General features: G+C 60.2%; 3 protein-coding genes and 1 pseudogene across 7 annotated transcripts; 3 read left to right on the top strand and 1 right to left on the bottom strand.

Annotated features, from left to right (window-relative positions):
- Positions 1–22,257: 22,257 nt before the first annotated feature.
- On the top strand, positions 22,258–30,082 carry TH (tyrosine hydroxylase). The gene is given in 14 exon segments (XM_033206821.1): positions 22,258–22,297; positions 22,300–22,346; positions 24,126–24,347; positions 25,327–25,501; positions 25,814–25,902; positions 26,060–26,127; positions 26,503–26,553; positions 26,974–27,119; positions 27,240–27,375; positions 27,456–27,525; positions 27,948–28,004; positions 28,242–28,337; positions 28,640–28,773; positions 29,620–30,082. Coding segments are annotated over 14 exon segments (1,491 nt in total). The 3' UTR covers positions 29,780–30,082.
- Positions 30,083–32,400: 2,318 nt separating this feature from the next.
- Positions 32,401–33,807, top strand: INS (insulin). The gene is made up of 3 exons (XM_033206820.1): positions 32,401–32,467; positions 32,636–32,839; positions 33,590–33,807. The coding sequence occupies exons 2-3, from the start codon at positions 32,653–32,655 to the stop codon at positions 33,733–33,735; spliced, it is 333 nt and encodes a 110-aa protein (XP_033062711.1). The 5' UTR covers positions 32,401–32,467; positions 32,636–32,652; the 3' UTR covers positions 33,736–33,807.
- Positions 33,808–35,173: 1,366 nt separating this feature from the next.
- IGF2 (insulin like growth factor 2) lies at positions 35,174–61,349 on the top strand. 5 transcript variants are annotated; one of them, XM_033206814.1, is made up of 6 exons: positions 35,174–35,299; positions 44,229–44,451; positions 46,161–46,412; positions 58,384–58,546; positions 60,241–60,389; positions 60,683–61,349. In XM_033206814.1, exons 4-6 carry the CDS (start codon positions 58,390–58,392, stop codon positions 60,917–60,919), a joined length of 543 nt encoding a protein of 180 aa, XP_033062705.1. In that variant the 5' UTR covers positions 35,174–35,299; positions 44,229–44,451; positions 46,161–46,412; positions 58,384–58,389; the 3' UTR covers positions 60,920–61,349. The 5 variants fall into 5 exon arrangements, with proteins under 5 accessions (XP_033062705.1, XP_033062710.1, XP_033062706.1 ...); XM_033206819.1 differs by lacking the exons at positions 35,174–35,299; positions 44,229–44,451; positions 46,161–46,412 and adding an exon at positions 53,639–53,803; XM_033206815.1 differs by lacking the exons at positions 35,174–35,299; positions 44,229–44,451; positions 46,161–46,412 and adding an exon at positions 54,553–55,704.
- Positions 46,151–53,630, bottom strand: LOC117081141 (annotated as a pseudogene).
- Positions 61,350–68,182: the final 6,833 nt, after the last annotated feature.

Below are 68,182 nucleotides of genomic sequence, written 5' to 3'. Positions count from 1 at the left end.
CTGACTCTTACATGTGTGTACACAGGGCTGGGCTTACACGTTCTCTCACATGTGTGTACACAAATCACAGCTGTTTCAGCACCAGCACTGCTGTGACGAGTCACTGGCACAGACCCCAGCTCCCCACTCCCTGGGTTTGGAGTCTGGTGTCTTCGGGGAGAAGAACATGGGGCCAAGGGTCCAGGGGGTTAGGCCTCGAGTATGGGGTTTCGGGTCTGCCCTCCATGGGGTTCCCAGTAGCACCCAGCTAGGGTGGACCAGACAGTAAACTGGACTTCCCTGTGGGCCTGTAGCTGAGGCCCTTCCAAGAACAGGGACGGGGCTGGGCCTCTCCTGGGCACTCTGCCGAGCCCCCACCCCGCGCTGCACCCTGTCCTCCCTGCTCCAGGCCGGCCTGATGGCGCCTCCGTTCCTGCCCCTGCTTTTGCCCTCCCTGTGTCCACTTGGGCCCCTGCCGCCCTCAGGGACGGTCTGTCCCGAACTGACCCCCAGCCCACATCCCTGTCCTGACAGACCTGTGCCTTCCTCGGTCTCCCGCTGCTGAGGACAGCACACGGCACACCCTGCCCCTGCCCGGAACCTCTGCCTACCTCCCAGTAGAACAGAGCAATGGTGTCACCTGTCACAGTGACACAGACCAGGGCCGCTGTGTTGAGGAGCAGAGCAGCTCAGCAGTGCCCGCAGGCAAGGTCAGGATGTACACCCCGGGAGAGAACATCTTGTGCCACAGCCGGCAGGACCGTCTGGGGCTGGCACGCACACCAGGCCCTGTGACGCCACTGCAGCCGCCTGAGCCATCACTGCACCCCATCACCCCTCTAATTCCCACCGTAGCCCACGGGGTTGGTATGAGGACACACGCCGCCCAGGTGGGGACACTAAGGCCCACCAGAGAGTGAACAAATGAGGCCTCGAGCCTGGGCCCCCTCTTTTTTTTTTTTTTTTTTTTGAGACGGAGTCTCGCTCTGTTGCCCAGGCTGGAGTGCAGTGGTGTGATCTCTGCTCACTGCAAGCTCCAACTCCCTGGTTCAAGCTATTCTCCTGTCTTAGCCTCCTGAGTGGCTGGGATTACAGGCGCCCGCCACCAAGCTGGGCCTCCTCTTTTTACACAGCACCGTCCCCAGGGCCAACCCTGTTCTGGCCTCTGAGCTGCCCCCAGACAGCCTCTCCCCTGTTTGCCTAGGCACTGTGAGACCCCGCACCAGTGCCTGATGCGCAAGACAACCTTGGCCTCTCAGTGGGCAGAGCTGTAGCCAGCCTTACCCCTGGAAACAGGGAGAAAGGGAGGGAGGGGGCCCACCTTCAGCCATCGGCCACCATGCAACCCCCTGCAGAGTCAGCTTAGAGACATCAGGCTCTGCCTTCTGGGGTCCCCAAGGCTGCTCCCCTGAAGAAGACTGCTCAGTCCCAACTGCCCCAGACCAGGACCTTGGTGGGGGGGGTCCCTGAGCCTCCACTGCCTCTGGGAATGGCTGATCCTTCCTGGAGCCAAGTTCTTGTCCTGTGGGGAGAGCACCCAGCCATGGGGGGCACCCTGGTATCTCACAACACGGACCCCTGCCCACGGGTGTGCCTTTGGCCTGGAGACAGCTGCTCTACTGACTGCCGGGCCAGGAGTGTCCCGGGTTAAGCCAACAAGCACCCCCTTTCTGAGATGAAACTCGCCTCTTTTGGGTGTGCAATATTGACGGCTGGGGGGCTGGGAGGTCGGGAGCCCTGGCTGGACCACAGGGCCTATGGCTGGGGACTTCTCGCTGCCCAGGCCACCGTGAACAGGGTTGGGTCTCAGCCTGGAGGGGGTGACCCAGGAGGGTGCATTTCTGCTTCACCCTGAGAAGTCACACTACACCCAGCCAGGGCCCCTCCAGGGTACACCCCAGGGGCTAGGGGATGTTAATGATTGACCATCTCGATTCATAAAGACAGTCATCACCAGCACCTCGGAGTGGCCACTGCCCAGCTCTGTCACACCCGGACTTAGCCTCACGTGCACCTTGATTTAAAGAATGATAAACCAGCCCTGCCCGTACCCCTTGCTCACTGAGCTTCCCTCCCTTCTTCCCTCCTTCCCCAGACATAGCCACCACTTTAAATTTCATGTCCCATGGGGTGTCCGCACAGGGCACCTGATTTATCCAGGCTCGGGGAGGGGTGCGGGGGTCACAGATGATTCCTTAGGGGCCTTTACCTAGTTTGTGTGTTTACTCTAGGAGTTCTAGAAGCTACTCGGTTTCTTCTTTATGCATTTTTGTATGTTTTACATTTTTCTAGTGAGCATGGGGTTACTATTTTAATCATAAATATGCATAACTATTTTTTCAGTTAAAAAACTGTGGTTTCAGGCCAGGTGTGGTGGCTCAAGCCTGTAATCCCAATGCTTTGGGAGGTCAGGCAGGGGCATCGCTTAAGCCCAGGAGTTTGAGACCAGCCTGGGTGACATAGGGAGGCCCCGTCTCTACAAAAAATTGTTTTAAAATGAGCAGGGCATGGTGGCGTGTCCCTATAGTCCCAGCTACTCAGGAGGCTGAGGTCGGAGGATTGATTGAGGCCATGGAGGTTGCAGTGAGCTGTGATCCTGCAACTGTACTCCAGCCTGGGTGACAGAAAGAGACCCCATCTCAAAACAAAAACAAAAATCTGTGTTTCCTCAATAAAAAATATAAAGCCACCAACACCCTCATCCACTGAAAGGTTAGCATGTGCCTGGTGACAAAGTCAACACACAAAGGGAACCAGGGAACAGTTCTGTTCCTCCTTTGCAGAGTCATAGGCCCCAGGCCCTTCCCTGAGACAGCCTCAGGGCCTCCTCCTTCCCCTGCTCATCCTCCCCTCCCTCCCTCTCCTTCCTCCCTCGCTTTCTCCCTCTGCAATCTCAGCCACCTGCACCCACTTCCTCCACCCTGACCTTCCTGCCAGGCAGGTGCCCAGGGCTTGTTCAGCATGGGCAGCTCCGGCTCTGCCCCCTGCCCACTGGTAGGCTGCTCTACTCGCAAGGGTCTCTGGCTTTCCGTGTCCCTGCAATTAGCCTCCTCCTGCGTGCGAGAAGTCAGCACGCTTTGACTCCACGTGGCCCCAGTGCCGATTGTGGACAGATAAAAGACAAACTAATGTCCTGCCCTGAGGATTAAGATGCAGCTGTTTCCCTGGATACCAGATCAGGGTGTAATTAGACAAAGGAAGTGCTTTCCAAACCCACTCAGCCGAAGGCCCAGGGGCAGGCAGCCCTCACCCCCAGGCAGCTGGCACGGGATCAGGCCCTTCCTTCCTCCTTGTTAAAAGCGGATTGATACAGACGCCACGGGAAAGGTTTCTGACACACTGCGGGATGATGGCAGCAAGGCCACCTGCGGTGACAGCGAAACAAGACGCTCAGAGCCCCATGAGCAGGGCGGCCGCGTGCGCGCTCGCCTTCACCTCTGCTTCTGTTTTCTCCAGTTTTGTTCACTTTGCTGTATCATGGACGATAACACATCTTAATAAGAAATCAATAAATGGTCCCGAGGCTTTCAATGGAGAAGAAATAAGTAGCAACGGCATTTGGCGGTCTGGAGGAACCAGCGCTTTCTGCCTGGACCCTGAGCCTCAGGCTTCACCGCCAAGACGGCCCTCCCTGTGGGGCGGGAGTAGCCTGGAACGGGAGGGGTCCACCCTTTTTTCCCGGCTTCCTGCAGAGGGCAGGGAGGGGCTCTGTCACCGTGCCCCTCCGAAGCCGGCCTGGGCTGTGTAACTGGGGACTTGTGGACAACAGGCCAGAAGGGGTCCTGCCAGGCTCTAGACACCCACTCTGCCCATGAGGAGGGCACAGGCAGCGTAGTGCCGTGGTGGGTGGGCTGCCGACCTTATGCCCCAGAGGCAGCCTTAGTGCTGTGTAGACCCAGAGGGGACACTCCCCAGGGCTCCCTGAGGTGCTGCCTCAGTGGTTCTGCACCCCCAGTCCCCACGGGGTGTGCCCACCAGCTGCCGGGGCCTGTGTCCGTCCCCCTCTGGCCTCTCAGGAGGGGCCTGTGTCCGTCCCCCTCTGGCCTCTCAGGAGGGGCCTGTGTCCGTCCCCCTCTGGCCTCTTAGGAGGGGCTGCTTGCTCTGCCCCAGGGTTGCTGAGAGAGAGTCTTGCCACTGACCCGGGCGGTCTCTGCCTCCAGCCCAGCCCTCCATGCCCGCTGACCGCAGGTGGAAACTCCAGGCTGGCAAAGAAAAACACGTGAGACAGCCCCTCATTCTGCAGAAGAGTTCGTTCTGGGGTCTCTTTTTCAACGTTCTTTTCTCCCTTTATTTATATTATACTTTTTCCAGTTTTTTGTGGTCAAATACACGTAACATAAAACTTCTCACCTGAACCGCTTTAAGTGCACAGTGCAGCGGCATTAAGCACATTCAGGTTGCTGGGCAGCCATCACCACTGTCATCTCCAGAGCTCTGTCATCTTCCCAAACTGAACTCTGTCCCCTGAAATACTCGCGCCCCGTCCCCTCTGCCACCCCGACCCCGAACCCGCAGTCCCATTCTCCTCCCCACCCGACCCCGAACCCGCAGTCCCATTCTCCTCCCCATCCCGACGGCTTTGGCGGCTTTAGGGACCGCATGGGAGCAGAATCGGGCAGCGTTTGTCCTGTTGTGACTGGCTCCTCTCCCTGATGGTAAGGTTCTTGAGGTTCATCCATGGCATAGTGGGTGTAAGAATGTCCTTCCTTGTTAAGGCTCAATCGTGCCCCGTTGTATGCGTGGACCACAAGATGTGGTCTTAGCTGGTGGATGTTGGGTTCACTCCACTTTTCGGCAGCAGCAAATAACACTGTTCGAGCAGTCATACACGTGTCCCTGTGTGGACACAGGTTCCATTTCTTTTAGGCATCGGCGTAGGAATAGGAGTGCGGCAGCCTCTAGCGCCCCTTTAACCTACGGGGGAGCTGCCAGGGTGCCGTCCACAGCGGCTGCCCCGCGACACGTCCCCACCACAGGGACTCTGATTTCTCCACATTCTCGTGAGAACTTGCTGTTTCCTGTCGTGCATTTTTTGGGTTTGCTGATGGTGGCCGCCCTGACGGGTGTGGGGTCCTGTCGCGCTGTGGTTTTCACTGGCATTGTCCTCACGATTCGTGGCGTTGAGCACCTTTCCCTGTGGTGGCTGCTCTTGATACACCTTCCCTGGAGAGGCACCCGTTTATGTCCTTCGCCTACTTTTGAACCTGGTGTTTGGCGGTTGTGTTTTAGGGGTTCTCCGTGTGTTCTGGGTACTACTCCCCGATCAGGTGTGTGATTTGTGGCATTTTCTCCTGTTCTGGAAGTTGCCTTTGTACTGTTGATGATGTCCTCTGATGCACAAAGTTTTGTTGTTTTTTTTTAATTTTTGAGTCCAATTTATCTCTTTGTTGCTTGCACCTTTAATGGCACGTCTGGGAAATCACTGCCAGGTCTGAGGCTGTGAAGCTTTTGCCCTGTGCATTCTCTCTACCGTCTCAGACCCTACGTCCAGGCCGTTGAGCTGTTTGGGGTTAATTTTTGGATGGGAAGGGAGGGGTCCAGTGTCACACTTCCGCATTTGGGCATCCCGGTTTCCCAGGCCCTCTGTGGAGGAGCCTGTCCTTTCCCCACTGAGTGGCCTTGGCACCTGTGCCAAAGATCACAGGACTGCATTCACCAGGGGGGCTGCCAGGCTGTCCTCTACGAATTTGTGAATAGGGATCCATACACATTCCACAGAACACACAACAGGGCCACGGGACAGCCCTGTGCCAGGTTCCTACCTCCCCCGCAGAGGCTGTGTGGCTAGAGCACACGCATGTGGCTGTAGCATGTGTAGTGTGTGGCGTGTTCATGTGTGTGACACGTAGAGTGTGTGTGGGGTGTGTGTGCTGTGTGTTTGTGGTGTGCGTGGTATATGGTGTGTGTGGCATGTGTGGAGTGTGTGTGTGGTGTGTGTGGTATGTGGTTGTGTGCGGGGTGTATGTGATGTGTGTGTGGTGTGTAGCGTGTATGATGTGTGGTGTGTATGAGGTGTGTGAAGTGTGCGTGGTGGGTGTGGTATGTGTGGGGTGTGTGTGTGGTGTGTGTGATCTATGTGTGTTGTGTGTGTGGTGTGTGTGATCTATGTGTGCTGTGTGTGTGGTGTGTGTGATCTCTATGTGCTGTGTGTGTGGTGTGTGTGATCTATGTGTGCTGTGTGTGTGGTGTGTATGTGATCTATGTGTGCTGTGTGTGTGGTGTGCATATGTGTGCCTGTATGTGTGTGTAGTGTGTAATATGTGTGTGTTGCACATGTGTGGTATGTGTATGTGGTGAGTGTGTGTGTGATGTGTATGATGTGTGTGTTATGTGTGCCTGTATCTGTGTGCTGTGTGTGTGTATGTATGGTATGTGATGTTTGTGTGTGTGGTGTGTATGTGTGTGTGGTGTGTGTATGTGCATCGTGTTTGTAAGTGTGTGTGGTGTGTATGTAGGTGTGTGTGGTATGTGGTGTGTATGTGTGTGTGGTGTGTGTAGGGTCTGGTATGTGTGGTGTGTGGTTTATATGTGTTTTGTGTGGCATGTGGTTTGTGTCTTTGTGATATGTGTGTAGGTGTGTGTGGTATGTGTGGTGTGTGTAGTTTGTGTGTGTTGTGTGTGGCGTGTAGCTTGTGTGTATGTGGTGTGTGGTATGTGTGTGTGGTGTGTATGTGGTATGTGGCATGTGGTGTTTGTGTGTGGTGTGTGTGTGTGTGGTTTGTGTGTGTTGTGTGGTATGTATATGGTGTGTGTGGTGTGTGTGTGGTTTGTGTGTGTGGTATGTTTGTATGTGATGTGGTGTGTGTGTGGTGTGTGGTGTGCATGTGTATGGCGTTTACGTGTGTTGTGTGTGTGATTTTGTGTGTGTTGCATGTGGCATGTGGTGTGTATATGGTGTGGTGTGCATGTGTGTGTGCATGGTGTGTGTGGTGTGTATATGTGTGGTTTGTGTGTGGTGTGTTTGTATGTGATGTGGTGTGGTGTGTGCGTGGTGTGCATGTGTGTGGTGTGTGTGTGGTTTGTGTGTTGTATGTGGCGTGTGGTGTGTATACGGTGTGGTGTGCATGTATGTGTATGGTGTCTGTGGTGTGTGTTTGTGTGTGTGTGTCTGTGTGTGTGCACACACTTAGATATCTTGTGTTTGCAGCTTGTCGTGGAGAGCAGTCCCTGGCTGCCTGGCACCACTTCCTTCTCGGGCTGCCGTCCTGGGAAGGGCCCCCTTCACCCGGCTGTGCCTCCTGCTCCTGCCTCTGCTGCCCTTCCAATGCAGCCGCCTGGTTCAGCAGCCTTTCCAGGCAGGCCTGGGTGGGCCGCGCTCATCTTTTGTCTCCTCAGTGGGTGCTGCAGGGGCTTCCCCTGGAGGCTCTGAGGGAGTGCACCTGTGTCCTCTGGGTCAACGCTGCTTGCGTCTGGATGCCATCCTCTGGTGCCCACAGGGATATCAGGCTGAGAAGGCCTTTGTGCTGGGGTCCTTTATAAAATAAGTCACAGGGGCATCCAGGACAGGTCAGAGTCAATATTCAAATGCACTGTTGTCTAAAAATGTCTGGAAATTTTACTCCTGGGGTCAAAAGAGGCCCCTCCTGTGGGCTCTGAGACTGGAGGGTGGGGGTTGGGAGCAGAAGGACGCAGAGGAGGGGAGTTGCTAGAGAGTGGAGGGTGCAACCCACCAGAGGGCCTGCATTGGCAGAACCTGAGGTCATGCCATCATTTTGAGGCAGTGGGAGCCATTGAAAGTGCTTGAGTAAGAGAGTGGCCGAGGCAACGTGTGTTTGGTGAAACCACTGAAGTATCTGTGTTGGGAGATGTTTGCTGGGAAGAGAGAGAGTGGGGGTGGCTGGGAAGAACCATGAGACCCGTGTACACATTTCAGGGGTCCACTCAGCCTGGGCGTCTCATGGAGCTGTGGCAGGCTGCATGGACCATGGTGTGCGTTTGGACTCCCAGCTGTCGGTAGGGATGTGGAGAAGGAGAGAGACCCTGGGGCAGTGGGGGCAATAGCCTGGATAGGGGAAGGTGGCAAGCAGAGGTCAGATTGGGAGGGAGTGGAAGGCCCCAAACCACAGACATTTACACCTGGGTACCGGGTGGGAGCCGGGAAGAGGGGCCAGGAGGTTGGACGCCAGCACCACCCTCTGACTGCTCCCTGCCCAGGCCAACAGTGGGGAGGGGGCATACAGCATTCTGAGGACCATGAGGGTGGGGACCCCAGGAGCTGAATCTAGGAAAGGGCTCCTTCCAGAGGAGGTCATTTGGAGATCCTGCCATCCCTACCCCCTTCCAAACAGCCAAATCCACTCTGGCACCACCGCCTTGCCTGTGACCCCACCCCAGCTCCGGGTGAACCCCCTCCCCCAGCTTCCTTGGGAGACTGCCAATCTAGGCTGAGTTTCTGCAGCTCCTTCTCTGGAGCGCGAGCCAGGCACAGGCTCTGACACTGTCAGGGCAGCAGTAATGACACTGGCCTCAAGTCTAGGGCCAGCCCAGGCCCCCTGCTGTCCCCAGACGAACCCTCAGAGGATGCGAGCCTGAGGGTCCCCATTCTGGCCCGAATGAGAAGCCACTCTTCTGGAGGTGCACTGGCGCAGCGGGGGGGGATCCTGAGGCGGCCTGGACAGAGTCAGCCTCCTCACGTCGCCCAGCCCTGACACCCAGGCCCTCCCTAGGAAGGTGGGGTGCGTGGCCTGCCTGCTCCCTCTGCAGGGTTCCCTGGGGCAACTCAGTGCTTGTGGACCTGACAGCTCTCTCTGCCTTCCTAACCCTTGATCCCTTTGATAAACATTAAAACCTCAGCATCAGCATCGCCTGGAGGCCGTGCCCTCCATGCTGCCTCCTCTGCCTCCTCTGCACAGGCACTCACAGGTACGTTCACCCCAATTCGCAAGATTCTGCCCAGCCCACCATCTGCGGTTTGTAAAAGAGAAACAATAGACCATTGTTTGCTATTTTGTTATCTAAATGCAAAACTGCACTGTGACATTACATATGCTTTTCTGGGAACACAGCCCCCACCCCAGTGTGCACGAGGAGGGGCTGGCGCTTCCTTTCTTTGGGGGAACATTGCTGTTTCTGGGGTGGGACAAGATCCAGGCTGTAGAAACCACAGAGGAGAGGGTTGACAAGCCTGGCTCCCCGAGGCCACATCAATGCCAAGCCTTCTTGATGACCACAGTCTCCACAAACACGGTAAAGGGTGGACCAGGCTCTGGGAGAGGATATTTCCTGCCAAAAAGGATTCATGTCGGGAATGCATAAAGAATTCCCACTTCTCATCATGGAAAATGCAAGGCCCCAAAGGGAAGATGAGGGGAAGAAGCGAAGGGATTGTTCGAGAGAGGGAGAAGTAGAGATGCCTGGGAAGCAGGTGGACCTGAGATACCGCTGACGTGTCAGTCAAGCTTCCTAATGTCGGGCGTGGGTGATGACCTGGAAGACAGACGCTGCTGGGTAGGGCTGGCGGAGTGTGACGGGAGAGGTGCTGGGGCTTTCCTAAGAACATGAATCTGGGCTCCCAGAGCTCATGATTCCCTCCTCCCCAGAGGGGCTCACCCTCCAGTATCCAGGCAGGGGGGCCAGGAGCACACGCACCTTTTTATATTTGTGTGTGTGCACGTGTGTGAGTATGTATGTGTTCAAAGGAGAATCTGTTGCTCGTGTAACTAAAATTAAAAATAATATAGATGTAGAGGAATTGGAAGTCTTGTGCTCTGTTGGGGGGAGTGTGTAATGGTCCAGCCACTGTGCAAAACAGTAAACATTAAAACGGAAGCACCATGTGACCCACCAATGCCACCTCTAGGTCTAGCTCCAAAAGAATTGAAAGAAGGCTGAGTGCAGTGACTCACGCCTGTAATTCCAATACTTTAGGAGGCCACGTCAGGAGGATCCCCCAGGCCAGGAGTTCAACACCAGCCCGGGCAACATATGGAGATCCCCCATCTCTACAGGAAATTAAAACATTAGCCAGGCGTGGTAGTGCATACCCGCATTCCCAGTTCCTTGGGAGGCTGAGGTGGGAGGATCGCTTGAGCCCAGGAGTTTGAGGCTGCAGTGAGCCATGATAGTGCCACTGCACTCCTGGGTAACAGAGTAAGGCCCCATCTCTTAAAAAAAAAATATATATATATATATGTGTGTGTGTGTGTGTATGTTTGTATAGAAAGGGGGTGGGGATCTCAGCTGGGCGTGGTGGCTCACGCCTGTAATCCCAGGACTTTGTGAGGCCGAGGCAGGTGGATCATGAGGTCAGAAGTTAGAGACCAGCCTGGCCAGTATGGTGAAACCCCCTGCCTGTACTAAAAATATAAAAATTAGCCAGGCATGGTGGCGCATGCCTGTAATCCCAGCTACTCGGGAGGCTGAGGCAGGAGAATCGTTTGAACCCAGGAGACGGAGTGAGCCGAGATCATGCCACTGCACTCCAGCCTGGGTGACAGAGCGAGATTCCGTATCAAAAAAAAAAGGAGCATCTCAAGGAGACGCTTGTGTGCTCACGTTCATAGGTTCAGAACTTACAAGAGCCAAAAAGCGGGTGCAACCCAAGTGTGTGTTGACAGGTGAATGAATGAATGAACAAAAGGTGGCCCATCCACACAATGACGACCATTCCGTCCTAGAAAGGAAGGAAATTCTGACACTGCTGCATAGGGATGACCCTGAGGGCGTCGTGCTGAGTGAAATAAGCCTCACAAGCGCAGGTCCTGCAGCATCCCACTTAGACGCAGTCCCTAAGGCAGTCACAGGTGTGGAGACAGAGAGCCAACGACGGTACCCACTTAGACACAGTGCCTAAGGCAGTCACAGGTGTGGACACAGAGAGCCAACATTGGTACCAGGAGCTGGGGAACAAGTGTTTAATGGGGAACAGAGTTTCAGCTTTAGAAGATGAAAAGAGTCCTGGAGATGATGGTTGTGACGGTTTCACAAGCATGTGAATGTACTTAATGCTACTGAACTGGACAATGAACAATGGTTAAAACAGTAAATTTTAGCCAGGCGCAGCGGCTCACTACTGCAAGCACAGCACTCTTGGAGGACGAGGGGCTGGGAGGTGGGAGGATCACTTGAGCCCAGGGGTTCAAGACCAGCCTGGGCAACACAGAGAAACCTCATCTCTACAAAAAATAATAAAAAATAAACTGGCTGTGGTGGCACCCGCTTATAGTCCCAGCTACTTGGGAGGCTGAGGTGGGAGGATCGCTTGAACTGAGGTGTTCGAGGCTGCGGGAAGCCAAAATTGTGCCATGGCACTCCAGCCTGGGAGACAGAGTGAAACCCTGTCAAAAAAAAAAAGAAAAGAAAAGAAAAAAAATCAAAAACGAAAACAAAACAAAAAAGGTAAATCTTATGTACAAACAGGTAACTCTTATGTACATCTTACCACAGCAAAACAATAATTATTTTACAAGCCCAGTAATAGAAAGCAGCCAGAACAGATGGGGGTGGCAACAGCCTCAGAGGTCCTCGGGGCTCCAAGTGCACCCTGGCCTGTGGGGAGTGGGCAGGGGTGGAGACGTGCGTGGGCTTCAGGGAAAGGGCCAGAGGGAAGCAGCCCCTGCTCTGAGCCACCTGGAGCACTTGCTGGAGAACCCGAGTCCCAGGTCCACTGGCCGTGGCAGGGGGAGCTGGTCCGTGGCTTTGCCATGTGGCGGCCAATCCGCCCCCTCTTCTCATCTCTGAGCCTGGTGTTCCCAAACTTTTCTACTTGCCTGTTCATCCAGCAGGCTCTGAGGGCCCGTCCTGCCCAGCAACAGGGGAACCAAGTGGCCAACTTCAGCTTTCCAGAAGCCTCAGTCCAGGGGAGGAGTTGACATGAACGAATTGGTCACACACACGCAGAAAGGTGCTGCTGCTGGGGACCTGCGGGGCGGGGCGGCAGGGGCAGAAGGAAGGTCCCCTGTTTGGGGGACCATTTATTAAAAACAGGTGGCAAGCTGAGGCATCCAATTGAGTTCATCCCGGGCCCCAAATAATCGCGAGGCCAATAAGTCCTGTCTAAAGTGAGGACGGGTGAGTCTGGACCCAGGTCCTGGCAGGACGGAGGGTCCTGGGTGTGCCACCAGCTCTCCGGTTGGAGGCTTCTGCATGGGCCGTGCCCTGCGCTGGGAGACCCCTGCCTGGGCAGCCTTGCTCCAAGGTCAGCTCCATAGAGGGTGCCCGCCCTCTCAGCCCTGGCCCGCCATCTGCCCACAGCGCTTTCTTCCCTGGATGCAGGCTTTGCCCCCCTGTGTCCTCCGCTGCACGAGGAGGGGCTTTCTTGCGTTGGCTGCCTGCCTGGCCCAGACTGACCCGGACCAGCTGAGGCTGAGGCTGACAGCACAGGGAAGGAGCCGGACGTCACTGTGGCTGCTGTGCAGAGACCAGGGTGTCTCCCCACACCTGTGGCCCCCCGGCCCCCAGGGACACAGGGTCTGCACACTGCCCCACCTGCTCTGTCTCCAGGACGCCCTCGCTCCCCAGTCTGATGGCACGGGGTGGGGGCCCAGCAGCCTTGCTGACAGTTCTTCACCCCAAGGGCCTGCCCAGTGTCTCCTGGCTCCTGGGGATGGGAGTGGCCTGGGGCGTGGCCCCACTAGCTCTGTGACAGGGATCTGGATGCCTTCCCAGGCCCCAGTTTCCCTGAGACCTGCTGGCCAGGACCACAGGCCTCCTGGTTTCCGGTTACTTTTCTGCCCCTCAGAAAGCCGCCTTGGCAGAGAGAACAGTGGCCCAGAAGATCCCAGAAGGTTCTCCAGGCCCAGAATCTGGGGATCTTGCAAGGATTTGGAATCCTGGCAGGATGTGGTAGCCGAGCCTTAATCCAGAATTTTGGGAGGCTAAGGCAGGAGGATCGCTTGAGGCCAGGAGTTTGAGACCAGCCTGGGCAACACAGTGAGACCCCCTCTCTACAAAAAAACTTTTAGAAAACAGCCAGGCGAGCTGTTGTGCCCCTACTGCCCCAGCTACTTGGGAGGCTGAAATGGGAGGATGGCTTGAGCCCAGGAGGTCAAGGCTTCAGTGAGCCATGATCAAGCCACTGCACTCCAGCCTGGGTGACAGAGTAAGACCTTGTCTCTCAAAATAAAAATTTTTAAAAATGGAAGTTAAATCCTCTTTTGGAGACTGTGGGGTGAGGGGAGTGTGGCCACACCACAGCCCTTCCACTTCCCCATTCTGTGCCCCGCACTGTGCTGTGCTGGCCACTGGCCTCACGCTCCCTGAAGCACAGCAGGTCCCCCACCCCCAAGGCCATGCTGGGGTGGGGACAGCGGCCATGTGCTTCCCTCTTGGCAGGGGCTGTTCCAGACACCTCCCTGGCCCCCCCGGCGGGGCCTCAGCTGTATTGGATGTGAGGACCATGGGCCTCCCTCTCCTGAGATTACGAAAGCCTCTGAAGTTGGGACCGTGCTGTTTCCCAAAGGGCTGCCAGGACATGCCTGCTGGGTGAATCAGTGAATGAGTGAATTCATTCTCCTGGCGGCTGGATGGGGACGATGGAGCCTCCAGCCTCCTGGGACCTGCCCCCAGTGTGGAAAGTGAGGACCCATCTGTCTTCCTGAGGAAAACCTGGGCTTAGTCCTCCCTCTGGCCCAGGCGGGGACCGGACCCCGCAGCTGGAGGGAGCCGGCTTAGCGGACGGCGAGCGTATTAAAAACAAGCTTCGGAGAAAAGCGGACAAGCTCAGGTGTTGGTAGAGTTCATCCCAGGCCCCAAAGTAATCACACGGCAAACAAGCCCTGTCTAAATATCACGGCGGCTAGAGCAGCGGCACGCAGCAGCCTGGAAATGTCAGCTGGGGGTGGGGGCTCCTCCGAGCCCCGGGATTAACGGAGGCACCTGAAGCGAATGTGCCCACCTCCTCCTTCCTGCTCCTGCTCAGGACCTGGGCTGGGCCAGCCCAGGGCACCTGGGGAGGGGCTCAGAGGGTCTCGCTGGGGCCGGGGCCACTTCTTTCAGCTCCAGCCCGGGCTGGTTCCTGTGGGGTGGCAGGCTGAGGGGAGTAGGAGACTGAGCTTGACCGGAGTGGGGTGAACACACTTCCAGGCCCCAACCAGCAGCCCAGGGGTGGGGGCAGAGAAAGCTGCCCCACTGCAGGCCCAGTGAGTCCTCAAGTGAGGCGGCCACCCGGTCACGGGGGTGTGGTGGTGTGGGTTCGGGGACCCGCCCCTGGGCGAGGCGGTCACAGCAGCCACTGCCTGAGCGGGCCGTTCCTGAGCAGGCCACCTGCGGGCTTCCCTCCAGGTCTGCCCATCGGCTCAGGGCTTCCAGAGCCCAAGGGAGCAAAACGTTTCTCCTGAGCATGGGTGGAGGGAAAAGAAGGATGTTTACGGTCGAGTTGCCCCTGGAAGCATTACCGAGCCCCCTGGAGACGGATCTCACCGCGGCGGGACCTTTGCGTTCTCTCAGGTGGTGGGGGTCTCTGCCGTGTTGTCCATAAAGGGTCAGCGTGGGGCCAACTGGGGACCTCAGTAGCCATGTCCGAGCCTCACCTGAAAGAAGAACCGGAGGCCTGGGCTGCTCCTCCCTCCCTGCCCTCAGGAGCACGGGCAGCAGCAGATGAGCTCCATGCAGGCCCCCAAAGCCAGGCAGGTGCAGGAGGGAAGGACAGGATTCAGGGACATGAGACACACAGGGGGGGTCCCCTCTGTTCCAGGATGCTCCTAAATCCAAGCCCAGCTGCCCCCAGGGTGGAGGGTGCAGGAGGCTGCGTGGACAGCCGGCCAAGAGGGAAGGCGCTGGCGAGGCCGTGGGGCCAAGCAGAGGAGCCTAGAGTGGCTGCCCAGATGGGTCCTAGGAGACGCAAGGCACCCTCCGCACCCATGTTCTGTTTCCCCGGCTCTGACCCAGTGTGCGGCCTCTCCTTCATGTCTGTATGTGGCTACTTCGAAGGCCCCTCCCCTCAGGCCCTGTATGTCCAAGCTGGGCCTCCTTCCTCTGATCGCCCCTGGGAGAGGTGGCATTGAGGTCACCTGCTCCCCTCCCAGAGTCTGTATCTTGTGGGCAAATGCCCCGGTGCCTCCCACCGTCCTCCACGCATGCAGCTGCCTGCCCAGGTCCCCTGCGAACGCAGCCCAGGGCCATGCAGGCCACAGCCAGGGCTGATCTCCCCAGGTGGGGCCTCCAAGTCTACACCTGTGGCTGGGAAGGGGCGTCACAGCACAGATGGGATGAAGCATACGAGCCCTGGGTGTGGACCTGCCTCAGCTCAGAGCAGCAGTGGGACCACATCTTCTCCCTGCCACAGGCCAGGTGACTAGCACCCAAGCCTGTGGCACTGGCACTGCTGGGGGACCAGGGCGGGCCGCGGCCTTGCAATTAGATGTGATTTGCTGTCAAAGCACAGCCGCTGCCTCTGTGAGTGACTAACGAGAACTGAATGCCGCTCTTACTGCCTTTCACTCCACTAATTTGTCAGAGGCTGTCAAGAACCAAGGGGAGGGGGCAGGGGGTGGGGACCAGAGGTCTGATTGAGTCACCAGCATGGGGGTGAGGCCGGGTGCTCAGGGGGCTCTGCAAGAAAGCAAGAGCCGTGGCAGGAACCCAGGGCCAGTAGAGGCCTTGGCCATGACGTTGTGTGAGAGTCCGGAGGGACACAGGAGCTGGGTCACCCTGTTTGTTCCATATCCATGGCTGGTCAGTCCTTCTAAGCCCCTACTATAGGCACACATGCACATGCATGCGTAGGGCACACACACACACACAAGCGCACACATGCATGCGTGTGGACATCAAATCATACACTCACATGAATAATTTTAGAAGCATGTACACACGTGTGCGTGTACACACGGGGAAGCACTCCCACACATGCTCCCTGGCACAAGCATGCACACACACATGCACACACACACACCCTTGAATGCACACTCTGTCTCCCACACAGACACAGACCAGCGAAAACTCCAGGCCAAGCTCCGGTGCACGGCTCCCAAGCCTGGCTGCGCACACACCCGGGGTGCTCTCGGCAATCCCAGCATCGCCACAGCCCTGGAGCCTCTTGCCCGGGGGGGGCCTCCACGTGATGTGGGCCAGCCAGGTGTGGGTGGAACCGTTCTACTCCCCCTCCAGCCCCAAGCCTGAGCCAACCTGAGTCTGGCATGGAGCTTCTGAAGCCAGGTGAGCAGTGAGGGGCGCTGGGAGCTTGGCCTCTGGGGGTCCCACGGGCACAAGGGGCTCAAGGCTGACCCCTCCTCCCACAAGGGCCTGCAACCGCCAATCCCTGATGTCCGCACTGTGTGGATGGCAAAACTGAGTCCAGGGCCCCAGGGGCTGAGTCAGGACCCTCTTTTCGGCCCCCTACATGGTGGGTCTCAACACTGAGGCCGTCCCTACGGGCAACAAGGATGGAAGGACAGCCCTGGCTGTCCAGGCTGGAGGGGCTCAGAGAGGAGGCCACTGGGGGACTGCCTGGAGGAGGAGGGCAGCCTGGGCCTGAGGGCCTGGCAGGATTTGGTGGGGAAGGGAAAGCGGAACCCCAGGTGGGCCGCAGCAGGAGCAAATAGGGGACAGGGAGCCATCTGTGGGGGACAGGGAGGACCTGGCTGACTGTCCAGGGTGTGGAGGAGGAGAGGCAGCCCACGGGCTCAGAACCCGAAAGAGGCACAGTGCCTGCTCTGCCGGCCTCGCTCTGGGCCTGACTTCCAAACGCCCAATTATCCCTAAGTGCATCCGATCGACCGGCAGGGCGGCTGCTCTGGGGCCCGCTTCGTCCATGCGCTCTGCCCGCCCTGCTGCGGGGCTCCATCCGATGGCCTCGTTAGGGCTAATTGCTCTGGCATTTGGGCCTGACAGGGACGGCGGATTCTGTCCTGTGTCGGGGCGTCTTGGTTCTTCCAGCTTGGGGGGTGGAGGGAAGCTGCTTCCTTACACGGCAGAGAAAGGCCAGGGCAAGATGTCATGAGGGGAGGATGCAGGCCTCACTGTCCCCTGCCTTCTTGGGACAATGGGAACTGAGGGACAGCGCAGTGTGGCATGACACCCCAAATCCTCAGGAGGTCCCCCAATGTCTCCCAAATGTGAGTGGGGGTCTAGGAGGGTGCAGGCCTGTGTCCCTGGGACCCAGGCTCTAGAGGGGGCATCTCTAGGGACCCTGGACTGTAAAGAGAACTGTGGGGTAGACATGGGCAGGGGGGCAGAGTGTGCTCCAGCATGTGTGTGCATGTACATGTGTGCACTTGTACCACCTGTGTATATGCATGTGATGTGTATGTGTCATGTATGGGTGCACATGCATAGTGTGTGGTGTGGACATGTGTCACATATGAGTGCACATGTGTAGTGTGTGTTGCGTGTGTGGTGTGCCCGTGTCATGTATGAGTGCACATGTGTAGTGTGTGCTCGTGTGTGATGCGTACATGTATCATGTGTGCACACACGTGTAGTGTGTGCTTGTATGCGATGTGTACATGCATCATGAATGCACATGTGTGGTGTGTGCTTGTATGTGTGGTGTGTGCATGTGTCATGTATGAGCGTGCTTCCCTGTGTAGTGCATGTGCGTCTGTGTGTGTGCTTATGGTGTGTCTGTGGGTCATTACGAGTGCATTGTATGTTTATTGTGTGCGTGAGTGCACTTGTATGTGTGGTGTGTAGAGCTGTCTTGTGAGTGTGCTTGTACATATAGTGCATGCATGTGTCATATGCACCCATGTGTGTGCATGCATGTGTCATATGCACCCATGTGTGTGCATGCATGTGGTGCATGCAGGTGTTATGTATGAGTGTGCTTGTATGTGTGGTATGTACATGTCACGTGTGAGTGTGCTTGCATGTATAGTGTGTGGATGGTGCTTGTACCTATGGTGTGTACATGTGTCATGGGTGCCCACACATGCATTGAGTGTTGTCTGTGTGCATGTGTGTGTGCCTCACACAGATGCCTGCATTTACCCAGGCACTCGCAAGTGGACACAATGCTGGCTCTCAAAGATCACAGGGCCACCTGAGTGCACCACAGCCAGGCCATGGCTGGATGCTGCAGAGCCACAGGGTGATGCCTGTCAGCTGGGGGCCCAGAACACCTCCTCGGCCCCTCCCCAGCACATACATGGCTGGACTCCTCCAGCAGGCCTGGATTTGGGAAGGCCCCATGGTGGGCAAGGCTGGTGCTGGGGATCAGGCCTGGTGGCCTCAGAGACTCTCCCTGTGGGTGGAGCAGCCTCACAGCCGGGTTGAAGCCAACACTCTGCCCCTGCCCCACACAGGGAGTGGGCACCAGTGCCAGGGCACAGACCTGCCGGGTGATTAATCTGGGTGATTAAGCCTCGGTGCTGAGAGGCTGTTGAGCGCTCTGGTGATGGAGCTGGCTCAGCGCTCCTTACAGCCATGGTGGCAGGGGCCATAACCACAGGGATGGCAGGAGGAAGTGGCAGAGGGTGGTGGGGTATGGAGGGGACCCCAGAGGGCTCCATGCAGGAAGGTGGAGCCTGTCGCAATGGAGGGGACAGCAAGGGGTGCTCAGACCCCTGGGGCCCCCACTCCCCCAGTCACCTGTTTTGTCTCTGATCTGGCCTCGGTCGGGCCTCACTCCTGGCCTCTCCCTCACAGCCCACCCTGGTGGGGCTCTGCCCCAGCCCCTCTCCGTCCCAGAGGCCACTATGCTGGCCCCAGGGGTCTCTTGGGGTGTGACCTCAGCCTCCAGAGAACCCTGTCCCAGCTCTGCCCTTCCCTCTGGGGTCTCTGTAGATGGGACGCTGGTCACAGCAGCCTGTCTGATTTGCCCCCTGTGGTCTGGGGTCCTGAGCCCTGCAACGCCAGGGGATAGTGCCACCGGATCTTTGAAAGACCAGTGTCAGGCCAGGCGTGGTGGCTCACGCCTGTAATCCCAGCACTTTGGGAGGCTGAGGCGGGCAGATCACGAGGTCAGGAGATCGAGACCATCCTGGCTAACACGGTGAAACTCCGTCTCTACTAAAAACACAAAAAATTAGCTGGGTGAGGTGGTGGACGCCTGCAGTCCCAGCTACTCGGGAGGCTGAGGCAGGAGAATGGCGTGAACCAGGGAGGTGGAGCTTGCAGTGAGCCAAGATCGCACCACTGCACTCCAGCCTGGGCAACAGAACAAGACTCTGTCTCAAAAAAAAAAAAAAAAAAAAAAAAAGGAAAGACCAGTGTCTTGGGAGTTGGAAAATCTGGGCTGGAGACTCATGTGTGACCCCTGAGAGGTCGCACCTCAGAACCTCAGTCCTCGCACCTGCGGAATGGATCTGTGGACACCTCAGCTGCCCGAAGGGGGATGCTGCAGGCTGACCCAGCACTGAGCTCCACCAAGGCTAGGGGCAGCCGTGTGCTCCCTCCAGACCTGTGCCTAGCGTGGAGGGGCCTCGTCCCGTGGGCGCTAGAGTGGAGCCTTCCTGGTCTTTGTGGACATCTCTGGAGAGGGTCAGAGGCAGGTGGGTGACGCAGGTCAAGGCTCAATCCCAGGTGGTCCAGACTGGAGAGGTACCCTCGAGCTGGGAGAGGGGAGGCTGGCCAGGGTGGACTTTCGGGGCCTTCATGGGTGTCCTCACCATCTGGGATGGGGGAGGGGCATGGCACAAAGGAGGGCGGGACCAGGGCCAGGACTGGAGTCGGGGCACCTCCGTGCCCACAGGGGCCTTGGATCTGGGATGCAGCACGGTTCTCTGGCCCTGAAGGGGCTGGTGTGTGCGACAGGCCTCCCAGGAGTGGACAGGCAGGCCTGGATGCTGCCTGACTGGGACGGGAGGCTGGAGGCAGGGCAGGTGCAGGGGCCTGAGGGCAGCACTCACCTCCTCAGGGGTCCAGGGGCCTCCCTGGCCTCAGCACCTGGCCTGAGCTCCTGCCTCCAGAGAGCCTGGCCTCAAGGAAGAGTCTAGAAAGCTTAGTTCCCATCGGGCTTCCATGAAAGCACAACTGGCCCAGGCAGGAAACCGAATTAAAAAGCAATATTTGTATCAGTGGAAGACATTTGCTGAAAGGTTAAATCCACATCCGGCAGTGTTGGCCATGAGTCTCAGGCGTGGTGTTCGTCAGGCATGTCTCTCCTGGCCTGGGCACCTGAGCACTCAGGCCACGCTGGGCAGAGCTGGGGCGGGGCGCTCGGGGGCCTGGGGCTGCCTCACCGAGGGATCCCCAGCAGTCCACCCTGGGGCAGGCAAATGACCCTCTTCCATGGACCTTGAGGGGACTTGGGGGGAGCCATGAAGAGCCTCAGCAGTCCTGGACACTGGGCAGGGAGGCTGGGCCACCCGGGGCCATCATCAGGGACTCAGGTGGGTGGGCCTCAGCCCCGGGTGAGAAGCTCACAGGCGGCAGGGTGAAGCCAGAGGTTGGGTCTTCAGGCAAATCCCTCCAACACCCTTTTGAGCAGGCAACCAGACCTACTGTGGGCCAGGACCTAGAGGTGGAGGCCTTTGGGGAAGGCCGTGGAGGGGCACAGCATCTCTGAGGGAGGACAGGGTCTGCACTGGGTGCTGGGAGACAGCAGGGCCTGAGCGGTGGGCTTCCCTGCCCCCAGGGAGGTTCCAGAGGAGTGCAAGGGAGGGGGCATTAATATCATGGCAAGAAACGGCAGGCCTTGTAGAGTGAGCAGCAACCAAGGTGGGTTTTGTGGGATGCACAGGAGCTCACCTGAATAAGAGGTGGCTAAGGAATGACACTGCGAACTGGGGATCACGGAGCCCCAAATCCTTCTGGGGCAGGAAGTGGGAAGGGTTGTGGTGTTCTCCCCTTTGCTCTGACTGAGCACTCAGCCTGCCTGCAGAAGACAGCGAGGAGCCGCCGAGGGGTGTGGAATAGGGATGCCATGGCTGGAGCAGTTTCAGGAAAGGTCCCAGGGGCTATCACTGAAGAGAGAATGGGGACGGGGGGTGTCCCACAGCTGACAGGAGCAGAGTGAGCCCTGAGAGATGCCAGCTCTGGGTGCCACAGTGACCAGCCGGGGAACGCCTTTAAGAAGTCAGGGAGCGTCCAGGGCTTCTGGTTCCTGCTGGGCCCAGTGTGCCACCTTGGGCTGCCAACACCAGAAAGCCCAGCAGACACAGGAAGCCCCATGACAGTCGGAAACGGTTCCTCTCCAGGAGGGACAGCGGTGGCAGCGTTCAGCCTCAGGCCATGCACTCTGGGGCCACGTCCTTCCCTCTCTACAGTCCACCATTGTCAAGGTGGGCTCTGGCCATCTCTGCTGACCCCACGGGGATGAGGAGGCCTCCCCTTCCATCAGAAGCCACGCTGGGCAGGGGCATCACTCCCTGGATCGGGGCAGTGGCTGGGAGCAGGAGGTGCCAGTGGGCGTGGGCTGGGTGCGGGTGCCTGCGGACCGTGGGGTGGACACGGACCTCGGGGGAGGCTCTAGGCTGGGGTTGTCCTCAAGGGAGTTCTCAGGTCACCCCAGGATCACCCTCGCCCTCAGGCCCGGTGGGGTAGAGGAGAAACTGCAAAGGTCTGTCCAAGGGGAAGGGCGTCAGGGCCCTCAGCACTGAGGGACGCGTGTGCTCTTCAAAGAAAGGGCCACAGGACCTCTGAGGGAAGCCAGGAGGCTGGCAGTGGGCCATACAGGGGCTGGGTGGGGTGGGTGGAAGCCGTCCCTGGCATGCGCTCCTGGCCCTGGTTGCCCTGGCCACCCTGGTGGGGGCTGCCATGCAGGAGGCGGGAGTCATTTGGAAACGCATGGCATCTCCTCAGAGATGCCTTCTGCAGCCTCCCAGGGTCCTCCACACTGGACGGGTGGGCCCTCCTGGGACATTCTGGACCCCTCGGGGCGAGCCTGGGGAGCCTCTGCAATGACCACACCTGCAGGGCCTGGGGGCTGCGGGCAGATGGCACTCCTAGGAAACCCATCGACGAGACACACAGCCTGGAGTCTTCCGGAGAAGCAAACAAATTGCCTCCTGACATCCAAGGCTGGAGGCTGGATTCCCCGTCTTGGGGCTTTCTGGGTCCGTATGCCACAAGGGTCTGGTGTTCATTAAAAGTATGCCCCTGGGTTGCCAGAGAGCCCCTCCCTGTGTGCTCCCATGAGGTGTGTGAGGCCAAGGGGACCCTGGCTGTCTCAGCCCCCCGCAGAACATGAGTCCCTGGTCCCCACAAGCCCGCAGGCTGAGGATGATTCAGACAGGGCTGGGGAGTGAAGGCAATTAGATTCCACGGACGAGCCCTTTCTCCTGCGCCTCCTTCCCTCCCTCCTCACCCACCCCCGCCTCCATCAGGCACAGCAGGCAGGGGTGGGGGACGTAAGGAGGGGAAGGTAGGGGACCCAGAGGGGCTTTGACGTCAGCTCAGCTTATAAGAGGCTGCTGGGCCAGGGCTGTGGAGACAGAGCCCGGACCTCCACACTGAGCCATGCCCACCCCCGACGCCACCACACCACAGGCCAAGGGCTTCGCAGGGCTGTGTCTGAGCTGGATGCCAAGCAGGCAGAGGCCATCATGGTAAGAGGGCAGGTAGGTGCCCGGCGGCTGCAGTGGACTGGAGCCCAGGGCTGGTGCCAGCTGCCTCTGCTACTCCCCAGTCTGGCTGGCAACCCCAGGCTCAGGCTCCATGCAGACCCCTGGGACCTGGTGTGGGTGTGGAGTCCTGGGCACCGCGGCATCCCCTGTGCCTGGTGTTTGAGTCCCTGCTGGGGGAGGGTAAGGTGATGCCTGTCACTGTGTGTGCCCCCCTTAGGCCGACCTCCCTCGGGAGTTGTGTGGGTCCCCGTGTCTTCCTTCGTCTTGAATCTTAATGATGGGAACGTGGAAACAAATCCATCCAAAAAATCCCACACGGCCAGAGGTCCCTGGCTGCTGCACACAGCCCCCACCCTACTCCCACCTGCCCCTGCCTCCCTCTGCCCCAGCTGCCCTGGTCAGCAGCCCAACCAGCCTGCCTGCTCCAGGAGGCAGCCCCAAGGCCTTTCCCGGGCTCTAGCAGCAGCTCATAGTGGAGGGTCCTGGGCAAATAGGGGGCAAGTCCAGAGTCAAAGAGCATCTGGGCTCTGGGGCGATTCCCGTTGGCCTGTTCCTCCCTTATTTCTCTCATTCATTCATTCATTCGCATGGAGTCTGTGTTCCCTGTGACCCGTACTTGGAAGCCCTGTGTACAGGGGGCTGTGCCAGCCAGGCTGGATCATCGGGAGCTTCCCAGCCTGCAGGAAGGGTTTTCAGTGCCTCCGTGGGCACACAGAACCATGGTGTCCCTGGCACATTTGAAATGGATTTTTATTTATGGACCTCGATTGAAATGTGGTGTGAGTTGTAGCAGTGTCATTTCCAGGTACCTTCTCAGGGACGCGGGGCGCCCTCCCCCGCCCTCCCCCACCAGGCTCCCCACCAGGCCCTCCCCAGGGGGACCCGGGCCCGGCCTCACGGGCTCTCCGTGGCCTGGAACTGCAGCCGTAGCTGCATCCTACACCCCCGCCCCGAGGGTAAGAGGCGACTCCAGGAGGGGCTTCTGCTGCTCCCCTTCATGTTCCACGACCCTGGAAGACCAGGGTGAAGCTGATTCTCCTCTTACAAGGGGCCCAGAGCCTTCCTGGGAGTCCAGCTCCAAAAGATGAGCCCCCGGTGTCTGCCAAGTCCCCCTCTGTCCAGGCCTGGGACGGCTCTGGGATCGAGGGGTCGGAGGTGCTGAGCCAGGGAGAGGCACCTGCACCCAGAGCTATGACAAAGGGCAGAGGGATGACAAGGCAGCCAGAAGCGGGTGCCTGGGGGGGGCGCAGAGGGGCAGGGCCCGAGGACAGGCGTCCTGATGGGCTGTGAGAAAGGGTCCCTGCGCCGGAGCCAGGAGGGTAGGGGGTTTGTTCACTGGGGCCCTGTGGGGGCAGCTCCTTTCTGAGCTGCCGTTCCCTCCCCGGCAGCCAATGCCACCGTCCAAGACATCGCCCTCTTCCCACCACTAATCCAGCTAGCGCCTGGCCTGGGGACGGGTGACACAGCGTCTCTGTCTGTCTGTTCCCCACAGAGCGAGGAGCAGGCGAGCACCCTCCCAGCCCCCACTCCTCCCCCTCCACCACCGCTTCTGGCTGGGCTGCCCCCATCGGGAAGGGTGTGCAGTGCCTGCAGGCACCTCGGCTAGCATCTGCCCCAGCAGGCACACAGTAGGCGCTCACCAATGTGCTCTCATGCCTGGCCTGTGTGCCATCAGCGCCGCCCAACTGTGGGATCAGCTCTGGGTGGGGGTCCCCGGGTCTCAGCAGGTGGAGGAGGCATGGGCGCCCCCTGTCCCCACAGTCCCCGCGGTTCATTGGGCGACGGCAGAGCCTCATCGAGGATGCCCGCAAGGAGCGGGAGGCAGCGGTGGCAGCAGCAGCTGCTGCAGCCCCCTCGGAGCCCGGGGACCCCCTGGAGGCCGTGGCCTTTGAGGAAAAGGAGGGGAAGGCCGTGCTAAACCTGCTCTTCTCCCTGAGGGCCACCAAGCCCTCAGCGCTGTCCCGAGCTGTGAAGGTGTTTGAGGTGAGCTAGTGGCCTTCGTGTCCCTGGGGCAAGTTCACCTGTGGGTGGGGCCGTGTGGGGTGAGTTCCTGGGCCCTCTATAGCAGAGGTGCAGCTGTCCAGGCCACTGAGGCCGGCACAGGATGCAGCGGGGGAGTCTCAGGCCTCGGCTCAGCCCCCATGGCATCTAGCCACACCCCCGTGTTTTTGAGGGATCCTGAGCCCAGCCCTAGGGCTGAAGCCACCGAGCCTCCACTGTGCCTCCTGCCTTGCCCATCCCCTGGATCCCCCTCATCCACCATTTCACACATGGGGGGCTCCCAGCAGGGCAGCATGGGAGGCAGGGGTAGGACGGTGTGCCCTCTCCCTCCTGCCTAGCACAGGGACTGAGGTGATCACTGATTGCATTAGTCACTCCGGCCCCACTGTGCCCGGGGGGCAGGTGACCCGGCTCCCAGAACAAGCTCCCAAATGACATTAAAGCCAAACTCCCCCAGCCCAGCTCCCAGAGCCAGCTTCGTGGCCCGAGGGCCACTGCGACCCACCGCCCTTGTTGCTGGGCAACGGAGGTGGGGGTGGGGCGGACCGTTCTGGCCGATGTCCTGGATGCTCAGGGGCCAGTGAGACTCAGGGCCCATCCTACAAACCTGGATGAGGTCACCAGGGTTGGGGGCACCTTCTGACCAGTGGCTGAGGAGCTGGACAGTGTGACACGGCCTTGGGACACACAGACAGAGCTTCCCAGAAGCAGGTCAAGCCTCAAGCGGTGACAAATCCTGGTTAGGTGCATGACACAAAACCCAGTTTGCCAGTGGCAAACCCTGGTCTGGTGGCTGACAGCTGACCTGAGCCTGGAAGAACGGAATCTGTGTGCTGCTAGAACAAAAGTCAAGGGCAGGGCCTGGCCAGCCGGTCAGATGTGCCTCCTCCCCTCCTCCTCACCCTCTCTCCATCTCTGTCTCTTTCTCCTTCTCTCTCTCTTCCTGCTTTTGCTCCCTAAGACGTTTGAAGCCAAAATCCACCACCTAGAGACCCGGCCCGCCCAGAGGCTGCGAGCCGGGGGCCCCCACCTGGAGTACTTTGTGCGCCTCGAGGTGCCCCGAGGGGACCTGGCCGCCCTGCTCAGTGGCGTGCGCCAGGTGTCAGAGGACGTGCGCAGCCCCGCGGAGCCCAAGGGTGAGGCGGTTTTCTGTCCTTGAGTGCCGCCAAATGACCTTGAGACACTGGGGTGCAGGGGCTCCTGCAGGGGGACCCTACAGTGACCACGTGGTGATGGACTGTTTCCCTCTCTGTGGGCTCCACTCTGCCCCCCGTTTTGCTACACATCCGTGTCTGGGCCTGGGGCCACCTCCAGAATCCCCCCGCGGCTCTCACAGCCCCTGCTGCCTCTGCCCCCTGGAAGTCGTGTAGGGGAGACTGCTTCGAGGTGGGTGACGCGGCCCCATGGCTCCGAGCTCACCAAGACCTCTTCCTCCATCCCCCATAAAGTCCCCTGGTTCCCAAGAAAAGTGTCAGAGCTGGACAAGTGTCATCACCTGGTCACCAAGTTTGACCCTGACCTGGACTTGGACCACCCGGTGAGTGGTGTGCCCCCCACTCAGGCCTCTTGCCCCTGATCACATCCCCTACCCTTATCCTAACCCTGGACAGGAGTCTGTTGGCTTCAGGAGCCCCCGTGGCCTGTGCCCCCAACCTGAGCATGGCCTCCTGACCCGTGCACCCCTCTGCCCTCAGGGCTTCTCGGACCAAGTGTACCGCCAGCGCAGGAAGCTGATTGCTGAGATTGCCTTCCAGTACAGGCAGTGAGGGGCCCCTGCGCTCGGGACCCAGACTCCATCCTGCAGGCTTACGCTGGACCTGGGGGGCGGGAGGGAAGGACAAAGGGGGGGGACCCATCTTGTCACAGCATCAGTGCCTCCTGCCAGGCAGCTCTGCTCCAGGGCTTTCCATGTCCCCAATTCCCAGTGGGGAAACTGAGGCCCGGTGGGGGGCTAGAGCAACCCACTGAGGCTGCACAGCCGGCACAGTCAGCCGGGGTGCACCCTCCTGCCCATCCTCCGACCCAAAGGCCTCACTGCACAAGGCAGGTGTGGACCTGTGCCCACAGAGGCTCCCTCCCTCCCTCTTGCCCTTCCCACTCCCCGAGGGGACCTGCTGATCACTGGCCCCCTCCCCAGCGGCGACCCGATTCCCCGTGTGGAGTACACCGCCGAGGAGATTGCCACCTGGTGAGACCCCGTGCAGCTAGCTGGCGAGGGACTGGGGAGGAGCCCGGGGGATGCCTCCTGGAATCCTGGTGTGTGAGGGCCGCCTCCAGGGACCTCGGCACAGCAGGAGAGACGAAGGCCAGGAAGAAGAGGGACCTCCAGGGCTCAGAACGTTGGGTTGGGAGGAAGAGGCCAGCCATCCTGTGGGGCCATCCCCAGTATGCTGAGGGACCACCCCTCACCTCCCCCTACCCCCGGGATTCCCCAAAGCCACCAGCAAAAGCCCTTCCCAGGGGCCTGGGTCTTCACGGGTCCCCAAGAGGCCTGCGTTGGGAGGGGTTCAGGCAGGCAGAAGCACCCACAGCTCAGGAGGGGCTTCAGGGAGGGGGGTTCGGGCACTGGGGGGCGGCATTGGAGGGCCCTGAGCCCCGCTGCCCGCAGGAAGGAGGTCTACACCACTCTGAAAGGCCTCTACGCCACGCACGCCTGCGCGGAGCACCTGGAGGCCTTTACCCTGCTGGAACGCTTCAGCGGCTACCGGGAAGACAACATCCCCCAGCTGGAGGATGTCTCCCGCTTCCTGAAGGGTGGGCCCAGACGGGAGGGGCGCGGAGCGGGGTGGGGCCGGGGACGGTCAGCCACGCGCCCCAGCCCAGCGCGGTTCCAGCCCGTCCTGGCTTGGCAGTGACCAGAGTGGCCCCTTGCAGAGCGCACGGGCTTCCAGCTGCGGCCTGTGGCCGGCCTGCTGTCCGCCCGGGACTTCCTGGCCAGCCTGGCCTTCCGCGTGTTCCAGTGCACCCAGTATATCCGGCACGCGTCCTCGCCCATGCACTCCCCCGAGCCGTGAGTGCGCGCCCCGGCCCCAGCCCGAGGGTGGGGGGTGCGACGGGCGGCCCCTCATTGCCCCCCCCTCCTCCGCGCAGGGACTGCTGCCACGAGCTGCTGGGGCACGTGCCCATGCTGGCCGACCGCACCTTCGCGCAGTTCTCCCAGGTACGCCGCGGCCTCGAGCGAGTCGGGTCACCCCGGGGCTGGCCAGGCGCCGGGGGCGGGGGTCGGTGTGCGGGTGGGGGGAGTGTGCAGCCTGCTCCTGGGTCCCGCCATGGGGGCTCAGCGCCCCGAGGGTCGCGCGGCAGAGGGCGGGGCTGGAGCGGAGCCTCCCACGGCCTGTGCTGCCACCTGCCGGCTCTCTGGGAATGGCGTCCACGTGCTTAGGGATATGGTCAAGGAGGGCTGCCTGGAGGAGGAGGCCCGGTGGAGGTGCGGATCCAGTGGAGGTCGCCAGGGAAGGCCTCTGCCGCCCGGGAAGTGTCCCAGAGACCCCTGGAGGGGCTGCGGACACCCCCGGCGCCCCCACCTCGAGCACCACCCAGGGCTGCCTCTCCCCACCCTTCATCCTCCTCCCTGCTCCACAGGACATTGGCCTGGCATCCCTGGGGGCTTCGGATGAGGAAATTGAGAAGCTGTCCACGGTGGGTTGACCCCTCCATGCAGGGCCCGGGATGTGGGCTTGGGGGTCCGAATCCAGGCTTTGCCCTCCTGCCGTCCAGGCTGAGTCCTCTGCTTCCACCCAGGAATCGTGACCCTCACCCTGACTCGCCTGTGGCCTGGCCTGGCCTCCCTGGGGGTGGTGTCCCGGTCACAGGTGACCAGGGGCTGCCAGGTGGTGGCAGCTGTCTCAGGGCTGATGCTGCCTGCCTTCCCCACAGCTGTACTGGTTCACCGTGGAGTTTGGGCTGTGCAAACAGAACGGGGAGGTGAAGGCCTATGGCGCCGGGCTGCTGTCCTCCTATGGGGAGCTCCTGGTAAGACCCTCTCCTTGCTGCAGTCCCCAGCAGAGGGACAGGGCTAGGGGACAGTGCAGGGAGAGGACAGGCTCCCAGCGGGAGGAAACGGAGGCCTGGGCCTCCAGGACTCAGGCTCTGTTTGGGAGAAGGCTTGTCTCTGCCCAGTCCTCACCCCACCCTATCCCAGGCCTCAGAAGGCCCGGCGGGAGAGGTGGGGGCGACTCTGCCCCAGGAACCCCCCCAGCGTCAGGCTGTGGTACCCCGGTTCCCTCAGGGACCTGGGTGCAGTGGAGTCAGTGATGCCATTGGCCTCCTGCCAGCACTGCCTGTCTGAGGAGCCCGAGATTCGAGCCTTCGACCCTGAAGCAGCAGCCGTGCAGCCCTACCAAGACCAGACGTACCAGTCAGTCTACTTCGTGTCTGAGAGCTTCAGCGACGCCAAGGATAAGCTCAGGTGGGCTAGGCTCCCAGGGCAAGCCCCCCACGGTGCCCCACACTGGGCCAGCCAGGCCTTCCTTCTGGCCTTGAGCAGGGCTGGGCCTGTGAGCCCAGGTCACAGATAAGAAAACCAACCCCCGGTTGCCGCAGCCCCCACACAGCAGGGACCCCGTCCGTGAGAAGGACCCCAGCGTCTGGGGGGTGGCAGACCCATAGGACTGGGGGCTGCTGGGTGGCCGGGTCAAGGCTGGTCTTGGAGGTGCTGGCAGAGCCTGAGTTTTGTGAGGAGGTCCTGTGGAACCTGTCCCAACCCCCTGCCCTGGGATGGGGAGAAGTCAGAGGGGATAGACAGAGTCAGGGTGGGGGGCATGGCGGGAGTGGGGTCCCCAGGGCTGGGGGCCTTTGGTGCAGTGACCAGAGTGTCAGGAGAGGAGAGCAAAGCCCACTAGCCTCATCCTCATGAAAGGTCTCATCATTTTCCCTCCAGCCTCCTGTAGTGCACTGGGGAAACTGAGATCAGGGGCTATGTTTCCAATGGATGGGGGTGCTGAATTCCACCCACAGGCTTAGGGATATGGTCAAGGAAGGCTTCCTGGAGGAGGAGGCCCAGTGGAGGTGCAGAGAGGGATGGGACACCCGGCAGAGTCTCTAGTGGAAAAGGCGCCTAGTGTATCTCCCCCATGAACCCCCTCACCCAGTCCTGGAAGAGGCCTCAGTGTCCCGCCTGTGACCAGGTGGCTCAGAAAAGCCCTAGGAGCGCTGAGCCACCGTGAAGGTGGAAGCGTGGCCCCGGCTTTCCCTCTCCTGGAGGCTGCAGACTCTGCCCGCCAGTTGACGAGGGCTCTGCCACTCTCCTCCCCAGGAGCTATGCCTCACGCATCCAGCGCCCCTTCTCCGTGAAGTTCGACCCGTACACCCTGGCCATCGACGTGCTGGACAGCCCCCAGGCCGTGCGGCACTCCCTGGAGGGTGTGCAGGATGAGCTGGACACCCTGGCCCATGCGCTGAGTGCCATTGGCTAGGTGCAGGGCACCCCCGAGGGCCCTTCCCAACCTCCCCTGGTCCTGCACTGTCCTGGAGCTCAGGTCCTGGTGAGGGGCTGGGTCCTGGGTGCCCCCACGCCCTCCCTGCTGCCAGGCTCCCGCTGCCCCTGCATCTGCTTCTCAGCGCAACAGCTGTGTGTGCCCGTGGTGAGGTTGTGCTGCCTGTGGTAAGGTCCTGTCCTGGCTCCCAGGGTCCTGGGGGCTGCCGCGCTGCCCTCCGCCCTTCCCTGGCACTGTCTGCTGCCCCAATCGCCGTCACAATAAAAGACAGTGTGCTCTCTACACCTGCCTGGCCTCACATCTGTTCACAGAGACAGACCCGGGGATCCCCAGACTCCCACACCCCAACCCCAGCCTCACTCAGGGGTGTTGCCCTGGCCTCCCTCCTCTGGGAGATGGCTGGCCACCCTGGCCAGGCAGCTGGCCCCTCCGGGCCTGGTTTCCCTGCCTACCCTGAGGCCCCACCCAGCGCTGAGCCCTCAGCAGCTCCAGAGGCTTGGGCACCCTGGCTGAACTGCCCCACCTCTGTGGGGTGCCCTCCCAGGGTGGGGAGCCAGGTGCCAGGTGCCAGTAGGAGGGCCTCTCTCAAGCCTGGCAGGGAGCAGGGTCACAACCGTGCTGGCTGGGGGTGGTCTCAGAGGTGGGCCTGCAGGCCTAACCCTCCCTGCTGACAGGCCTCCCAGCCCTTGGGAGGAACGGGGATGGAGGAACAGCTGCCCCAAAGCCGTCGCCTACCGGCAGCAGGCTCTGCAAACCAAGGGGGAGCCTCAGCGTGGTCCCCAGCACATGTGCTGATGGGGAGGGTCCGGCTGAGCTGGTGCCAGGCAGATGGTCTGGGCCTGTCTCCCCAGCGAGGCAGGCGGGGGACTGGATTTCAGACTCTGTAAGATGCCCCTGGCTTACCTGAGGGGCCTGGACATTGCCCTCCAGAGAGAGCACCCAACACCCTCCAGCCTTGGCCGGCCAGGGCGCCCCCTTCCTATCTTGGAGAGAGCAGCCCCAGGGCATCCTGCAGAGTGGCTGGGACACCAGCTGGCCTTCAAGGCCTCTCCCTCCCTCCAGCTGCCCCACCACACTCTGCTGGGATCCTGGCTCTCAGCCCCCAGGCCGACAACCCGGGCAAACTCCTACTCATCCGTGAAGGCCCTCCCGGCACGGCAGTCCTTCCCAGCCGGCAGTCTGTTCCTCACACACCTTGTCGGTGCCCAGCCCCTGAAGTTGCACCTGGGGGTGTCTCTGAAGGACTGTGAGCCTCAAGGAAGCCCTGGGAAAATGCCTGCCTTGCCTCCCCCCAGCCCTGCCAACCCCTGGCTCTGCCCTCCCACCTGGGTCCCCCCGATCCAGCCTCCCTCCTTACACACCCCTCTTAAGGAGGCACCCACGTCTTCTCTGGCTGCTGGGCCTCAGAGCACGGTGGCGTCCTGGGGCAGCCCCTGCATGTCCTGCTGTGGCATGGCTCGGGGTGGAAAGGGCGGAAGGGAGAGGCCCTACAGACAGCTGGTGCCCACTACCAAACCTGCTCGGGGCAGGAGAGCCTAAGGCTGGGTGTGTGCGGGGCGGCCTGGAGAGGTTCCGAAGCTGAGGCCAGGGTGGGACATAGGGATAGGAGGGGCCGGCGCACAGGATGCTCCAACCTGCCTGCCCCCATGGTCTCGCTCTCCTGCTGCTGGGACTTCCTGATCCTGCCCGTGGTGCTAAGAGGCAAGTAGGGGCTGCGGGCAGCAAGGCTCGGAGCCCATGCCCCCTCACCATGGGTCAGGCTGGGCCTCCAGGTGCCTGTCCTGGGGGACTGGGAGGGCCGGAGGGGTGCACCCCAGGGGCTCAGCCCAGATGACACTATGGGAGTGATGGGGTCGTGGGGCCTGGCTAGGAGAGGGGAGATGGGCGGAGGCTCCCAGAAGAGGAGTGGGGGCTGAGAGAGTGCCTGGGGAGCCTGGACGGAGCTGGGCCAGCGCACAGCCTCCCATACCTGCCCATGGAGTCCTGCCGCCACCCCCAGATCACATGGAAGATGAGGTGCGGGTGGCCTGCTGGGGACTCGCTGTTTGTCCCCGGGTCCCTGGGTCGTGCCCTCCTTCTGCCACCCTGGGGAGCTGAGGGCCTCACCTGGGGCTGCTGTCCTGAGGCAGGTGGGAACTGGGCAGCCAGCAGGGAGGGGACCCTCCCTCACTCCCCCACCCCCGCCACCTTGGCCCATCCATGGGGGCATCTTGGGCAACTGGGGACTGAGAACAGGGTTCCCGAGGACAGGGGGTCTGGGGACAGTGGCGCAAAGAGCCCCGCTCTGCAGCCCCCAGCTCTCCTGGTATAATGTGGAAAGTGGGCCAGGGGAGTGCTTTGCTCTCCTGGAGACATTTGCCCCCAGCTGCGAGCAGGGACAGGCCTGGCCACCAGGCCCCTGGTTAAGACTCTAATGACCCGCTGGCCCTGAGGAAGAGGTGCTGACGACCAAGGAGATCTTCCCACAGACCCAGCACCAGGGAAATGATCCGGAAATTGCAGCCTCAGCCCCCAGCCATCTGCCAACCCCCCCACCCCAGGCCCTAATGGGCCAGGCAGCAGGGGTTGGCAGGTAGGGGAGATGGGCTCTGAGACTATAAAGCCAGTGGGGGCCCAGCAGCCCTCAACCCTCCGGGACAGGCTGCATCAGAAGAGGCCAGCAAGCAGGTCTGTTCCAAGGGCCTTCGCGTCAGGTGGGCTCAGGGCTGCCCCACTTGGGGCAGCTCTGCAACAGGGAGAACATGGCTGGGCTCTTGAAGCGTTTGGGGGTGAGCCCAGGGACCCCAGGGCAGGGCACCTGGCCTTCAGCCAGCCTCAGGCCTGCCTGTCTCCCAGGTCACTGTCCTTCCGCCATGGCCCTGTGGATGCGCCTCCTGCCCCTGCTGGCGCTGCTGGCCCTCTGGGGACCTGACCCGGTCCCAGCCTTCGTGAACCAGCACCTGTGCGGCTCCCACCTGGTGGAAGCCCTCTACTTGGTATGCGGGGAGCGAGGCTTTTTCTACACACCAAAGACCCGCCGGGAGGCAGAGGACCCGCAGGGTGAGCCCCACCGCCCAGCGCTGCCCCTGGCCGCCCCCAGCCAGCCCCTGCTCCTGGCGCTCCCGCCCAGCGTGGACAGAAGGGGGCAGGAGGCTGCCACCCAGCAGGGGGTCAGCTGTACTTTTTAAAAACGAAATGAAGTTCTCTTGGTCACCTCCTAAAAGTGACCAGCTCCCTGTGGCCCAGTCAGAATCTCAGCTTGAGGACGGTGTTGGCTTCTGCAGCTGAGCCCCGAGATACATCAGAGGGAGGGCACACTCCTCCCTCCACTCGCCCCTCAAACAAATGCCCCGCAGCCCATTTCTCCACTCTCATTTGATAACCACAGATTCAAGTGTTTTGTTGAGTACAAGTCCTGGGTGACCTGGGGTCACAGGGTGCCCCACGCTGCCTGCCTGAGTGGGCCAGACCCCTGTCGCCAGGCCTCACGGCAGCTCTGTAGTCAGGAGATGGGGAAGATGCTGGGACAGGCCCTGGGGAGAAGTACCGGGGACACCTGTTCAGGCTCCCACCGTGGCACCGCCCTGGGGTGGGGGAAGGAGGTAGGACATGTGGGCATTGGGGCCTGTGGGTCTACACCCAGTGTGGGTGACCCTGCCTCTAACCTGGGCCCAGCTTGGCTGGAGACGGGTGGGAGTGCGACCTGGGGCTGGTGGGTAGGTGGGCACTGTCTCTCCCTGACTGTGTCCTCCTGTGTCCCTCTGCCTCGCTGCTGCTCCGGGACCTGCTCTGCACGGCCCGCCCTGGCAGTGGGGCAGGTGGAGCTGGGCGGGGGCCCTGGCGCGGGCAGCCTGCAGCCCTTGGCGCTGGAGGGGTCCCTGCAGAAACGCGGCATCGTGGAGCAGTGCTGCACCAGCATCTGCTCCCTCTACCAGCTGGAGAACTACTGCAACTAGATGCGGCCCGCAGACGGCACGCACCCTCCGCCTCCTGCACCAAGAGAGATAGAATAAAGCCCTTGAACCAGCCCTGCTGTGCCGTCTGTGTGTCTTGGGGGCCCTGGGACAGGCCCCGCTTCCGGGCACTGTTGTGAGCCCCTCCCAGCTCTCTCCACGCTCTCTGGGTGCCCACCAGTGCCAATGCTAACCAGACCCAGCATCCGGTGGCTCTCCCCAAAGCGGCGATGCCTGTCGGCTGCCCGCTACCCCCACCCTGTGGCTCGGGGTCCAGCATCAGAGCTGGGGGGTCTCTGAGAGGCCACTGAGAAATGACTTCTTGTTCAGTAGCTCTGGACTCTTGGAGTCCCCAGAGACCTTGTTCAGGAAAGGGAATGAGAACATTCCAGCAATTTTCCCCCACCTAGCCCTCCCAGATTCTATTTTTAGAGCTATTTCTGATGGAGTCCCTGTGGAGGGAGGAGGCTGGGCTGAGGGAGGGGGTCCTGCAGGACAGGGGGCTGGGAAGGTGGGGAGAGGCTGCCGAGTGCCACTCACTATCCCCAGCTCTGGGCAGCCCCGGGACAGTCACATACCCTGGCCTCGAGGCCCAAACTGGCAGCTGTCTGCAGCCACAGCCTATGCCAGCCCAGGCCCAGCCAGACACCTGAAGGACCCACTGGTGCCTCGGAGGAAGCAGGAGAGGTCACATGGCACCATGAGCTGGGGCAGGTGTAGGGACCATGGCAGCACTGGGCAGGGCCTCAGAACCCAAGCCTTGGGCACCCTGGCCATAAGGCCCTGAGGATTGCAGCCCAAGAGGACCAGGGAACTGCAGGGCCACAGAGGCAGAGACCAGGCCAGGGTCCCCCTGTGGACCCTTAGCCCTCCCTCTCCCAGAAAGCAGGGCCGCTTGGCTGGCTTCCTTTGCTACAGACCTGCTGCTCACCCAGAAGGACCCACGGGCCCTGGTGATAAGGTCATTCTGCCTCCAGGTCCTTGGGGGTCCTGACATGGAGCCTCTTCTTCAGCACCCCTGAGCACAGGGTGGTTCTACTGGGCATTCAGCCTAGTGGGCAGACGAGAACCCCGGGGCTGCCTGGACCTACTGTGGCCTGGGAGGCCAGCGGGTGACCCTAACTACCCTGTGGCTGGGCCAACCTGCCTGCTACCGACGCCAAACCAATCTGCACCTTTCCTGAGAGCTCCACCCAGGGCTGGGCTGGGGATGGCTGGGCCTGGGACTGGCATGGGCTGTGGCTGCAGACCACTGCCAGCTTGGGCCTCGAGGCCAGGAGCTCACCCTCCAGCTAGGGACCTGGCCATTGGGGCAGCCCTGTCCCTGAAGCTCTGAGCTCCCCCCTTCCCCATGACCACATGAGCCCCCTCCACCCAGAGATGTCACAGCCCCCAGCTAGCCCCGCCTCCAGAGTGGGGGCCAAGGCTGGGCAGGCGGGTGGACGGCCGGACACTGGCCCCGGAAGAGGAGGGAGGCGGTGGCTGGGATCGGCAGCAGCCGTCCATGAGAACACCCGGCCGGCCCCTCTCGCACGGGTAGAGACAGGGGCGCCCTGCTGGAGCTGAGGTATGTGAGCTCGCGTGGGGCTGGGCCAGAGCAGGACCTGGTAGCCCAGCTGGGAGGCTGCCCACCCGTTGGCCATTGGCCAAGCTGTTGCCCTGGCCGAACCTGATGGCCAACAAGGTCGTAGGGAGTGATGGGCAGAGGCCCGTTCTGGGAAGGGAGGGTCAGTGCTCTGTGGGGGACCATGTGCTGGAGTGGAGGGCAGCAGGAGGAGTCCTTTGGTGTCCAGGGACTCCTGGAGCCACCCCAGCCTTCCGGGACTTGCAGGGCAGCTGGCACTGGCTGGTGCTAGGGGCTGAGGAGTGTCCTTTGAGAGGCCAAATTTTCTGTGACTTCTGTGCTGGGGGACTTCTGGCCTGAGGTCTCAGGAGAGGGCAAGGCTGCCCACCCGAAAGAGACGCAGCCATGGTTCACGGTACCCTCAGCTGCCCTGGGCCAGAGCTGGGGCCAGTTTTCACCTTGTTGAGACCTAGGACTCTGTCCCCCAAGCCTGTCTTCTCCAGCACCTTGACCCCACCCCCCACACACTGTGTCCTAGAAAAGGTGGACACGGGAGACCAGAGCCAGGGCAAGGGATCACCCCTCCATCCCCCCAGGCCCAGTGAGAAGCAGCTGGCCAAGGTGACCCAGGTGGCAGAGAGAGCATCAGACCCAGGTTCCTGTCAGGCACCACCTTGGGCACCGGTCCCCAGATGCCCTGGCTGGAGAGTGTGGATGCTCCCGGAGCCCCCAGGTCACCCCATGTGAGCCAGGCCCACAGAGCTTGGCTCTGCAACGCCTGCTGGGCCGCTGCCTATACTCCGCCCCTTCTGGGAAGCTAAAAGACAGCCCTTCAGTGTGCAGAGACCTGCCTGGCCTTGGAGCCTGGGCTCCACACGCCCACCGGGCTGGCAGGGCCACTCAGCCCCGGTGGTCACCCTGGCGTTGGGTGCATCTAACTGCTCTCCAGTCACAAGGCAACTGCTCCCCAAGGCTCCCCAAACCTGCCGGCCCCCCAGGAGCCTGTGCCCATTCCTGGAGGACTGAGGACAGCCTGCAGGCCATCCCGCACACAGCCTTCTGTCTGGGCATCCTGCCTTCACATGTGCTGAGCAGGGAGGAAACTCTTATACCACGTTCCTTAAGCGGAGACTGAAACCTGGAGCCAGGCACATGGCACGTGCCCCCACCCACCCAGGACACACTGCGGTGTGGCTGCCTCCAGGCTGGCTCCCTGGATTACGTCTGCTCTTGGCATGGATAACTGGCACCTTTGCCTGGCCGTTGGGGCAGTGTTTGCCTTCCCCTGTCGGCAGCAAATATTTACTGTCCTCCCTGTCTCCAGGCCTGAGCAGACCCTGGGGGGATAAGAGTGGACTCAGGGGTGCTGAGGGTACCCTCCTGCCCTTCAGGTCCTGGTGCCCAGCAGGGGTCCAGCCCAGGGAAGAGAGTGAGGCCAAGACAGGTGGTATTTAAGCCTGAGCTGCTGGGAAAGGTAGCCCTGGGCAGAACTTGGGCCGAACATTGGCCAGTGTCTGTCTCCAGCCAGGCTATGAGGTAGCTGGTTCCAGGATGGGCGCCTTTCCACTCCCAGCAATGTGGCCAGGAGCCGCCATTCACAGGTGCGACCAGCAGATGGCATCGGAGCCTCACTTTTGATGCACTCCAGTCATCAGCCACGGGTCCAGGCTCCGGCCGCCACCCAGGGTCTGAGCAGCTGCATCCTGCCCCTGCTGGGCACTCCCAGGGGCTCTGGGGCCTGTGGGGCCTGTGGGGGCCCTGCCGGACACTCTTCGGAGCTGTGGGGGACCCGGCTGGGCAATCTGAAGAGCGTGGGGCTTAGGAATGAGAGGAGGCATCTGATGATGATGAGGGGGTCCACCGAGGCCCCCGGCCTGCTCAGGTCCAGTCTCGGCCCCCAAGTCAAGCCTCAGGCCAGCCTCTCACCGGCCTGGGTTTCTCAGAGGGCCGGGATAAACATCCTGGGTCTCTAATATTCCGAGAAAGCCTCTGGTTAGACTCTGAGCCCCACCTGCAGGCCCTAGAATCACAGAGAGCCAGGGTGAGAAGACCAGGGGGACTCCGTCCCAAACTCGTCATGGCCGAGCCCACCGTGGCCGGAGGTGGACCAGGCTGTGGGTTTCGCTGAGGGTCCCCAGGGCCCCTGGGGGCTACTGAGGCTGGAGGCCAGCGGTGGCCAGGTGGCTCCGTCCCTCAGCCACTCCAGTCGGAAGGTCGAGTCCTGGTTCCCATGTGAGGAGGGGGCTTCAGGGACTGGGACCTGGGGGCACGGAAGGCCTGGAGCTGGGGTCCGGGCGGTTCAGGGTTAGTGTGTTCCCACGCTTCCCTCCGCCAGCGCCGCGAGGAGAGGGAGGTCCACTCTGGAAAGAATGTTTGGGGGCAGGGGTAGACAAGGTCTGGGAACGCGGAGATGACACACTGGGTTGCTGCCTCCGCACCCTCCGCCCTTCCTCCCACTATTGTTTCTGGCCTCGGCCGCAGGAACAGCAAGGCAGATTCCTTCGAAAGTGGGGCCGGCCGGAGGCGGTACCCCATCGTCCCTCTCGCGGCCCAGCCTTGCTGTGCTGGCGCCAAGCTCCCTGCTGGCCTCCCACCCGCTCCTCTGCGTCCTCAGCTCACTCCCCTGCTCCCAGGTGGCCCCAGTCCCCACCCCACCTCGCGTGGACTCCCCACTTCCTGCCCATCTGCTGCTGTCGGGAGATATCCTCCTTGACCCCAGGGACTGCTGAGGCGGCCTCCGAGCCTCCCAGTGTCCCTGAGGCTGCCCCTAGTAGCTGGCTTGGGGCTGTACCAAAAGGTCACCCCACAGTCCCCACTTTCCAAGGCAGGGAGATAGCAGGGATCTCAGGGTGCCCGTGGACCGAGGACTAAGTCAGCGTTGGGGTCCCTCAGGCCGAGGGAAAGCTAGGTGGTGCCTGCCGGGCTCTCCTCACCCAGGGAGGCTGAGAATGTCTAGACCCAGGTGGCTGTGACCCCGGGCAGTGTCACAGGGGTGCTGAGGCCTTGCCAGGGATGGAGAATGGCCTCGAGGAGGCCCGGCCCTGGGGGTCCACAGGCCTGTAGGCTTCGGGGAGGCTCTGCCCCTCAGCCCAGGCTGCTGAGTCATCAGAACCTCGGAGGCGCCGCGGGCCCCACATTCCGCCCAGGCCTCTCTCTGACCCCCTTCCCAGCCCATCTGTGTTTTTGGAAAACAGAGCCAGAGCCCCCCACGGCCCTGCCAACTTGTGGCTGCTCACGCTGGGACTCAAATCGCACCCTTCTGTCTTCAAAGTCCACCTTCACTTCAAAGCTCAGTCCCACCCCAGCCCAGCCTCCACAGGGCCACCAGCTGCCCACATCCAGGCCTGCAGCTGCCCAGTTTCGGAGGGACCTTGGGCATCCCCTGATCCTCTCTAGAGCGCAGGATCCCTGGCATGGGCCCATTACACACGGGTGGCTGGGCGGGTGGTGAGGACGGGGCTGGGAGGAGATCCTGGGGACCCCATGGTGGAGGCAATGAGGCTCCCAAACCCTGACTCCGGGGATGGCTGCTTGGTCTTCCATTGGGCCCTCTGAGCCCTGACCTCCAAGGTCCAAGGAAAGCTTTCCGGGGCAGGGGTGAGTGGACGGTGGGCTTCCTCCCTTGCCACCCAGGGGGTGGGCCCAGGGCAGACGCTCCATGGGCATTTCTCAACCTAGGCCCAGCTGTGGGGAAGGAGGGAGCAGGCGGCCAGGTTCCAGGTAGGGGAAGGGGTTGCCTGAGAACTAGAGGCGAGAGGGAGGGCTGGGGCACACCATGCCAGCTCCAGCTGCACCACCAGAGCTCAGAACAGAGCAGGCAGGAGCCAGCAAGCTGAGAGGCTTCCTGAAGGAGGTGTCCCAGACCCTGCCAGCACTGCAGCCTTAAGCATGAGTCCACACTGGGCTCCCACTGCCAGGGGCGCAGACCCAGCCCAGCACTGCCCATGCTGCCCTTGCCAGAGACCCATACGGAGTTAGCACCTGGGTCCTTCCCCCTGGCTGGGCATGGGCTGGCCCTGACAATGAGGAAGGGGTAGCTGCGGCCTCAAGGTCTACAACGGGTTGTGATCTGTGGGTTGCAAGAAGCCACAGGCCCTCGGCGTCCACAGGGCCAGTGAGTGTCACCCGGGCCAGTGTGGGGTTGAAGGGTGAGAGCTGGCAGGCGGGGTTGATGTCCTGGCTCTGCTGCTGGTGGCTGTGTGGCTTTGGGAAAGTCACTTAGCATCTCTGGGCCTTGGTTTCCTTATCGATCAGAAGGGAATCAAAGGAGCCCCTGCCTGCCTCGGCTGCCGGGTGGTGTAGCTCAGTGGTGTCTGTGAGCGGCAGGCCCTCGGGCAGCTGCGCCTCTGGCTTTAGCACACCCATGAGCTGCTTTCTGTGCCTTCAAATTACAGGGACAGTCCCGCGGGTGTTTCACGTCTGGGCACCACAGGCGAGGGGAAGCTGGCACGTCCTCCGTGGGAAGTGGCAGTGCCCATGGCTACCTGGCATGAACAGGATGTGTGGAACGGACCTTTCAGGGAGGAGCAGCTCCCCGAGGGAGGAGCCTGGGGCTGGGGTACGGAGGCCTCTGCACATCTTGGAGTAAAACAAGCAGGAGGGGCTGGATGCGGTGGCTCATGCCTATAATCCCAGCAATTTGGGAGGCTGAGGCTGGCAGATCACCTGAGGTTGGGAGTTTGAGACCAGCCTGACCAACAGGGAGAAACCCCATCTCTACTGAAACTATAAAATTAGCCGGGTGTGGTGGCACGTGCCTGTAATCACAGATACTCAGGAGGCTGGGGCAGGAGAATCGCTTGAACTTGGGAAGCAGAGGTTACGATGAGCCGAGATGGCACCGTTGCACTCCAACCTGGGCAACGGGAGCGAAACTCCGTCCCAAGAAAAAACAAAAACAAAGAAAATCAAAACAAACAAAAAAACCAGCAGGGGGGGCTCTGAGGTGCCTGCGACACCCAGGTGCAATCCGTGGTCCTGAGGCCCGTCATAGGGAAGGGGTTTTTGCAGCTCTTTCAACCCCCAGCCCAGCTTCCAAGGAAGCCCAGGGCAGGGAGAAACCTCAGCGGCACCATCAGAGCTCAGAACAGAGGAGGCAGAAATGAGCAGGGAGTGGGGCCAGGGAGGCTTCCGGGAAGCAGTGTTTCCTGCCTTGCTGGCACTGAGGTCTTGAAGATGGGTCCATACTGGGCCCCTGCTGCCAGGGATGCAGATCCGGCCCAGTGCTGAAATATGTGCTCCTGGAGCCTCCCTCCTCTTCATGAGCCACAGGCTGTGAAAACCCCAGAGTCCTCCCAGGCAAGTTTGTTTTGGTGGTGGTGGTGTTGTTGTTGTTGTTGTTGTTGTTGTCGTCGTTGTTGTTGTTTTGAGAGTCTTGCTCTGTCGTCCAGTCCAATGGCGCAATCTCGGTTCACTGCAACCTCTGCCAGCCAGCCAGATTTACTGGAGTAGGCGGAGGAGTGTTTGCAGAGAGATCTCCCAGGCTGCCTAGGCCTGCCGCAGAGTTGCTGTGCAACTAGGCAGTGTTTCTATATGGCCACCAAAAAAGGTTTCGGCAGCCGTGGGTAGGGGAGGCAGGGGCAAGTATCACTCGACGTCAGGGGGAGGATAAAACTGAACGTTTAGTAACATTGATTTTGTGCCAGAGGTGGCTACCCAGACCCATCCACTGAAGCGGTGAGGTTGGAAGGGAGAGGGGAGGCATGAGCAGGTCTGTCCAAGGTCGTTGGCAGAGCGGGGCTGTGAACTGGGTTAACCCCCAGGCCCCTCCTGCCCATCCGCCCTCCAAGCACTGATGTGTGAGTGGCACAGTGGGCCCCTCGGCCCTGCCAACCCCTCGGGCTGTGGCCCTATCGCCTTTGAGGGCCGGTCTCACTTCCCCTGGCCTTCCAGTACCTCGATGGCGTAGGGCTCTGGGGCCACCATCTGGTGTTTTCAGGACTAGGTTGTGAGTTACTTCCTCCTTTTCTCTCAATTCCCAAGATTTGGTAAAGCGGCCCTGTAGCCATGGTCATCATGGCAATATCGATTTATTGGAAAGCAAGGTGCTCTCTGAAGTTGTGGATGTAATTCTCACACGTGGCCACAAGGTGTCAGGCTGGGGCCAGATTTGGAAATCTGCGCTTTACAGGTGGAGCAGGGTGGGGCTGGGAAGCGAGTTAAGAACGAAATTCAGCCTCTCTGGGCTCATCCTAGGGACGCTGCCTCTGAAAGAGGATCCCAGCGTTCTACCCGGGGCCTCTCAGTAATAGATTTTATTTTCATGCTAATGTAGTAGTTTCCTCTCTTAGAACAAAACGGACGTTTCAGAAAGGTTTTTCCAGACCTATCCTGTGGCTTAGGCCTTAAGCTTTAGGCTGCTCACCAGGCCACAGGCCCCTGGCGTAGGAGACACCCAAAGGGAGGAATTCCCTCAGCGCGCCCTCCCAGTCCTGTAATGCCAGGACAGAAGCAGATAAGAGCCCCGGATCCAAACACAAAGGCGCAGAGCCCATGGCACCCCGACACTGTAGGGAGGTGTCCTAACTTTGCCCCCAGAGTCCCCCTCTAGAGTGCCCCAAATTGCGGTGCCCAAGACCTTTGGGTTATGCCACCGTAATTCTAGAAATGGCCGCCAGGTGTCAGCATAAGGCCACTTAAGACACTAAATGGCGACGGCTTGGTGTAGATTTCTGGGGGTTCCCAAGACTCTCAGGCATGAACAAGGGTGGGCTGAGCCTCTCCCAGGCCTAAGAGGCAGTGGAGCAAGGAGGATTTTCTATGTCGCGTCCCTCACTCCTGCACCACAGTTTTTGTCCGTTCTGCGGTCCCTCTCACCTGTCTCCATAAAGCGTGTGTACCCCTGACCTCTGCGCGGAAAATCTATGGAAGGTAGTGCTGTGGGATCACAGCTCTCGCACCCCAACTCACTGATCCCCAATGCCTCTAGTCCTGCCTCGGTGGCACCATGGCTTAGCTGCTCCCCGGGGGCCCTTTCTATCCTGACCCCTTCTCCCTGTTCTCCTTCTGTTCACACACCCTGTGTTATAAGATCCTGATGGGATAAAATAGCCCCGGACTAGAGTGAGCTCCTCCTGGGCCCATCCAGAGATGGAATTTCAATCCAGGGCAGAGTCTGGATTCAAGACACCATTGTGGGACTGGGAGGCTCCAGGTTTCAAGGACTTTGACCCGTGGGCAGCTTCCCTTTCAAAGGGTCCCCAGATTGAGGAGGTGCTTTCCCCTTAGCTGCCCACCTCCTCAACCTGGGGACCCTTCATTGGGGGGCATCCCATGAAATCACTTCATCTGGCTTGGCGTCAGTCCTTCACTCTCTCTAGGTCCATCTGCAGCTTGGAAAGTCCCAGCCAAGTGTCTCCAGAGGGCTCTGGCTGTCACTCTTTGCAACATTTGGGCATCTTGCAGCAGACGCTGGGGCCCACACATGCTACAGGGCCTCTAAGCTGTAGAGCTCCAAAGCAGAGCTAGAGCCAGCAGCAGCAAGGGCTGCTTCACGCTGACTTCCTTGTATCTTTGTTTTGTTTCTTTCCCTGAGTCTTTGTTTTGTGTCTTCTCTTCTTGCAGACTTGAGGAAGAGGTGTCAGATTCCCAGTGAGACTTGGTCTAATCCAGTGGGTGATTCTTTCTGAACCCTCCCTGAGCTGCTGCCAGCTCCGAGTCTGTGCTTTGGCTGGAAAGACTGTGAACCCATTCAGTGCTCTGGACCTGACAGGGCCATTAGCATCCCTCCCCACCCAAAAGCCAAGTGAAAAATCCCATTTTCCCTCCTCCCATGGGAGGACATGGCTCTGGGGCATCTACATCTTATTGGAGACATCCCCCAACACACACCAGATTTTAATCCCCTTCAAGTCTAACTCTCTTCCCTGTTGAAATCCTTGTTATCCCCACTAGATGTCCTATTCCTCCAGCTAATGGAAGGATCTAAGCTGAGGGCTTGAAAGAAAAAGGGAGAGGGGACAATTAAATCCCAACCCAGGCTAGTAAGCTAAATACCCTGAAGGTGGTTGGGGTGCATGGGTGTTGGGAGGGTGGGGACTGGTGGCTCTCTGGAAAGTACACCTCTTTGCCTCTTCCTGTGTCTCTGCTTTGTGCCTGGTCTTCCTGTAGGCTTGGGGAAGAGGTTAGAAATTTCCAGTGTGATTTAGTCCAATCTGGTGGGTGCTTCTATATGAACCCTCACCCAGCTGCTGTCAGCTTTGAGTCTGTGCTTTGATTAGAAAGGCTGCAAACCTGTCCAATCACCCCATTCAGGAAAGCCTGTGAGTGCCACTTGCAGCAGCAGCATTAGAACTTAGCCCCACACGTGGAGTGTACGAGGTCAGATCAGACATGAATAGTGAAGCGGAAATCCCCCAGCTGGGTCCCTTGCCCATGGAACATGGAAGGACATAACTGCACGGTACATAACTGTACTAGGAACACCTAAAATCCAATTTTTCTGCTCATTCTTGAACCCTGCTTTTTCCCCCTTATTCCGCCCCCCATTTTACCAGTGCCACGCCCACCAACATTCCAGGGTGTCAAGTAACTGCCAAGTGTCACTCTATGTAGAGCTACACCCACTCCCCACTACCTCCACATAGCCCCCACCTCCTGGCTGGCAGGGGGCTTCTGGCTTATGCCCACGCCCACAGGCGCCTTTCTGCCAGGTCGGGGGGGCAACCCTCCGCCCCCTGATGCACCATGCCCTGGTGCTGGAAAGTGCCTGAGCCAGCTGTCCCAGCGGCCTCAGCACTACCAAGTTGGCACAAAGCTCCCCAAATTTGGAGGGGCTCAGGGAAAGGAGTGGAGGGGATGAGGAGGTGAGGGGGAAAACCCATCATTTCGGTTGGCATTTGAGCAGGTGCCACGCTCAGCGGAGATGAGGCTATCCCATCTGTAGGGGGCTGCATTAACATGCACACTCTAAAAGTGCCCTTCGTTCCTCCAGCCTCGGCCTTGTCCCCCTCCTCCTCCTCCACGTCAACCTGGCCAGAGGGTCTGGACGCCACAGCCAGAACACCACCTGCTTTGGTGGCGACTGCTGATATTGGCCAGGCTGGCAGATCATCATCCAGGCAGTTTCGGCAGAGAGCCTTGGCCACCAGTGACTCCCCAGTCCTCTTTATCCACTGTCCAGGAGCTGCGGGGATTGAGCAGAGACTAGAGTACAGGTAACTGGGCTCCCATCCCTTGAGTGTGGGAGAAGAGCTGCATTTTGAGTGTTCAGGCGTGGGTGGGCCCAGAGCTTGGGGCAGCTGCCAGGATCCTGGTTTCTGAAGGAGGGAAGAATTTCTGCTGCTGGAGGGTCCAGGGAAGCCTCCTGAGAGCAGCCTCAGCTTCCGCTTCGGGGCTGGGGGGTGGCCGGGAAGCCTGAGAGCAGCCTCCGCTTGGCGGGGGGGTGGCAGGAAAGGCCATTGTGAAGAGGGTTCTTCTAGAGGACTGCACAAAGCCACTGAGGCTTTTGCAAGGAAAATAGGTTTTCCTTTACTAATTCACCAAGCAAAATGGGAGGGGTAGGGGAGGAGGGCCAGGCGGCTCTTCCCAGCGGGAACACACAGCTGTCTTCACAAGTGTAAAGGATAGAGTCTTTCTGTGTGAAAAATTTCCCCGTTGCATCCCCCACCCCATTCCCAGAGACAAACAGGAGACTTTGCAGAGGAGCCAGGGGCCCGAGATTCTGGTGCAGATATTTTATTTATATATATATATACACACACACACACACACACACACACACACACACACATACACCATTTTAAAAGTAAAGCTTCCCTCTCTCCCACCTCCCTATGCCTCCTGACCACCAGCAAGAAATTGGACAGGAGACTGAGGAGAAAGGCCGGGAGCGGGCAACAATGTCCCTCCATGTCCCCCCCAGGTTTAGCTTCTCTCCTTCTGACGGTGCACCTGGTCCCCCTTGCCACCCTCTCAGCCTCCCTGGTACACAGAGGGGCCTTGGGGCCAAGGCAGTTTCCCTGGGAATTCTCATTCATGCATGAAGTTTTTCTTTCTTGCGCCCTGGACCCAGACTCCTCAATCCACCCAGGGTGGTGTCTGCGGGGAGGGGATTCATTTCCCCAGGAAGCAGAGCCACCCCTCCCTCACTGGCCTTGTCATGGCAGAGCTGTGCATCCAGTGGCTTTTGCCGGGCCCCCCTCCTTGTCTCCTTCCAAGGTGGGAGTGTTTGGAGGTGGAGGAGGCTTTCATATTCTGTGCTGTGACCCCTCAAGGCAGGCCATTTGTGTGCAGCCCTCCACCCCCAGTGCCAGGCAGAAGCCCACCTTCACCCAGGAACTGGGCAGCCTGCCTAACAGGATTTCAGCCTCCCCATCAGCACCAGAACGCCCTTTCTAGGCAAACTTCTCACCACTTCTACCTTCCCTTGTACTTTGAAAAAGGGAGCTCTAGGCAGGGGAGGGGCTAGAGGGGGAGCTACTGCTCAAATCCTGACAAGGTGATCAGAAGGCAGCCAGGGTAGGGGGATGGGACGGGCGCAGGCTTGGTGTGTATGAGGGGGCTTTGCTTTTAAAAGAGATCGGCCGGGCGCGGTGGCTCAAGCCTGTAATCCCAGCACTTTGGGAGGCCGAGGCGGGCGGATCACAAGGTCAGGAGATCGAGACCATCCTGGCTAACACAGTGAAACCCTGTCTCTACTAAAAATACAAAAAATTAGCTGGGCATGGGTGGCAGGCGCCTGTAGTCCCAGCTGCTCGGGAGGCTGAGGCAGGAGAATGGCATGAACCCGGGAGGTGGAGGTTGCAGTGAGCCAAGATTGCACCACTGCACTCCAACCTGGTGACAGAGTGAGATTCCGTCTCTAAATAAATAAACAAATAAATAAATGAGGTAATCTCAGCAACATCTTTTTGCTTTTCCCCAGGGACCGAAGAGTCACCACCGAGCTTGTGTGGGCGGAGGTGAATTCCAGCCCCCAGCTCCAGGGCTCCGAATCGCTGCCGGCTCTGCCCCCTGCCCAGCCTGCCCCACAGCCTGAGCCCCAGCAGGCCAGAGTGGCCAGAGAGCCCAGTCCTGAGGTGAGCTGCTGTGGCCTGTGGCCCAGGCGACCCCAGCGCTCCCAGAACTGAGGCTGGCAGCCAGCCCCAGCCCCAGCCCCAACTGCAGAGGCAGAGAGGTGAGTGTATCAGGCACCCTGAGGCCTGGCAGAGAGGGCCACAGGCTCTGTGCAGGAGTCTTCGGACTGTGATTGCCCGTTTCTGCAAGCAGCTGTGGCTCAGAGAGGCTGGCGTGGATTCTGAGTCACACAGCTGGGATCTGGAGCTCTGTGGTTGGCTCCAGGTGTTTCCTTCTAGGGGCCAGAGCAGGTGTGGGCAGAGCAGGCTTCCTGCAGTCTCCACAGCACGGAGGTCCTGGCGGGGGAGCTCCTGGGAGAGGAAAAAGAGCAGAGAAGGGGAGAGGGGCAAGGAGAGAGCGGGCAGCCAAGAGGGAGAAGATAGGCAGAAAGTGGATGGGGGGGGGAAAGGGAAAATATACCAGTTAGGAATAATCTGGAAACCCAAGGAAAGCTGGGCTCTGCTGGGGACTGTGAGACCCCTGGGTTCTCCCTGCTCCAGGCTGCTGGCCGTGGGGTCTTGCACCAATAGCCTAACCTTTCTGTCTGTCCCTATTTGTCAAAGTGGGTGACAGTCTCAGGCCGCCTGGCTGTTCAGAATTGAGACAATAACCAGAGGCCTTCTGAGCAAAGGGCCTGAGGGGCTCCGGCGTCAGGATCCCATTGTGGTCAGGAGCCTGCGGGGCTTCCTTTGTGTGAGGAGGGTGGAAGGTGGCTAGAAAGGCCCAGCCAGTGGCCTCTGCCTCAGCCGGAGGGAGCTCTGTGGTGGTGGCATTACCCATTCACTGGTCAGGCACTGGGGTGATGGGGGAGGCTCCAGGACTTGGGGAGCATTGGAGGTGGAGGGACGTGGATTGGAGTCTCTGCACCTGCCCCATGACAGGGGCCTCCCTCGGGGTCTGCAGGGAGGGACCCAGCAGTGGACTCTTCAGGCTAGTTTGCCCGTCCCAGATAGAAGCCAGGAGTGTTCTTTCAAAGCTGTCTTTAGCTTAGACACTCAATGAAACAGTAACACAGTGGCGCTGTCTCAGTGCTTTGGAGCATGTACCGTCTGAATCCCTCTCCCAGGGCCCTCTCCCAAGCACCCCAACCTGGACGCATATCCCCCACGTACTTTTGGCTTTGGGTGGATTGAGCAGCCTTTGGGTGGTCTGTGCTGTCTGGCGTGGAGGCTTCCAGTTTGGGTCCTCTGTCCGACTTCCCAGGCCAGCCGGGCTGACGCCAGCGAGCGTGTCCTTCGCCAGAGAGGGGAGCGAGCGCAAGGTCAGCGCCCTGCAGGGGGTGACGGAGGGGCGCTCTGAGGACCCTTGGAGAAAGGAACTGCGTTTGTAAACTGCTGGGCTTGGTCCCATGGACGGGTGAGCGGTTAGCTCAGAGCCAGAGCCCGGGTGGAAACGGGAATGGGAAAGGCCCACTGCAGGGCGGTGAGCCAAGGGATGTGCAGCGGCCACAGGCTGAGGCTGGGGTATGGGCCAGGCTCCGTGGGTGAGTCGGAGTCCTTGAGGGGATGTTCATTCTCTGTGGAATTTGGGTTTGCCAGTGGAGAGGAGACCAGCACTGCCCTGGTGAGGTGCTGGGTCAGGGCTGGGGGAGGGCGCTGCTTGGGGCTAAAGTTCCTGCCAGCCAAGCTCTGGGCGGGAGGAGACCCCAGCCCCCTCCTAACATCCTTGGACTGCTGGTGGGACCCTTCCTACCTCCGGGGGCTGGAAGTCATAGGGAAGGAGCCGGTCTTGGGGAAGAATCCGGATGCTGGTCGTGGCTAGCGGGGAGCCGGTGTGCTTTTGGAGTCCCAGGGTGACCCGGGTCTGCCCCAGCCTCCAGCCTGCCCTGGTCACTTTTGACTAAATAAGGAGAGCACTCAGCAGGCAGCCCGGTGAGGGACGGGGAACGTGTGTGTCCCCCTACTCCCCCACCTGCTCCTCCCTCCCTACAGGGCCACTACACCCTGCTGTGGACACCCCAAGGTGACCTCAGCCTTCTTCCTACCTCAAAAAGTCCAGGCCTGTGTCTCCAAGCATGAGTGGTAGCTCCTTGGGGGAAGGCACCTCTGCAGGGTAGAACAAGGGGAAGAGACTCCCAAACAGGTCACTGGTGTCATTGTCCCCAGCACCCCCAAAGAGGAGGAGAGCCCACAACTCGGAGCTGGGGCTCTCCCCCAGTGCCCATCCTGTCACCAGCCTGGGAAGCAGGCGTGGAGGAAAAGGAGCGGGGAGCCCAGAGCTGGCCCTGGGGGCCCTGGTTTTGTCAATGACAGGAGCCTCAGCAACCTAGTCTGTGCTCCCAGGATCCAGGTTTGCAGACAGGCACTTCTCAAATGCTCCTCACCTCCAAATCTACAAGTCACCTTGCAGAGGAAGACATCAACACAGTTGGGGACTCTCTGCTGGAGGCTCCCTGTTCTATAGACACGGGCCGGAGCGGCCAGAGAGCTAGGGACACGGGGAGGCTGCAGAAGGCTGGTGGGAAGGGGGGCAGTGATGGGTGGGGGGAGACGGACCAGATGTTCTTGGAATGGGACTTGGGGGTGATTGATGCAGACAGAAATTTGAAGGGAACATTCCCATGTGTCTTGTGCTCTGGGTGGAAAATGGACTGTTTTTCATGGTGGGGGGGTTCTCTCCGTCTTGCCAAGCTAATGTGGAAGAGATGCCTCACCCTGTCCAGCTCCCCACACCTGTCCAAGGCTGTGAACTTCTGCCTCCCCAGTGCCAGGCTTTGAGATGCCCCCCTTCTAGCGGGGGTCCTCCATTGGGGCGGCAATGGGGACAAGCAGTGCCCACTGTACTTGCCCCAAGATCCCACACCATTCTGCTGGTCCCCAGCGGTGCCCCCTCTCTGGCAGTCCCCCCACCCACCCCACAGGTCCCCTTAAGGCCACTGCCCCATCGGCCGACATTGCCCAACGCCAAGGGGTGACCTTGTTCCTGCTGACAGTGCGGTTGGGCGCCTGCACGCGGGTTTAATATTTGCCTTTAAGGAACTGGGCTTTCCCCAGCCTGAGTGGACAGGCTTTCTCTGAAAATTCGCTTGGAGAGAACGAAAAGAGACGCCTGGCACCGCAGCGGCGTGCAGTCCTGCACCCCCCTCCCCACCGGCCCGTGTTTCTCATTTTCCTCCCCACTTCCTCTCCTCTTCAGTGTTACCCAAACAAAACTGGCTTCACCCTTGTTTGGTGCTGGCGAAGGCCCGAATGGCGCGCGCAAAGCTCCGAGGCGGGCCGGGGGTGGCCGCCGGGGGTGCTCCGGGCCCCCAAGCCAAGCCGGGGACTAGCCTGCCCCCGGTGGCGGCTCGGCCGCGGCTTCGCCTAGGCTCGCAGCGCAGAGGCGAGTGGGGCGCAGTGGAGAGGGGAAGCCTGCGGACCTCCCATGCGGGGACCGAGCAGGTAGCTGGGAGTTCCGGGAGCTCCCGGGAAGCAGCGTCCTGGTCGCTCCCTCGCGGCCTTTGGGTTTCTTCCTTCCACCCAGACGCCCGCTAAGCTCGGGCTGCCGCCACAAACGCGCTCTCCGTGTGGAGAAGGCAAAGAAAAAGAAAAGAAAGAAAGAAAGAAAGAAAAAACCCAAAGAACGAAAAGCAGCATTTCAGCCGGCCGTGCGCGCCAGGGCGCTCCGCGCTACCTGCCCGCGCCGCCCGCGCTCGCGTTCCCCGGGGAGGGCGCCAGTGCTCCGCGCGCGCCCCAGTCAAGGTGAATCCCGGGCAGCGCCTTCCTTCCGCGGCCCGGGAAGCTTGAGCTCAACAATTAGCCCTTGATCCTCGGGGAATCCCAATCCACGGAACAACTTCCCTGCTTTCCCCAAACTCGGACATTTTACTTGTTCTGGGATCCTCTAAATTTAGGCATTGCTTCCCAAGCCTTCCAAATATATTCAGCATTTCGACGGGTCACAAGAATTTTCTTGGACATTAATTTCCGGGGACGTCAAAACACACCAGCCCGGGCTGGCTTTTCCAGACTTACACTATGTCGCCTGGGTCCCCAGATTTGCTTTCTTCCAGGCTCTGGACAGTTTTATACACCCCTCCCCAGGTCCCACAGATTTACAGACTACTAACCCGGGTTCCCTAATGTTAAAGACGAAGCCCTTGGTCCGTGGTGGTCGCGCTGACCGATTTGTCCGGCTCCTCAGGATGTGGACAGTGCCCATTCCACCCTTAGACATTGTTCCCCAAACAAGTGGAACTTCCCCCCATAATCTTGAAAATTAACTCCAGGGTCTCCTAAGCTTACTGTTTCCCCCACATTTCCGCCCCATTCCGCGCCCCCACCCCACCCTTCCCGTTCACCTCAGCATGGGACATTTACTACTTAGTTCCGCAAATCTGTTCGCACTAACCTGGGTTCCCTAAATTTTACACGTTGAATCCCAAGTCCCTCATGACACTGAGCAGGGCTGGAAGGTTGGAACCCTCAGAGTATGAAAATCGCTTCCCATACCTTCCCCCAAATTCGGGCATTACACCCAGAGCACATTCAATCCTTTTCCGAATCATAAAGGACCTGCCCTCTGATTGCCTGAGTTTCATAAAATGGAGAGATTTTCCCAATGATTCCCAAAACCTATTGAGAATGTTGTGGGTGTGTGAGTCACAAAGCTTTGCGGCATTAATGTCTATGGCTCTATAGACTGCTTGGCCATGAATCAAGTCCGTTAAGTGTAGACACTGCCACCCAGGTCCCTGGAACACACTGAGCAGTTACCAGGAGGTGCTCAAGTGTGACCCAGGATTCTCCAGGTCCCCAAATCACACAGGGTCTCATGGGTCCCTCTGGGCTAAATGAAGCACAAAAGAACCCCTTGGACAGAGGCTATTTTTATTTCTGTTATGCCAAGTGTTGCTAACGGCCCCAGTTCCCGAACATTCTGAGCATTTTCTCTGCATCACAACGTTGACTATTAAACAATTCTCTAGGTCCCAGGAGCGTTGTCACAAGAATCTTGCTTTTCCAAAATTCAGGCATTGGTCTGAAACCCCAATGGCCAGGATCACACTGGACCCTTTTCCTGGTCCCCCATACTTGGATGTTCTGGACGCTGCTCTCCAGGCCCTCTAGAAACATTCAGCATTGCCCTCGGGTCAGAGGAAGGCACTGATTTCTTGGGCTCCAAACAACCCACTGAGTCATCTGAAAGTTAAGCAATATTTCCTTCAAACACACTGTACACTCCCTATCACAAAATCTGAAAATTCCTAAGTCCTAAGACCTAGGAACTCTGAATCCTCTTTCTCGAAAACATACCTATCTAAAACGTACAAGTCCTCCAAGGACTATGAGTGACTTCCCTAGATCTTTAGATTCAAAAATGATTTTCCTGGAGCTCCCAAATTGAGGTATCGTCTCCCAGCCTTCCAAGCAAATTGAGATTTTTCTCCCTTCACAAAAACGATTGAGGTATTTTTTAAAATACTGATTTATGAGTCTCCTGACTTTATGATCCCTGCCCTGGGTCCCCTACATTTAGAAAATGTCCCACAGACCCCCAAAGCACACTAAAAAATGTCCCTGGGTCCCAGAAATCCCAGGCATGAAAAAACCTGTGACCTGTAAGTTTCCTAGCTACTAACCAGGTTCCCAGACATTTAGATATCAAATCTCCATTGGGTAATTTCCATGCGCCCCAAAAACCTGAAACATGTTTCACTGGGGCTTCCCCAAATGCAGACACTGTCCAGGAAAATATATAGTATTTTTCTTATGTACTGAAAATAAACTAATGGAAATCATTTAAAATTTGACATAGAAAAAGAATCCTGATTTTTTTGGTTTGTTTTCCCCAAATGTACTGATCACACTCCAGGCTCCCCCAAAATTTAGACAGTGCTTTCTTCCATCTCTGAAGGGCATTAAAACGTTTCCCTGAAGCCACAGTAATTATGAAAGTTATTTTTCTCCGCATGCTGCCAGCGTCCAGGCCACTAACTTGTATTCTTAAGATGTGAAAATTAATCTCAGCTTCCCCCTAACACACCAAGAATGTGTTTGGATCCCCTTGCTTTCATCTGCCAATTTTAGGCAATGTGCCTCTTAGGCAAAACTCCCAATTTCATATGGAGAATTTCCTTTAACTACCCCTTCTCAAAAATTGGTCTGGGATTTCCTGGGTCCCCCAAGCTAGCTGGCCCCTATTTGAGACCTCTTTCTCTATGTTCCCAATTGCATGGAGCAAGTTCCCTCATCCCCCAAACCTGTAATCTATTTTTCTGGAGTCTCAGGTTTAGTCATTAATCACGGTTCCCACATTAACGGAGTCCCCGGGGTCTCCTCCTCCAGGACACCCATTCGCTAAGCCCGCAAGGCAGAAAGAACTCTGCCTTGCGTTCCCCAAAATTTGGGCATTGTTCCCGGATCGACGGCCGCCCACTGCAGCTTCCCCAACCCTGCGCACAGCGGGCACTGGTTTCGGGCCTTTCTGTCTCCTACGAAGTCCCCAGAGCAACTAGGATTTGGGAAATTTCTCTAGCGTTGCCCAAACACACTTGGGTCGGCCGCGCGCCCTCAGGACGTGGACAGGGCTTCCCTGCGTCCAGGAAAGCGACCGGGCATTGCCCCCAGTCTCCCCCAAATTTGGGCATTGTCCTCGGGTCTTCCAACGGACTGGGCGTTGCTCCCGGACGCTGAGGACTGGCCTCGGGGTCTCGCTCACCTTCAGCAGCGTCCACCGCCCGCCACAGAGCGTTCGATCGCCCGCCGCCTGAGCTCCTGGTGCGCCCGCGATCGCAGCCTCCAGCCTCGCGGTGAGCTCCCCGCCGCGCCGGTCCCCGCCGCCTCTGCGCCCCTGCCCGGCTCCCGGCCCTCATCTGCTGCTGTCCCGCCGGTGCTGGCGCTCGTATCCGGCTGCCGCCGGAGAGGCCGGCGTGGGGCACGGGACCCGGCTGCGGACTTGAGGCTTGGCGGCTGCGCTCGCTCCGGCTGGGCGCCCCGAAATCCGCGGCACTTTGGTTTGCTCATTGCAAAGATCTCATTTGTGGGGAAAGAGGCTGGAGGGCCCCAAAGTGGGGCGGGCAGGGGGCTGCGGAAAGGGACGCGGAGGAGAGGCGCGCCCGCCGGGCGGTAAAGCGTCTCTAGCCCGCGGGCCTAGGACTCCGCCGGGAGGCGCGCGCGGAGCGCGGGCTAAGTGATTGATGGCGGAGCGAGGGGGGCGAGGGGGGCCCGGGGGGCGCGAGTTTCCGCCGGCGGCCCCTTCCCCTTGACCAGGCTTTGGCGGCGGGGGTCTGGTGGGGTGCGGGATTTTGTGCGTGGTTTTGACTTGATAAAAATCACAGTGCTTTCTTACATCGTTCAAACTCTCCAGGAGATGGTTTCCCCAGACCCCCAAATTATCGTGGTGACCCCCGAGACTGAACTCGCGTCTATGCAAGTCCAACGCACTGAGGACGGGGTAACCATTATCCGGATATTTTGGGTGGGCCGCAAAGGCGAGCTACTTAGACGCACCCCGGTGAGCTCGGCCATGCAGGTAGGATTTGAGCTGTGTTTCCCGCCCTGATTCTCTCTCCTTTGGCGGCCGGGCAGGCTCCAGGCCTGGCCCAGATTCGGCCTGGCCCAGCCGGCCTTCCGTGCGTCCCGCACCTGGCGGGGGCTCCGGGGCTCCGGCGCGGCACCGGGGGGCGCTCGGGATCTGGCTGAGGCTCCAAGCGCCGCGTGGCCGGCTCCTCCTGCTGGGGCAGGTGGCGGCTGCGCGCCCCGCCCGAGGCCAGGGGCCCCCTCCGCCGCAGCAACCAGCAAGGATCCCCGGATCCAGCCTCGAGCCACCTGCATCTGCATTCAGACGGGGCGCACCCGCAGTGCAGCCTCCTGGCAGGGCTCTGGGAGCCCGCCTGCCCCTGCCTGCCCGGAGACCCCAGCTCACGAGCACAGGCCGCCCTGGCACCCCAGAAACCCTAGATGGGGCCCCGAATTCTCTAGAACGGGCATTCAGCATGGCCTTGGCGCTCTGCGGCTCCCTGCCCCCCACTCAGCCTCGTCCCCGCGCACCCCCCAGCCCCCGCGACCGCCGCCCCCCACCCCCGGGGCCCCAGGGCCCCAGGGCCCCCAGCCCGCACCCCCCGCCCCGCGCTTGGCTCGGGTTGCGGGGGCGGGCCAGGGGCGGGGCGAGGGCTCGGAGGGCGCCCATTGGCGCGGGCGCGAGGCCAGCGAGGCCCGCGCGGGCCCTGGGCCGCGGGCTGGCGCGACTATAAGAGCCGGGCGTGGGCGCCCGCAGTTCGCCTGCTCTCCGGCGGAGCTGCGTGAGGCCCGGCCGGCCCCGGCCCCCCCCTTCCGGCCGCCCCCGCCTCCCGGCCCACGCCTGCCCGCGCTCTGCCCACCAGCGCCTCCACCGGGCAAGGCGGCCCCGCGTCGACGCCGCCCGCTGCCTCGCTGCTGACTCCCGTCCCGGGCGTCGTCCGCGGGGTCGCGCTCCGCCGGGCCTGCGGATTCCCCGCCGCCTCCTCTTCATCTACCTCAACTCCCCCATCCCCGCTTCGCCCGAGGAGGCGGTTCCCCCCGCAGGCAGTCCGGCTCGCAGGCCGCCGGCGTTGTCACCCCCCCGCGCTCCCCCTCCAGCCCTCCCCCCGGCGCGCAGCCTCGGGCCGCTCCCCTTTCCACGCTGCGTCCCGGAGCGGCCCCGGTCCCGCCACTGCCTGTCTCCCTCCCGAGGCCCGGGCTCGCGACGGCCGAGGGCTCCGTCGGCCCAAACCGAGCTGGGCGCCCGCGGCCCGGGTGCAGCCTCCACTCCGCCCCCCAGTCACCGCCTCCCCCGGCCCCTCGACGTGGCGCCCTTTCCTTCGCTTCTCTGTGCTCCCCGCGCCCCTCTTGGCGTCTGGCCCCGGCCCCCGCTCTTTCTCCCGCAACCTTCCCTTCGCTCCCTCCCGTCCCCCCCAGTTCCCAGCCTCAGACTCCCTCCCCCCCTCACGCCCGCCCTCTCGCCTTCGCCGAACCAAAGTGGATTAATTACACGCTTTCTGTTTCTCTCCGTGCTGTTCTCTCCCGCTGTGAGCCTGCCCGCCTCTCGCTGTCCTCTCTCCCTCTCGCCCTCTCTTCGGCCCCCCCCTTTCACGTTCACTCTGTCTCTCCCACTATCTCTGCCCCCCTCTATCCTTGATACAACAGCTGACCTCATTTCCCGATACCTTTTCCCCCCCGAAAAGTACAACATCTGGCCCGCCCCAGCCCGAAGACAGCCCGTCCTCCCTGGACAATCAGACGAATTCCCCCCCCCAAAAAAAAAGCCATCCCCCCGCTCTGCCCCGTCGCACATTCGGCCCCCGCGACTCGGCCAGAGCGGCGCTGGCAGAGGAGTGTCCGGCAGGAGGGCCAACGCCCGCTGTTCGGTTTGCGACACGCAGCAGGGAGGTGGGCGGCAGCGTCGCCGGCTTCCAGGTAAGCGGCGCGTGCGGGCTGGGCCGGAGCCGGGGCTGGGGCGGCGCGGGCTTGCGCCGGACGCCCGGCCCTTCCTCCAACTGCACCCGGCCCGGGCCTGCGGGTCTCGGCGGGGCGGCTGAGCCCGGGGAGGAGGAGGAAGACGGGCGGCTGCGGGTCCCGTTCCCTGCGCGGAGCCCCGCGCTCACCCTGGCGGTGGAGCTGGGGGTGGGGTGGGGTGGGGGCGTCGGGAAGGGCCGAGGGAGGTGTGAGCTGTCTGCAGGGGCGACTTCCTGGTCGGTCTGTGGGTGCAGGGGGTGCTGCCGAACATGTGTGATTCGTGCCTTGCGGGCCCTCGCCTCCGGGGTGCTGGGTAACGAGGAGGGGCGCGGAGCCGCAGAAGCCCACCCTGGTATGTTGACGCGGTGCCAGCGAGACCGCGAGAGGAAGACGGGGTGGGCGGGGCCAGGATGGAGAGGGGCCGAGTTGGCAGGAGTCATGGCAGACGCCACATTCGCGATATCTCCCCCACACCCCCTCTGGCTCAGTGCGCAACATTTCCAAACAGGAGTCCCGGGAGAGGGGGGAGAGAGGCTGCTGGTCTGAGGCTAAGAAGGGCAGAGCCTTCAACCCAGAGAGAGGCCGGGGCCCCTGCCCAGTGGGCAGCGTGGATCTTTCCATACAAGGAGGTGGGAAGGAGAGCCCCCCTTCACTGCCCTGTGCAGAGATGAGCTGGGGGTGCAGGATGGGAGCCCATGGCACTTTGCTACGGGATGGTCCAGGGCTCGCGGTTGGGGGTGCAGGAGAGAAGAGACTGGCTGGGAGGAGGGAGAGGGCGGGAGCAAAGGCGCGGGGGAGTGGTCAGCAGGGAGAGGGGTGGGGGGTAGGGTGGAGCCGGGGCTGGGAGGAGTCGGCTCACACATAAAAGCTGAGGCACTGACCAGCCTGCAAACTGGACATTAGCTTCTCCTGTGAAAGAGACTTCCAGCTTCCTCCTCCTCTTCTTCCTCCTCCTCCTCCTGCCCCAGCGAGCCTCCTGCTGAGCTGTAGGTAACCAGAACTGTGGAGTGAAGACCCCGCTGCCATCCCACTCCAGCCTGAGGCAGGGCAGCAGGGGGCACGGCCCACGCCTGGGCCTCGGGCCCTGCAGCCGCCAGCCTGCTGCCTCTCGGACAGCACCCCCCTTCCTCTCTCTTCCTCTGCCCCTACCCCCACCTGGTCTCTGCTTCCTCACCTGCTCCTTCCCTTTCTGTTCCTTCCCTTCGGCTCCCTCCTTGCCCAGCTCAGGGCTTTTCCTGGGCCCTCACCTGCTCCGCACCGCGGCATGCCTCCTGCCCTGCTTTCTGCCGGTCCCCTGACCCGGACCTCCAAGTTCAGAGTGGTGGGGCTTATTGCGGAACCGCGGCGAGGGCTTGAGTGGCCAGCTGGCCGAGTGTGCTCTTAGAATTTGGAAGCGGGTGGCAGAGGGGGCGGTGAGGGGACTGGCTAGGGTCCAGTCAAGGAGATGACCAAGGAGGCTTTCGGATCGTCGGTGCGGCTGCCCACTGCTCTTTAGAGAGGGCATGCAAACTTGTGCTTCTGTCCCATTGCCTGCTCAGTCGCTCACATAATTTATCGCATCAAAAACTACCCTGGGTCTGTGGAGGGAAGGCTGGGGCTGCCCGCCTGGAGGGCTCCACCTTCTGCAGGGGCAGGGCCAACTTGCTGTGGTGGCCCCCGGCCTCCCACCCCCGAGTTGGTTAGGGGCCCTGTGGCCCTGCAGCCTGTGGAGGGGGTGTGTCCTAAGACTGGCCTCCCCTTCCAGATTGCACTCAGGGGAACCTGTTGTCTGACTTCCCAGGTGGCCTGAGCTGGTCTCTCCAACTCTCACGGGGAGAGTTTGGTAGCGCAAATGGGGAAATGTTCTGGAGGCCCCGGCCTTACTGGTTTGATTTGAGGCCTGGAAAGGAGGCTCTGGGCTTGTGTGTGTGTGTGTGTGTTTGGAGGTAGCCAAAGCAGACTGGAGTTGGAGAACTGGGTGACTGGGAAAGCAAGGTTTTTAGAAGCATGGGTGATGTGGTTGTGCTAACCACTGGAGTCCTGAGCCAGGCCTGGCTCAGCGGCAGACTGGAAAGGTGGAAAAGCCAGGGGAGGGGGTGGGACTGGCCCAGCAGGACCGGCCTGCTGCTTTGAGGGGGATGGTCCTCCTGGACCCCCCCTGCTCAGCTGGTGGTTGTGGGGAGGAAGGGACTGGTCCTCTTGGATGCACATGCTCTGTGGGGTGGGGCTGTCTGCCATCTTGGCTGGCGCTGGAGGCCTGAGAAGTGGCGATGGGCCCCTGGGCTGGCCCTGCTCCCATGGTGTCATAGGACGGAGGCCAGGTCGGGTGTCCAGCCTGGGCCCCTGCAGCTGTGGGTGCCGCCGAGCTCCTGCAATAATGACCACGGAGATGGTCACTCCTCGTGTAAAATGACTAGTGCTTCTTGCAAATCGAAGGAACTGGGCTCTTTCTGTGTGCTTCCAGACACTTCAGTCTCCAAGCGGCCCTGCGCCCTCAACTCGGCATTGTGACCTGTGTGTCACTTTTGTAATGAAAATAATGTTTATAGGAAAACCATGCTTTAAATTTTCAATTGAATTTGTAGGTTGGCCAACGGCCTCTGGTTTGGGCTGGGGCTTGGCCTGGCTGCCACGCTCACGCCACTTCTCTCCCGCCCCCAGATACCAATGGGAATCCCAATGGGGAAGTCGATGCTGGTGCTTCTCACCTTCTTGGCCTTCGCCTCGTGCTGCATTGCTGCTTACCGCCCCAGTGAGACCCTGTGTGGCGGGGAGCTCGTGGACACCCTCCAGTTCGTCTGTGGGGACCGCGGCTTCTACTTCAGTAAGTAGCTGGGAGGGGCTTCCTCAGACCTGGTCAGGCCCCTAAAGTGACAGGTGAGGACGCTCAACCTCAAGCCAGGGGAGCACACTCCTAGGTCAGCGGCCCAGCCCCCTGCTCGGAGATTCTGACCTTCCGGCGGAGTTTCTGAGAACCTACAGGGTCCCAGGGCATCCACACCAGCTGACTTTCCCTTCACACGCCTCCTTTGAAGGGTGGGCCAGAGGTGTCCCCTAGACGTCGGGGGCACTCATGGGGGTCTCCCTTGGCGTCAGAATTTCTGTTGGGGGCCGTGAGCTCCCGCTGCTGGGGCGCCACACCCCTAGGGCAGGGCTTCAGGCTCTGGAGGAAGAGCCTGCCTTTCTTCCCGCACCTTTTGGACATTTTGACAAGGGATGTGCATTCAGTGAATGATCAGAATTAAAATCAGTAAAGTGATTTATAGAATTAAAATCAATAAAACAAGTGCAGTTGGTGGGTGGCAGGGGTGAACGGTGCATGCGCCTCCTTGGGCCCCAAGGCCGCCATGGAGGGTGCCCACCTGCTGACCTCAAGGACGCTTCAGCCTTTCCTCATGTTTCTCTCTTGGTTTTCCGGCCTGGGGGTTGGCAGTTGGGTGCACAGCTCATTGTGCTTGAGACCCCGCCCCCAGATGGGGGGCTGGGTGGATGCAGAGGCAGGCATGGTGCCTGGGCTTGCCTGACGGGGCAGGGGAGGGGCCACTTCTCGCTGGCCGGGACCACACGGCTTATTCCACCTGTCACTCACCACGTGACATCTTTACCGCCACTACTTACTCACGCTGTGAAATGGGCTCTCAGGATGCAAATGCACTTCAAAGCTTCTCTCTTAAAAGTTCCTGCTGCTTGACTCTGGAAGCCCCTGCCCGCCCTGGCCTCTCCTGTGCCCTCTCTCACCTGTCCCATTTGAGGATAGGAAGTGGCACTGCAGGGCCTGGTGCCAGCCGGTCCTTGCCCAGGGAGAAGCTTCCCTGCACCAGGCTTTCCTGAGAGGAGGGGAGGGTCAAGCCCCCACTTGGGGGACCCTGTGATGGGGCTCCTGCTCCCTCCTCCGGCTGATGGCACCTGCCCTTTGGCACCCCAAGGTGGAGCCCCCAGTGACCTTCCCCTTCCAGCTGAGCGTTGCTGTGGGGGAGAGGGGGAAGACGGGAGGAAAGAAGGGAGTGGTTCCATCGCGCCTCCTCACTCCTCTCCTCCCGTCTTCTCCTCTCCTGCCCTTGTCTCCCTGTCTCAGCAGCTCCAGGGGTGGTGTGGGCCCCTCCAGCCTCCTAGGTGGTGCCAGGCCGGAGTCCAAGCTCAGGGACAGCAGTCCCTCCTGTGGGTCCCCTGAACCGGGCTCACATCCCACACATTTTCCAAATCACCCCAGTGTGGGCCTTTGGTCCTGGTGGTGTCTGTCTGGCCATGGGACCAAGAGCTTGTGCCCATTTTTCATCTGAGGAAGGAGGCAGCAGAGGCCACGGGCTGGTCTGGGTCCCACTCTCTTCCCCTCTCACCTGTCTTCTTCCTGGGACGCCTCTGCCTGCCGGCTCTCACTTCCCTCTCCTGACCTGCAGGGTGGCCTCCTCTTTCCAGAGCCTGGCCTGAGGGCAGGGGTGGTTTGCTCCTTCTTCAGCCTCCTGGGGCAGGGGGCAGCGCGGTGCTAACACGGCTCTCTCTGTGCTGTGGGACTTCCAGGCAGGCCCGCAAGCCGTGTGAGCCGTCGCAGCCGTGGCATCGTTGAGGAGTGCTGTTTCCGCAGCTGTGACCTGGCCCTCCTGGAGACGTACTGTGCTACCCCCGCCAAGTCCGAGAGGGACGTGTCGACCTCTCCGACCGTGCTTCCGGTGAGGATCCTGGGCCCCTTCCCCGCTCTCTAGAGGTAGAGACATAGGGCTTTGGGCGCCCAGCATTTCCTGTGGCCTCTGGGACCTCTTGGCCAGGGACAAGGACCCGTGACTTCCTTGCTTGTTGTGTGGCTGGGGAGCAGCTCAGACGCTGGCTGCTTCTGTCCCCCTGCCTGTGGACGTTAGCTCGAGTCACTGATCAGTCCCAGGGGTGACCTGTCAGGTCAGGCGGGTGGCTCAGGCGGAAGAGCGTGGAGAGCAGGCACCTGCTGACCAGCCCCTTCCCCTCTCAGGACAACTTCCCCAGATACCCCGTGGGCAAGTTCTTCCAATATGACACCTGGAAGCAGTCCACCCAGCGTCTGCGCAGGGGCCTGCCTGCCCTCCTGCGTGCCCGCCGGGGTCGCATGCTCGCCAAGGAGCTCGAGGCATTCAGGGAGGCCAAGCGTCACCGTCCCCTGATTGCTCTGCCCACCCAAGACCCCACCCACGGGGGCGCGTCCCCAGAGATGTCCAGCAATCGGAAGTGAGCAAAACCACCGCAAGTCTGCAGCCCGGCACCACCACCCTCCAGCCTCCTCCTGACCAGGGACGTTTCCATCAGGTTCCATCGCTAAAATCTCTCGGTTCCACTTCCCCCCGGGGCTTCTCCTGACCCCAGTCCCCGTGCCCCGCCTCCCCGAAGCAGGCTACTCTCCTCGGCCCCCTCCATCGGGCTGAGGTCCACAGCAACACCTTCAAACATGTACAAAATCGATTGGCTTTAAACACCCTCTATACACCCTGCCTCCAAATTATCCCCAATTATCCCCACACATAAAAAAATCGAAACTTTAGACTAACCCCCTCTCCCCCCACCACAACAACCCTCTTAAAAATAATTGGCTTTTTAGAAACACCAGAAAAGCTCAGAAATTGGCTTTAAAAAAACAACAACCAAAAAAAAAAAAATCAATTGGCTAAAAAAAAAGTATTAAAATGAATTGGCTGAGAAACAATTGGCAAAATAAAGGAATTTGGCACTCCCCACCCCCCTCTTTCTCTTCTCCCTTGGACTTTGAGTCAAATTGGCCTGGACTTGAGTCCCTGAACCAGCAAAGAGAAAAGAAGGGCCCCAGAAATCACAGGTGGGCATGTCGCTGCTACCACCATCTCCCTTCTCATGGGATTTTCAGGGTAAACTGGCCATCCCAAAATAGCAACAACCCAGACTGGCTCCTCACTCCTTTTTCCATCACTAAACATCACAGAGCAGTCAGAGGGACCCGGTGAGACCAAAGGAGGGGAGGACAGAGCATGAAAACCGAAATCCATGCAAATAAAATGTAATTGGCACAACCCCACCCCCAAATCTTATATCTCAATTCCCATCCTAAAAAGCACTCATACCTTATGCATCCCCGCAGCCACACGCACGCAACACACAGCACACACACAAACACACAGCACACACACAGCAAACACACACAGCATACACGCATACACAGCACACACGCACACACAGCACACACACACACAGCAGACACACAGCATACACGCACACACAGCACACACACACACAGCACACATGCACACACAGCAGACACACAGCATACACGCACACACAGCACACACACGCACACACAGCACACACACACACACAGCAGACACACAGCACACATGCACACACAGCAAACAGCATACACGCACACACAGCGCACACACATGCACACACAGCACAGGCACACACGCACACACAGCACACGCACACAGCACACACAAACACAGCGCACACACAGCACACATGCATACACAGCACGTGCACACAGCACATACACACAGCACACACATGCACACACAAGCACCCACCTGCACACACACACGTGGGCACACACGCACACCCCCACACAATTGGATGGAAACAATAAGCATATCTAAGCAACTACGATACCTCTACAGATCAGGCCAAAGTCCCTCTAAGATTCTCCAAACTGTTTTCATGGTCTGAACCCCGCTCCTGCTCCCCTCTCCACTGCCCCTCAGCCCTGTCTGTGCCCCGCCTCTCAGAGGAGGGGGCTCAGGTGGTGCCTGAGTGTGCGGCCACGGCGTTTGGGATGCGCCCAGAGGGTGGGCGGGGTGTGTCTCAAGCGTGATTCCATCTTTCCACTATGAGAGAGGTGCCGTCGCGAGGCTGGACTCCTTGGCGCCTGTCTCCGCGGCCCCCTCAGTGTGAGCCACAATGCCCCACCATCCCGATACACCTTCCTGTGTGTCGGCCCAGCCAGGGTGAGGAAGGAGGTTGGCCACAGTGGAGATGACGGTAGCCGAGCAGACATGCCCCCACGAGTAGCCTGCCTCCCTGGTGTGCTCCTGCAAGGAAGATCTTGGGGAACCCCCACCGGAGCACACCTAGGGATCATCTTTGCCCGTCTCCTGGGGACCCCCCAAGACATGCGGGGTCCTCAGGGGCCGTGCACTGATGCGGGGAGTGTGGGAAGTCTGGCGGTTGGAGGGGTGGGTGGGGGGCAGTGGGGGCTGGGTGGGGGGAGCTTTGGGGTAGGAAGTGGTCCCTGGAGATTTGGATGGAAGCGTCGGGAGGAGCGACAGCAGACTTGCACAGAGAAATTAGGAACCCCCAAATTTCACGTCAATTGATCTATTTCCCCTCTTTGTTTCTTGGGGCATTTTTTCCTTTTTTTTTTTTTCTTTTTTTTTTTTTTTGATCCCTCCTTAGCTTTATGCGCTCAGAAACCAAATTAAACCCCCTCCCTGTGTAACAGGGGGGCAGTGACAAAAGCAAGAATGCACGAAGCCAGCCTGAGACCACCACGTCCTGCCCTCCGCCATTTATCGCCCTGATTGGATTTTGTTTTTTATCTGTCCCTGTTGCTTGTGTTGGGTTGAGGGTGGAGCCTCCTAGGGGGCACTGGCCACTGAGCCCCCTTGGAGAAGTCAGAGGGGAGTGGAGAAGGTCACTGTCCGACCTGGCTTCTGGGGACAGTGGCTGGTCCCCAGAGGTCCTGAGGGCGGAGGGGGGAGTGGGCAGGGTTCTCCTCAGGTGTCAGGAGGGTGCTCGGAGGCCACAGGAGGGGGCTTCCGGCTGGCCCAAGGCCGGCCGGAGGGGAAGGGGCTGCAGGTGTGTAAACAGGATTCCATCAGGCTGGTGCAGGGTGGCCGCCTTTCGCACACTTGAGGAGCCCACCGCTCTCCCTCAGTGGCATCTTGCCCGCCCCTCAGCACCCTGTCTTGTCTCCAGGAGGTCCGAAGCTCTGTAGGACCTCCTGGGTGCAAGGTGGGGTGAGGTTGGGGAGTAGGGGGGTCAGGCGGGTCTGAGCCCACAGAGCAGGAGAGCTGCCAGGTCTGCCCATCGACCGGGTTGCTGGGGCCCCGGAGCCCGCGGGTCTGGCGATGCCGAAGCAGCCACCATCGCGGCGCCTAGGGCTGTGGCAGGGACTCGGCCTCTGGGAGGTTTACCTCGCCCCCACTTGTGCCCCCAGCTCAGCCCCCCTGCACGCAGCCCGACTAGAAGTCTAGAGGCCCGAGGCTTCTGGGTCCTGGCGACGGGGCTGGCATGACCCCGGGGGTCGTCCATGCCAGCCCATCTCGGTCGCAGAGGGTTCCTCGGCAAGTGCCCTGAGAGTGGGCCATTCGGAACATTGGACAGAAGCCCAAAGAGCCAAATTGTCACAACTGTAGAACCCACATTGGCCTGAGATCCAAAACACTTCGAGGCACCCCAACTTACCTGCCCATTCGTCGGGACGCCCACCCACCCAGTGTTACATTCTGCCTCACCAGAGTGGGTGCTCCCCGGGCCACCTGCCGACTGACCCCTTGCGTCCCCAGGTTTGCAGCTCTCCCCTGGGCCACTCACCATCCTGGCCCGGGCTGCCTGCCTGACCTCCGTGCCTGGTCATGGCTCTCCATCTTATCTCCTCCCCGTGTCCCCAATGTCTTCAGCGGGTCCTTCCTCTTGGGTCCCCTCCTCTGCCATCAACTGAAGACCCCCACGCCAAACACTGAATGTCACCTGTACCTGCCGCCTCAGTCCACCTTGCGGCCCGTGTTTGACTCAACTCAGCTCTTTTAACGCTAATATTTCTGGCAAAATCCCATGCTTGGGTTTTGTCTCTAACCCGTTAACGCTTGCAATCCCAATAAAGCATTGAAAGCCATGATCTTCTGAGTGTTCCATTCTTTGACTAGGGTACCGGATTGCGGGAGGGAGGAGAGGGGCTGAGCACCTGGGAGCGGGCAGAGGGGCATAGGAGAAGAGGGGAGGGGAAGGAAGGCCTTAGGGGTGTGGACACCTCCCTCTGTCCCCTGATCACACACATGGGAGAAACGAGAGCGGTTGGAAGCCAGACTCATACTCATGGTTGTGCACCTGAATCCAGGGGGTCTGGGACAGTTTCAGGCCCCAAGTTCTCAAAGATGGGGGTGCCACAAGGGTAGGAGCCTGGGGGGCTTTTTCAGAGAAAAAGCAAAGTACCATCACTCTACCAACTCCAGGGAATGCCCCCTCCCCACCAACCTTGGAGGACGGGGGCTGGGCAACCTCGGAAAGGTTTTGGAAACCGTAGCTATTGCTAGAGATGGGGGCTCAGGGCCACTCCCACCCAGGCACTCAGCCCCCTCCCAAGATTGAGGCGGCCCATATGTCATCAGTACCACTGCTTCCTGCCAGGGCTCAGCCTATGCCACCTGTCCCAAGGGTGCTGGCCTCTAGCTTTCAAGGGTCCTGAGCATGGGAGGAGGGGTATGCTGGGCTGCTGGGAGCCTGGCCCAGCCTCTTCTCTCCGTCCCCCTCCAGGAACTTTCCAGCAGCCTTGGGCAGTGGATCTGCCTCTGCCCACCCCACTGTGGGGATGGAGGGACAGGGGCACCACAGTGGAGCCCGGAAGCATACCCCGGGCCCTGCAGCATTCTTTGCTGGGCAGGCAGTGGGGAGAGGCCTGACTGGGTTGGGGGCATGTTTGCATCCTGGCCCCTGGGGATTCTGCCCCTGGTCAAGCCCTGTCCCTTGATGGCTGCCTCTGTCCCTAGCATTTCTCCTCTGCCGGGCACTGGAAGGTGCCGGGCTGTCACCCAAGCCTCTGGGGCCTGAGGACACATCTACACGGACGCTGTCACTGCCCACACCATCTGAGAACCACTCCAAGGGAAGGGAGAGGGTAGGCAGTGGTTTGGGGAGTTGCCTGGAGGAGGTGGGATTAGCCTTGAAAATGAGGAGGGCTGGGGGTTGGAGAAGAGCAGATTGGATGTGGGGGGCACCATGCCCTTCCCGGGCTGGTCCCTGGCTCTGTACCTCAGTGCTAGGGCTAAGCGGGAGGGCCCAGGGCCCAGGTGGCATTGCTGACCCCCAGGGAGTCAGGGTTGCTCTGAGGCCCTTCTGTAGGTATAGATGGAGCCCTAGTCCTGTCCACCTTCCTGAGGCCAGGTGGACCTTCTTTTCCTGCAAGCTTAGGAAGCCCTGCCCCGTGCCCCTCCCCCAGCCCTGCAGCCCCCCAGGCCCATGCAGGGCGGGCCTCATGGTCTCCCTTCCTCTCTGGATCTGCTTCAGGGCCCAGCCTCCAGCCCTATGAGCCTGGGCCTTCCTGCTCTTGCCCGCACTGGCCCCAGATCACTTCAACACTGGTTCTCCCCGAACCCTGGGCCTGCTCAGCCACTCCTGCCCACGCCCGGGAGCTTCTCTGTGGCTTGTTTCCTTTCACTTGCAGCCTGGCTGCCCTCTGCTTACCCAGAACCCTTGTGACCTCTCCTGACCTCTCTGCAGAACTAGGCAAAGCCACTCACCCCAGTTCTCTCGGGATTAGCCTGGTCTCTCGCCACCCACTCAGGGCTGCCCAGCCTTCATCCTGCTCCCCGGGGCCCAGCCTCATTCCAGGGGTTCTGAGACTGCAGGGCCCTCTCTTCTCCCCTCTCCCTGCTTTGCAAATTCTCAGTTCATCCTGGCAGCTTCAACTCTCCATCCCTCCACCCATCCATCCATCCACCCATCCCTCCACCATCCCTCCAACACCCATCCATCCACCCATCCCTCCACCCATCCACCCATCCCTCCCAACCATCCCTCCACCCATCCCTCCACCCACACCACCTCCATCCCCCACCCTCCCTCCATCCACCCATCCTCAGCCATCTCTCCACCATCCCTCCACCCATCCATCCACCCATCCATCCACATCCATCCCATCCATCCATTCCCTCCACCCATCCTCCACCCATCCATCCACCCATCCATCCACCCATCCATCCACCCATCCCTCTACCCACCATCCCTCCACCATCCATCACCCATCCATCCCTCCACCCATCCATCCACCCACCCATCAACCCACCCTCCACCATCCATCATCCATCCCTCCACCCATCCCTCCATCCACCCATCCCTCCACCCATCCTCCACCCACCATCACCCATCCATCTCTCCACCCATCCCTCCACCCATCCATCCACCCATCCATCCACCCATCCCTCCACCCATCCCTCCACCCATCCCTCCACCCATCCATCCCTCCACCCATCCCTCCACCCATCCATCCACCCATCCTCTCTCCACCCGTCCCCCATGCATCCCTCCACCCATCCATCCACCCATCCCTCCACCCATCCCTCCACCCATCCATCCACCCATCCATCCCTCCACCCATCCCTCCACCCATCCATCCACCCATCCATCCATCCACCCATCCCTCCACCCATCCATCCACCCATCCCTCCACCCATCCATCCACTCATCCATCCACCCATCCATCCAACCATCCATCCACCTGTCCATCCACTTATCCCTTCACCCATCCACCCATCCATCCCTCCACTCATCCATCCACCCATCCATCCACCCATCCATCGACTCATCCACTTTCCCACTCACTCACTGACTCATCCATCCACTCATCCATCTACCCACCCAACCATCCACTCACCATCCACCCATTCACCTGTTTATCCATCCCCTCCAGCCACTTACCACTCACTCACCCACTCATCCATCCATTTACTCACCCCTCCATCCACCTACCCACTCATTCATCTATTCATCCATCCTCCACCTACTCACCCACTCACTAACCCACTCACCCATTCACCCATCTTTTCATCCACCCGCCCAACCATCCACTCACCCACCCATCCATCTATTCATCTATCCCATCCACAAACACCCCACTTACTACTCACTCACCCACTCATCCATCCATTTACTCACCCCTTCACCCATCCACCCACTCATCCATCTATTCATCCATCCCATCCACCCACTCACCCACTCTCACCCACTCATCCATCCACTCATCTATTCGTCCACCCAACAATCCACCCACCCAACCATCCACTTACCCATCCATCCACCTATTCATCCATCCCATCCACTCACTCATCCACTTAACCACTCACTCACCCACTCATCCATCCACCCACTCACCCTCCCATCTACCCACCCACTCATCTATCCATCTACCCATTCACCCACTTACCCACTCACTCATGCACTCACTCACTCATCCATCCATCCACTCACCCTCCATCCACCCACCCAGTCATCTATCCATCTACCCATTCACCCACTTACTCACCCACTCATCAATCCATCCACTCACTCTCCATCCACCCACTTAACTCTCACTTACCCACTCATCCATCCATCCACTCACCCTCCATCCATCCACCTGGTCATCTAGCTATTCACCTGTCCATCCACCCACTTACCACTCACTCACCCACTCATCCATCCATCTACTCACTCTCCATCCACCCACCCGGTCATCTAGCTATTCATCTGTCCATCCACCCACTTACCACTCACTCACTCA

This window comes from Trachypithecus francoisi, unplaced genomic scaffold (genome assembly GCF_009764315.1).
Source record: "Trachypithecus francoisi isolate TF-2019V2 unplaced genomic scaffold, Tfra_2.0 Lachesis_group8, whole genome shotgun sequence".
In the NCBI taxonomy this organism is placed as follows: Eukaryota; Metazoa; Chordata; class Mammalia; order Primates; family Cercopithecidae; genus Trachypithecus; species Trachypithecus francoisi.
This window is presented reverse-complemented; position numbering and strand designations above follow the sequence as displayed.

Bases quoted from the DNA above. Each gene is read 5' to 3' on its own strand.
- IGF2 (XM_033206819.1), top strand. From the start codon at position 53,642: ATGGTTTCCCCAGACCCCCAAATTATCGTGGTGACCCCCGAGACTGAA. The intron at 53,804-58,383 runs GTAGGATTTGAG...TCCCGCCCCCAG, and splicing joins CGGTGAGCTCGGCCATGCAG to ATACCAATGGGAATCCCAAT. The intron at 58,547-60,240 runs GTAAGTAGCTGG...TGGGACTTCCAG, and splicing joins GGACCGCGGCTTCTACTTCA to GCAGGCCCGCAAGCCGTGTG.
- INS (XM_033206820.1), top strand. From the start codon at position 32,653: ATGGCCCTGTGGATGCGCCTCCTGCCCCTGCTGGCGCTGCTGGCCCTC. The intron at 32,840-33,589 runs GTGAGCCCCACC...CCGCCCTGGCAG, and splicing joins GGAGGCAGAGGACCCGCAGG to TGGGGCAGGTGGAGCTGGGC.